The 72,089-nt window shown below is 44.7% G+C and overlaps 4 protein-coding genes across 7 annotated transcripts; all 4 read left to right on the top strand.

Annotated features, from left to right (window-relative positions):
• The first annotated feature begins 16,969 nt into the window (after positions 1-16,969).
• LOC147965904 (uncharacterized) lies at positions 16,970-18,819 on the top strand. Its single transcript, XM_087530654.1, has 2 exons — positions 16,970-17,246; positions 17,414-18,819. Exons 1-2 carry the CDS (start codon positions 16,970-16,972, stop codon positions 18,817-18,819), a joined length of 1,683 nt encoding a protein of 560 aa, XP_087386780.1.
• Positions 18,820-19,280: 461 nt separating this feature from the next.
• On the top strand, positions 19,281-19,920 carry LOC147965903 (uncharacterized). The gene is made up of 2 exons (XM_087526994.1): positions 19,281-19,535; positions 19,612-19,920. The coding sequence occupies exons 1-2, from the start codon at positions 19,281-19,283 to the stop codon at positions 19,918-19,920; spliced, it is 564 nt and encodes a 187-aa protein (XP_087383120.1).
• A 14,980-nt stretch (positions 19,921-34,900) lies between these two features.
• Positions 34,901-42,315, top strand: LOC125514421 (phosphatidylinositol/phosphatidylcholine transfer protein SFH13). Of its 4 annotated transcripts, none has more exons than XR_015608633.1 (16): positions 34,901-35,302; positions 35,669-35,772; positions 35,863-36,178; positions 36,270-36,369; positions 36,523-36,789; positions 38,393-38,470; positions 38,544-38,645; positions 38,729-38,778; positions 38,873-38,972; positions 39,084-39,182; positions 39,282-39,401; positions 39,654-39,816; positions 39,947-40,308; positions 40,964-41,041; positions 41,262-41,577; positions 42,002-42,315. XR_015608633.1 is itself a non-coding variant. In XM_048679744.2 (15 exons), the coding sequence occupies exons 2-15, from the start codon at positions 35,766-35,768 to the stop codon at positions 41,280-41,282; spliced, it is 1,863 nt and encodes a 620-aa protein (XP_048535701.1). In that variant the 5' UTR covers positions 34,901-35,302; positions 35,669-35,765; the 3' UTR covers positions 41,283-41,710. The 4 variants fall into 4 exon arrangements, 2 of the variants coding, with proteins under 2 accessions (XP_048535701.1, XP_048535702.1); XR_015608632.1 differs by lacking the exon at positions 42,002-42,315 and adding an exon at positions 41,670-41,710; XM_048679744.2 differs by lacking the exon at positions 42,002-42,315 and having other exon boundaries at positions 41,262-41,710.
• Positions 42,316-42,584: 269 nt separating this feature from the next.
• Positions 42,585-44,729, top strand: LLG1 (LORELEI-LIKE-GPI-ANCHORED PROTEIN 1). The gene is made up of 3 exons (XM_048679746.2): positions 42,585-42,909; positions 43,017-43,079; positions 44,114-44,729. Exons 1-3 carry the CDS (start codon positions 42,825-42,827, stop codon positions 44,467-44,469), a joined length of 504 nt encoding a protein of 167 aa, XP_048535703.1. The 5' UTR covers positions 42,585-42,824; the 3' UTR covers positions 44,470-44,729.
• Positions 44,730-72,089: the final 27,360 nt, after the last annotated feature.

Genomic DNA, 72,089 nt, shown 5'->3' with positions numbered 1-72,089 from the left:
GTGCTGACGGAACTCTCCCGTGAAGCTCTGCTAGATCGAAGTTCATGGGACGTCATCGAGCTGAACATGTGCTGAACTCAGAGGTGCCGTACATTCGGTACTTGCCGGTAACGATATTGAACTAGGTATTGAGATACCGACGATCGAATCTCGGGCAAGTAACATACCGATGACAAAGGGAACAACGTATGTTGTTATGCGGTCTGACCGATAAAGATCTTCGTAGAATATGTGGGAACCAATATGAGCATCCAGGTTCCGCTATTGGTTATTGACCAAAGACATGTCTCGTTCATGTCTAAATTGTTCTCGAACCCATAGGGTCCGCACGCTTAAGGTTTCGATGACAGTTATATTATGAGTTTATGAGTTTTGATGTACCGAAGTTAGTTCGGAGTCCCGGATGTGATCACAGACATAACGAGGAGTCTCGAAATGGTTGAGACATAAAGATTGATATATTGGACGGCTATATTCGGACACCGAAAGTGTTCCGGATGATTTCGGAGAAAACCGAAGTGCCGGAGGGTTACCGGATCCCCCCCCCGGGAGAAGTAATGGGCCTTATGGGCCATAGTGGAGAGAGAGATGGGCGGCCAGGGTGGCCCGCGCACCCCCCTTCCCCTCTGGTCCGAATTGGACTAGGAGAGGCGGGCGGCGCCCCCCTTTCCTTCTCCCTCTCCCCCTTCCTTTCCCCCTCCTAGTAGGAGTAGGAAAGAGGGGAGTCCTACTCCTACTAGGAGGAGGACTCCTCCTCCTTGGCGCGCCCTAGGGCCGGCTGGCCTCCTCCCCTTGCTCCTTTATATACGGGGGCAGGGGGCACCCCTAGACACACAACTTGATCCACATGATCATTTTCATAGCCGTGTGCGGTGCCCCATTCCACCATACTCCTCGATAATATTGTAGCGGTGCTTAGGTGAAGCCCTACGACGGTAGAACATCAAGATCGTCACCACGCCGTCATGCTGATGGAACTCTTCCCCGACACTTTGCTGGATCGGAGTCCGGGGATCGTCATCGAGCTGAACGTGTGCTAAAACTCGGAGGTGCCGTAGTTTCGGTGCTTGATCGGTCGGGCCGTGAAGACGTACGACTACATCAACCGCGTTGTCATAACGCTTCCGCTATCGGTGCACGAGGGTACGTAGATCACACTCTCCCCTCTCGTTGCTATGCATCACCATGATCTTGCGTGTGCGTAGGAAACTTTTCAAATTACTACGTTACCCAACAGTGGCATCCGAGCCTAGGTTTTATGTGTTGATGTTATATGCACGAGTATAACACAAGTGAGTTGTGGGCGATATAAGTCATACTGCTTACCAGCATGTCATACTTTGGTTCGGCGGTATTGTTGGATGAAGCGGCCCGGACCGACATTACGCGTACGCTTACGCGAGACTGGTTCTACCGACGTGCTTTGCACACAGGTGGCTGGCGGGTGTCAGTTTCTCCAACTTTAGTTGAACCGAGTGTGGCTACGCCCGGTCCTTGCGAAGGTTAAATGTAACATCCCAAATTTTCAATTTGGAATGTTATACATTAGATCATCATTGCATATCATATTTTTTTGCCGTTGGTTTGATCCTACAAATTTCTACGCAACTCAAGGACCCACGGAGAGAGTTGGGAAATTCTTTATTTTCATATTTGAGTTTTCTCAAATTTTGAGAATAGGATCATTTGATTTAAATTATTTTATCACCAATTATTTCTATTACAAAAATATGAGAGAGGGAATAAAATGACATTCCCAAAATAAAGAAATATTGAGGATTTAATAATAAAATCAAATAAGATTTTATTTCGGAGTTTTTCATTATTTTATTTGAATTTAGGAAAAATGTGCGTTTTTCAAAATTGCATTTAGGCCCCAAATAAATGTTCACCCTGTGCGGCTTGATTTTAGAAGCCCGGGAAAATTTATTTCGGAATTTTTGGAGTCCGTTTAGTATTTCTTTTTATTTTTTTCTTCTGCGCGTAAATATTTAAAAAAAACGAACCTACCTACGGGCCGTGTCCGACTAGGACTCCGGCCCGACTAGCCTTTATAAGCCGGCCCACCCCGGGCCGAACCCTAGCCCCAGCCCCAGCCCCGCCCGAGCCGCCGTCGCCGCACGCCGCGCCGCCGCCGCACGCCGTGCCACCGCCGGAGCCGCCGCCCGCCGCCGCCGACCAGCCGCCCGAGGTTCGCCTTGCCTTGAAATCCGCGCCGCCGTTTTTTTTTCCGAAAAACTGTTCTGTTTTTCCGTCGGTTTTTTCGTCGGGTTTTTTTAGTTTCGGTTTTTTTAATAGATCAGTTTTTCCGATTTTTTTAGCGAGCATTCGTCCGTTCGTTCGTTCTAGCGAACATTCGTCGTTTTTCTTTTTCTCAAATTAAATCCGCGATTTTTCTGATCGCGATTTCTGATCCGATTTTCGTTTTAGTATAACTTTTCGCTCGTTTATCGGAATCAGGCGATTCAAGCGCTTGGAGTTTCGTCTCGAAACCCTCTATCCGATTAACCAACTTAAACAAGTTTTTGGTACTTTAAAAATTTCCTTAGATACAGATTAGTAGAACAAAGTTGTTTTCTTTTGCCGTTTGACTTTCGTTGTTTCGTTTGATGTGATTCTTTTTGCAAACCGGAGTTCTTAAGTTGAACTTTCTGGTTAGATCTCTTATTTGACTTTTACCTGTGCATTAGATGAGTACTTATTGTATGCTTGTTTGTTTGTCTGTGATAGAATACCCGGAGTGCGCCGCCTGTTACTTCGAATCTCTAGGTTTCGCGAATCATCAGCAAGGCAAGTAACACTTTGATCATACCTTTTCTACTACCCAGTTTTATTGCATTAGATCAATCCTCACACATTGCATGATTAGGATCTAATTAAATTGTGGGATGGGAAGTAGTTGAGGTAGTACCTATTACCTGTTTTATAATCAAACCTTTGGGAGTTACTTCTACATTTGCCATTATGCTATGCTATGCTAGTAGGCGTGGATTGGGTGAGTGATATTCATGACAGATGTGAGTTTGTTTATTAATGGTTTATCTAAGGTGGCAACTTAAACACACATCTGGGTGGATTGAGGTACCTGGGTATTCCAGGATTGCCTGTTTCTTTTGGACCGCCACCCAGGCTCAAAGGGATCATGAGATTATTCATACTAGAAACTTCCGTGTGCAGCCACAAGCCATTATGGGCTCTGGCATAGTTGATTAAGTCGTGCAAACTCTTACAGGGTAGACTAGCAGATGTAGGGGAAAGTAGGTGTAACGGTCTATCCATCGTAAGGTGCTAGCGCTTCTGAAAGACTGTGTCTCGGTCATCCGTCTTCTCAAAAACCATGCAGCGCGAGAAACCAAACGAAGGCGATCGAGTCTTGTGGGGAAAAGTGCGCAAACCTCTGCAGAGTGTAATAAACTAATCATGATTAGCCGTGTCCCCGGTTATGGACATCTTGAGTATCTAGTACCTGGATTATCATGTGAATCTCAACATGTTACGCTAAATTAATTTTGTTGGGTTTTGTTTAATGATGATGCTTAATTGGGATTGAGAATGCTGTCAACCATTCTCAATGTTTAACAACCACCATGATAGTTAAATAAATTTATTCCTTTGTACTAGGGAAAAATTGGCTTTACGCAAAACTGTAACCATAGAGCTTTCCACCAGCCAAATATGCATATAGTATAGTTGTTTCATTCCATTACTCTCTATGTGTTACCTTGCCAGCATATTCCATGTGCTGACCCGTTTCGGGCTGCAACGTTAATGTTGCAGACTTTTCAGACGGCGATTAAGGAGTTTTAGGTCGTGGTTCTATACTCAGTGATGCCGTTGGAGTTGATGGACTCACTTATCTTTCAAGCCTCCCGCTGTTATCGTTATTAGATGGCCTTAAGCCATATTTATTGTAATAAGTTCTCTTTTGAGACACTCGATGTAATAAGTGTGTGATTGCAACTCTATTATAAATCCTCCGAGTACTGTGTGGCGTCAGCATTACTGATCCAGGGATGATACCGGAGCACAGAGATCAGACCGTTTGAGGTCTGGTCGCTACAGAGATGGTATCAGAGCACACGCTGACTGTAGGACACGACCACTAAGCTAAAAACCTAGATCACTATTCATTCTCTTCTTTTCTGACCTCTCATATTTTCTACTCTTTAGGATGGCGGATGCAAAGAACAAGTTCACGCAACCGGATGACGATACACCTTTTGGACGTCACTTGAAGGAAGTCACTAGATACCTGAACATAGGAGTACCAAGCTTCACCGGAACCTACAACGCCACTTTACCTGAAGAAGAGCGCTGGATGATTCAAGTTCAAGTTCCAGGAAGGACGTTCATGCCAGTCACTGAGCCCATAGAGTTTTCTTTCGATGCACCAACTTGGAGTCTAGGAAAGAGCATGGCAGCTCACATCGCCATGGGACGCATTGGAGAAGTCTACCGCAATGATCTCAAGGATACTATCTACCAGATTTGTGGGCGTCGAGATGAGCACTGGGAGATGATTAGCACCAGAAGGGATAGATCCATTGCAGCTTTTATCCAGGAATTAAGCCAGCACATTCGACGACAGGAGAATCAGATGTGCGCCGACATGATAGATCTGAAGAAGGCTAAGACAAGAATCAAGGAACTGGAGGAAGAACTCAAGGCTACACGTGAAGATTATGAAGAGGAAATTGAAGTGCTAGTGGATAAGAATGCCGACCTATCTTTTATGCATGTGATGTTTATCTTTTATGCATCTTATCTTGCTTTGTTTGACGGTAGCATTTTAAGATGATCTCTCACTAATTATCAAGAAGTGTTCTCCCTGAGTATGCACCGTTGCGAAAGTTCTTCGTGCTGAGACACCACGTGATGATCGGGTGTGATAGGCTCTATGTTCAAATACAACGGGTGCAAAACAGTTGCACATGCAGAATACTCAGGTTATACTTGACGAGCCAAGCATATACAGATATGGCCTCGGAACACGGAGACCGAAAGGTCGAGCGTGAATCATATAGTAGATATGATCAACATAGTGATGTTCACCAATGAAACTACTCCATCTCACGTGATGATCGGACATGGTTTAGTTGATTTAGATCACGTAATCACTTAGAGGATTAGAGGGATGTCTATCTAAGTGGGAGTTCTTTAGTAATATGATTAATTGAACTTAAATTTATCATGAACTTAGTACCTGATAGTATCTTTCTTGTTTATGTTTGATTGTAGATAGATGGCCCGTGTTGTTGTTCCGTTGAATTTTAATGCGCTCCTTGAGAGAGCAAAGTTGAAAGATGATTGTAGCAATTACACGGACTGGGTCCGTAACTTGAGGATTATCCTCATTGCTGCACAGAAGAATTATGTCCTGGAAGCACCACTGGGTTCCAGGCCTGCTGCTGGAGCAACACCACATGTTATGAACGTCTGGCAGAGCAAAGCAGATGACTACTCGATAGTTCAGTGTGCCATGCTTTACGGCTTAGAATCGGGACTTCAACGACGTTTTGAACGTCATGGAGCATATGAGATGTTCCAGGAGTTGAAGTTAATATTTCAAGCAAATGCCCGGATTGAGAGATATGAAGTCTCCAATAAGTTCTATAGCTGCAAGATGGAGGAGAACAGTTTTGTCAGTGAGCATATACTCAAAATGTCTGGGTATAATAATCACTTGATTCAATTGGGAGTTAATCTTCCAGATGATTGCGTCATTGACAGAATTCTCCAATCACTGCCACCTAGCTACAAGAGCTTCGTGATGAACTATAATATGCAAGGGATGAATAAGACTATTCCCGAGCTCTTCGCAATGCTGAAAGCTACGGAGGTAGAAATCAAGAAGGAGCATCAAGTGTTGATGGTCAACAAGACCACTAATTTCAAGAAAAAGGGCAAAGGGAAGAAGAAGGGGAACTTCAAAAAGAACAGCAAGCAAGTTCTTGCTCAAGAGAAGAAACCCAAATCTGGACCTAAGCCTGAAACTGAGTGCTTCTACTGCAAGCAGACTGGTCACTGGAAGCGGAACTGCCCCAAGTAGTTGGCGGATAAGAAGGATGGCAAGGTGAACAAAGGTATATGCGATATACATGTTATTGATGTGTACCTTACTAATGCTCGTAGTAGCACCTGGGTATTTGATACTGGTTCTGTTGCCAACATTTGCAACTCGAAACAGGGACTACGGATTAAGCGAAGATTGGCTAAGGACGAGGTGACAATGCGCGTGGGAAATGGTTCCAAAGTCGATGTGATCGCGGTCGACACGCTACCTCTACATCTACCTTCGGGATTAGTATTAGACCTAAATAATTGTTATTTGGTGCCAGCGTTGAGCATGAACATTATATCTGGATCTTGTTTGATGCGAGACGGTTATTCATTTAAATCAGAGAATAATGGTTGTTCTATTTATATGAGTAATATCTTTTATGGTCATGCACCCATGAAGAATGATCTATTCTTATTAAATCTCGATAGTAGTGACACACATATTCATAATGTTGAAGCCAAAAGATGCAGAGTTGATAATGATAGTGCAACTTATTTGTGGCACTGCCGTTTAGGTCATATCGGTATAAAGCGCATGAAGAAACTCCATACTGATGGACTTTTGGAACCACTTGATTATGATCACTTGGTACTTGCGAACCGTGCCTTATGGGTAAGATGACAAAAACACCATTCTCCGGTACTATGGAGAGAGCAACAAATTTGTTGGAAATCATACATACAGATGTATGTGGTCCGATGGATGTTGAGGCTCGTGGCGGATATCGTTATTTTCTCACTTTCACAGATGACTTAAGCAGATATGGGTATATCTACTTAATGAAACATAAGTCTGAAACATTTGAAAAGTTCAAAGAATTTCAGAGTGAAGTTGAAAATCATCGTAACAAGAAAATAAAATTCCTACGATCTGATCGTGGAGGAGAATATTTGAGTTACGAGTTTGGTGTACATTTGAAACAATGCGGAATAGTTTCCCAACTCACGCCATCCAGAACACCACAGCGTAATGGTGTGTTCGAACGTCGTAATCGTACTTTACTTGATATAGTGCGATCTATGATGTCTCTTACTGATTTACCACTATCGTTTTGGGGTTATGCTCTAGAGACAGCCGCATTCACGTTAAATAGGGCACCATCAAAATCCGTTGAGACGACGCCTTATGAACTGTGGTTTGGCAAGAAACCAAAGTTGTCGTTTCTGAAAGTTTGGGGCTGCGATGCTTATGTGAAAAAGCTTCAACCTGATAAGCTCGAACCCAAATCGGAGAAATGTGTCTTCATAGGATATCCAAAGGAAACTATTGGATACATCTTCTATCACAGATCCGAAGGCAAGACTTTTGTTGCTAAATTCGGAAACTTTCTGGAGAAGGAGTTTCTCTCGAAAGAAGTGAGTGGGAGGAAAGTAGAACTTGATGAGGTAACTGTACCTGCTCCCTTATTGGAAAGTAGTACATCACAGAAACCGGTTTCTGTGACACCTACACCAATTAGTGAGGAAGCTAATGATGATGATCATGAAACTTCAGAACAAGATACTACTGAACCTCGTAGATCAACCAGAGTAAGATCCGCGCCAGAGTGGTACGGTAATCCTGTTCTGGAAGTCATGCTACTAGATCACGATGAACCTACGAACTATGGAGAAGCGATGGTGAGCCCAGATTCCGCAAAATGGCTTGAAGCCATGAAATCTGAGATGGGATCCATGTATGAGAACAAAGTGTGGACTTTGGTTGACTTTCCCAAAGATCGGCAAGCAATTGAGAATAAATGTATCTTCAAGAAGAAGACTGACGCCGACGGTATCTACAAAGCTCGACTTGTCGCAAAAGGTTTTCGACAAGTTCAAGGGATTGACTATGATGAGACCTTCTCACCCGTAGCGATGCTTAAGTCTGTCCGAATCATGTTAGCAATTGCCGCATTTTATGATTATGAAATATGGCAAATGGATGTCAAAACTGCATTCTTAAATGGATTTCTGGAAGAAGAGTTGTATATGATGCAGCCGGAAGGTTTTGTCGATCCAAAGGGAACTAACAAAGTGTGCAAGCTCCAGCGATCCATTTATGGACTGGTGCAAGCCTCTCGGAGTTGGAATAAACGCTTTGATAGTGTGATCAAAGCATTTGGTTTTGTACAGACTTTTGGAGAAGTCTATATTTACAAGAAAGTGAGTGGGAGCTCTGTAGCATTTCTGATATTATATGTAGATGACATATTACTAATCGGAAATGATATAGAATTTCTAGATAGCATAAAGGGATACTTGAATAAGAGTTTTTCAATGAAAGACCTCGGTGAAGCTGCTTACATATTGGGCATTAAGATCTATAGAGATAGATCAAGACGCTTAATTGGACTTTCACAAAGCACATACCTTGACAAAATTTTGAAGAAGTTCAAAATGGATCAAGCAAAGAAAGGATTCTTGCCTGTGTTACAAGGTGTGAAATTGAGTAAGACTCAATGCCTGACCAATGCAGAAGATAGAGAGAAACTGAAAGATGTTCCCTATGCTTCAGCCATAGGCTCTATCATGTATGCAATGCTGTGTACCAGACCTGATGTGTGTCTTGCTATAAGTCTAGCAGGGAGGTACCAAAGTAATCCAGGAGTGGATCACTGGACAGCGGTCAAGAACATCCTGAAATACCTGAAAAGGACTAAGGATATGTTTCTCATATATGGAGGTGACAAAGAGCTCATCGTAAATGGTTACATTGATGCAAGCTTTGACACTGATCTGGACAATTCTAAATCGCAAACCGGATACATGTTTACATTAAACGGTGGAGCTATCAGTTGGTGCAGTTCTAAACAGAGCGTTGTGGCGGGATCTACATGTGAAGCGGAGTACATAGCTGCTTCGGAAGCAGCAAACGAAGGAGTCTGGATGAAGGAGTTCATATCCGATCTAGGTGTCATACCTAGTGCATCGGGTCCAATGAAAATCTTTTGTGACAATACTGGTGCAATTGCCTTGGCAAAAGAATCCAGATTTCACAAGATAACCAAGCCCATCAAGAGACGCTTCAATTCCATCCGGGATCTAGTCCAGGTGGGAGACATAGAGATTTGCGAGATACATACGGATCTAAATGTTGCAGACCCATTGACTAAGCCTCTTCCACGAGCAAAACATGATCAGCACCAAAGCTCCATGGGTGTTAGAACCATTACTGTGTAATCTAGATTATTGACTCTAGTGCAAGTGGGAGACTGAAGGAAATATGCCCTAGAGGCAATAATAATGTTATTATTTTATTTCCTTATATCATGATAAATGTTTATTATTCATGCTAGAATTGTATTATCCGGAAACATAATACTTGTGTGAATACATAGACAAACTAAACGTCACTAGTATGCCTCTACTTGACTAGCTCGTTAATCAAAGATGGTTATGTTTCCTAACCATAGACATGTGTTGTCATTTGATTAACGGGATCACATTATTAGGAGAATGATGTGATTGACATGACCCATTCCATTAGCTTAGCACCCGATCGTTTAGTATGTTGCTATTACTTTCTTCATGACTTATACATGTTCCTATGACTATGAGATTATGCAACTCCCGTTTGCCGGAGGAACACTTTGTGTGCTACCAAACATCACAACGTAACTGGGTGATTATAAAGGAGCTCTACAGGTGTCTCCAAAGGTAAATGTTGGGTTGGCGTATTTCGAGATTAGGATTTGTCACTCCGATTGTCGGAGAGGTATCTTTGGGCCCTCTCGGTAATGCACATCACATAAGCCTTGCAAGCATTGCAACTAATGAGTTAGTTGCAAGATGATGTATTATGAAACAAGTAAAGAGACTTGCTGGTAACGAGATTGAACTAGGTATTGAGATACCGACGATCGAATCTCGGGCAAGTAACATACCGATGACAAAGGGAACAACGTATGTTGTTATGCGGTCTGACCGATAAAGATCTTCGTAGAATATGTGGGAGCCAATATGAGCATCCAGGTTCCGCTATTGGTTATTGACCGGAGACATGTCTCGGTCATGTCTACATTGTTCTCAAACCCGTAGGGTCCGCGCGCTTAAGGTTTCGATGACAGTTATATTATGAGTTTATGAGTTTTGATGTACCGAAGTTAGTTCGGAGTCCCGGATGTGATCACGGACATGACGAGGAGTCTCGAAATGGTCGAGACATAAAAATTGATATATTGGACGGCTATATTCGGACACCGAAAGTGTTCCGGATGATTTCGGTGAAAACCGGAGTGCCGGAGGGTTACCGGACCCCCCCGGAGAAGTAATGGGCCTTATGGGCCATAGTGGAGATAGTGAGGGGCGGCCAGGGTGGGCGGCGCGCCCCCTTCCCCTCTGGTCCGAATTAGACTAGGAGAGGGGGGCGGCGCCCCCCTTTCCTTCTCCCTCTCCCCCTTCCTTTCCCCTCCTAGTAGGAGTAGGAAAGAGGGGAGTCCTACTCCTACTAGGAGGAGGACTCCTCCTCCTTGGCGCGCCCTAGGGCCGGCTGGCCTCCTCCCCTTGCTCCTTTATATACGGGAGCAGGGGGCTCCCCTAGACACACAAGTTGATCCACGTGATCGTTTTCTTAGCCGTGTGCGGTGCCCCCTTCCACCATACTCCTCGATAATATTGTAGCAGTGCTTAGGCGAAGCCCTGCGACGGTAGAACATCAAGATCATCACCAGGCCGTCGTGCTGATGGAACTCTTCCCCGACACTTTGCTGGATCGGAGTCCGGGGATCGTCACCGAGCTGAACGTGTGCTAAAACTCGGAGGTGCCGTAGTTTCGGTGCTTGATCGGTCGGGCCGTGAAGACGTACGACTACATCAACCGCGTTGTCATAACGCTTCCGCTGTCGGTCTACGAGGGTACGTAGATCACACTCTCCCCTCTCGTTGCTATGCATCACCATGATCTTGCGTGTGCGTAGGAATTTTTTTGAAATTACTACGTTACCCAACAGTAACTTGATCTGAAGTTTCATGATCATTATCATTAGCTTCCTCACTAATTGGTGTAGGTGTCACAGAAACCGGTTTCTGTGATGTACTACTTTCCAATAAGGGAGCAGGTACAGTTACCTCATCAAGTTATACTTTCCTCCCACTCACTTTTTTCGAGAGAAAATCCTTCTCTAGAAAGGATCCATTCTTAGCAACGAAAGTCTTGCCTTCGGATCTGTGATAGAAGGTGTACCCAACAGTTTCCTTTGGGTATCCTATGAAGACACATTTCTCCGATTTGGGTTCGAGCTTATCAGGTTGAAGCTTTTTCACATAAGCATCGCAGCCCCAAACTTTCAGAAACGACAACTTTGGTTTCTTGCCAAACCATAGTTCATAAGGCGTCGTCTCAACGGATTTCGATGGTGCCCTATTTAACGTGAATGCAGCCGTCTCTAAAGCATAACCCCAAAACGATAGCGGTAAATCTGTAAGAGACATCATAGATCGTACCATATCTAGTAAAGTACGATTACAACGTTCGGACACACCATTACGCTGTGGTGTTCCGGGTGGCGTGAGTTGCGAAACTATTCCACATTGTTTCAAATGTAGACCAAACTCGTAACTCAAATATTCTCCTCCACGATTAGATCGTAAAAACTTTATTTTCTTGTTACGATGATTTTCAACTTCACTCTGAAATTCTTTGAACTCTTCAAATGTTTCAGACTTATGTTTCATTAAGTAGATATACCCATATATGCTTAAATCATCTGTGAAGGTGAGAAAATAACGATATCCGCCACGAGCCTCAATATTCATCAGACCACATACATCTGTATGTATGATTTCCAACAAATCCGTTGCTCTCTCCATAGTACCGGAGAACGGCATTTTGGTCATCTTGCCCAAGAGGCATGGTTCGCAAGTACCAAGTGATTCCAAAAGTCCATCAGTATGGAGTTTCTTCATGCGCTTTATACCGATATGACCTAAACGGCAGTGCCACAAATAAGTTGCACTATCATTATCAACTCTGCATCTTTTGGTTTCAACATTATGAATATGTGTATCACTACTATCGAGATTCATCAAAAATAGACCACTCTTCAAGGGTGCATGACCATAAAAGATATTACTCATATAAATAGAACAACCATTATTCTCTGATTTAAATGAATAACCATCTCGCATCAAACAAGATCCAGATATAATGTTCATGCTCAACGCTGGCACCAAATAACAATTATTTAGGTCTAAAACTAATCCCGGAGGTAGATGTAGAGGTAGCGTGCCCCATGACGTTCATGCTCAACTCCTGGAACATCTCATATGCCCCATGACGTTCAAAACGTCGTTGAAGTCCCGGTAGCCATAAAGCATGGCACATTGAACTATCGAGTAGTCATCAGCTTTGCTCTGCCAGACGTTCATAACATCTGGTGTTGCTCCAGCAGCAGGCCTGGCACCCAGCGGTGCTTCCAGGACGTAATTCTTCTGTGCAGCAATGAGGATAATCCTCAAGTTACGGACCCAGTCCGTGTAATTGCTACCATCATCTTTCAACTTTGCTTTCTCAAGGAACGCATTAAAATTCAACGGAACAACAGCACGGGCCATCTATCTACAATCAAACATAGACAAGCAAGATACTATCAGGTACTAAGTTGATGATAAATTTAAGTTCAATTAATCATATTACTTAAGAACTCCCACTTAGAAAGACATCCCTCTAATCTTCTAAGTGATCACGTGATCCAAATCAACTAAACCATAACCGATCATCACGTGAAATGGAGTAGTTTTCAATGGTGAACATCACTATGTTGATCATATCTACTATATGATTCACGCTCGACCTTTCGGTCTCAGTGTTCCGAGGCCATATCTGCATATGCTAGGCTCGTCAAGTTTAACCTGAGTATTCTGCGTGTGCAAAACTGGCTTGCACCCGTTGTAGATGGACGTAGAGCTTATCACACCCGACCATCACATGGTGTCTGGGCACGACGAACTTTGGCAACGATGCATACTCAGGGAGAACAATTTTATCTTGAAATTTAGTGAGAGACCATCTTATAATGCTACCGTCAATCAAAGCAAGATAAGATGCATAAAAGATAAACATCACATGCAATCAATATAAGTGATATGATATGGCCATCATCATCTTGTGCTTGTGATCTCCATCTCCGAAGCACCGTCATGATCACCATCGTCACCGGCGCGACACCTTGATCTCCATCGTAGCATCGTTGTCGTCTCGCCAATCTTATGCTTCCACGACTATCGCTACCGCTTAGTGATAAAGTAAAGCATTACAGCACAATTGCATTGCATACAATAAAGCGATAACCATATGGCTCCTGCCAGTTGCCGATAACTCGGTTACAAAACATGATCATCTCATACAATAAAATTTAGCATCATGTGTTGACCATATCACATCACAACATGCCCTGCAAAAACAAGTTAGACGTCCTCTACTTTGTTGTTGCAAGTTTTACGTGGCTGCTACGGGCTTAGCAAGAACCGTTCTTACCTACGCATCAAAACCACAATGATAGTTTGTCAAGTTGGTGCTGTTTTAACCTTCGCAAGGACCGGGCGTAGCCACACTCGGTTCAACTAAAGTTGGAGAAACTGACACCCGCCATCCACCTGTGTGCAAAGCACGTCGGTAGAATCAGTCTCGCGTAAGCGTACGTGTAATGTCGGTCTGGGCCGCTTCATCCAACAATACCGTCGAACCAAAGTATGACATGCTGGTAAGCAGTATGACTTATATCGCCCACAACTCACTTGTGTTCTACTCGTGCACAACATCAACGCATAAAACCTGGCTCTGATACCACTGTTGGGGAACGTAGTAATTTCAAAAAAGTTCCTACGCACACGCAAGATCATGGTGATGCATAGCAACGAGAGGGGAGAGTGTTGTCTACGTACCCTCGTAGACCGGCAACGGAAGCGTTGACACAACGTAGAGGAAGTAGTCGTACGTCTTCCCGATCCGAGCGATCCAAGTACCGAACGTACGGCACCTCCGAGTTCTGCGCACGTTCAGCTCGATGACGTCCCCCGAACTCTAATCCAGCAGAGCTTCACAGGAGAGTTCCGTCAGCACGACGGCGTGGTGACGGTGATGATGTTGCTACCGACGTAGGGCTTCGCCTAAGCACCGCTGCGATATGACCGAGGTGGAATATGGTGGAGGGGGCACCGCACACGGCTGGGAGAGATCAACTGATCAACTTGTGTGTCTAGAGATGCCCCCTGCCCCTGTATATAAAGGAGCAAGGGGGGAGGCCGGCCGGCCCTCTATGGGCGCGCCAGGAGGAGGAGTCCTCCTCCTAGTAGGAGTAGGACTCCCCTTTCCTACTCCTACTAGGAGGAGGAAAGGAAGGAGGAGAAGGAGAAGGAAGGAGAAGGAGGAGAAGGAGGACAGGGGGGCGGCCCCCTAGTCCAATTCGGTTTGGGCTAGGGGGGCCGCGCGCCCTGCCTCCTCTCTTCCACCACTTGGCCCATGAGGCCCATTACTTCTTCCTCGTATTCCCGTAACTCCCCGGTACCCCCGAAAATACCCGAATCACTCGGAACCTTTCCGATGTCTGAATATATTCGTCCAATATATTGATCTTTACGTCTCGACCATTTCGAGACTCCTCGTCATGTCCCCGATCTCATCCGGGACTCCGAACTACCTTCGGTACATCAAATCACATAAACTCATAATACAATTGTCACCGAAACTTTAAGCGTGCGGACCCTACGGGTTCGAGAACTATGTAGACATGACCAAGACACGTCTCCGTTCAATAACCAATGGTGGAGCCTGGATGCTCATATTGGCTCCTATATATTCTACGAAGATCTTTATCGGTCAGACCGCATAACAACATACGTTGTTCCCTTTGTCATCGGTATGTTACTTGCCCGAGATTCGATCGTCGGTATCTCAATACCTAGTTCAATCTCGTTACTGGCAAGTCTCTTTACTCATTCCGTAATACATCATCCCGCAACTAACTCATTAGTTGTAATGCTTGCAAGGCTTATAGTGATGCGCATTACCGAGTGGGCCCAGAGATACCTCTCCGACAATCGGAGTGACAAATCCTAATCACGAAATACGCCAACCCAACAAGTACCTTCGGAGACACCTGTAGAGCACCTTTATAATCACCTAGTTACGTTGTGACATTTGGTAGCACACAAAGTGTTCCTCCGGTAAACGGGAGTTGCATAATCTCATAGCCATAGGAACATGTATAAGTCATGAAGAAAGCAATAGCAATAAACTAAACGATCAAGTGCTATGCTAACGGAATGGGTCAAGTCAATCACATCATTCTCCTAATGATGTGATCCCGTTAATCAAATGACAACTCTTTGTCTATGGCTAGGAAACATAACCATCTTTGATCAATGAGCTAGTCAAGTAGAGGCATACTAGTGACACTCTGTTTGTCTATGTATTCACACATGTATCATGTTTCCAGTTAATACAATTCTAGCATGAATAATAAACATTTATCATGATATAAGGAAATAAATAATAACTTTATTATTGCCTCTAGGGCATATTTCCTTCAGATAACCCACGGGAGAGTGTGTGGGACCCACCCCACACGCTTTCCCCAATCCACAACCCGAGCTTGAAGAACACTTGGAGCTCCCACACTCTCTCCCACCCCTCAAGCTCCCCCTCAAATCCTCTCCAAAAGGTGCATCCCTTAGGTGGATCTTTCCATCACTTTGTTGCTCTTGGTAATCTCCCCCAAAATCATCCAATTATTTTTGTTAAATCTTGTTATTTTGGTTGCATTTTATACATGTTGGTGGAACCCTAGTTCTTGTTTTCTCCCTTATGTTAGTGTGAATGGCTTGGTTAACTTTGATAATATAGTGATATGCATGGTGTGTAGTAGGAATATATGCTTGTTGAGTAGAAATATTGGGGGTTAGGGTTAGTTAGTGATTAGGGTTAACTTTGCTTAGTGTGTGTTAATTAGTGATACTTTTGTGGACATCACCAATAATTTAGTGTTGATATGATTTTTGGATATAATGAGATGTATTTGGATAAAAACCAATTCTCATTGAAGTCTTAAATGCATTCATGTTATTTTTAGATGGAGAGACTTGTTAATGTTCATTACATGGACAAGGAGGCATTCTTGAGTAACAATGCCGACACGGGTGAGGAACCATTGGTTTTTGATACAAGCCCTAGCTATGAGGATGTTGTTGCAAAAGTGAGACAAGTCTTAAAGTGGATGGACACCAATGTTGATGTTAAGTTAATAGGAAGGTATGATGTTGGAGTTGGAGCCAAATCTCGCTTGAAAAGTATGCCTATCACCTCGGATTTGCATTGGGATGTATACAAGGAAAAAGTTTCCCAATCGGAAGACAAGTCACTTGAATTGTTTGCCACCAAGGTTGAATCTCCTCGGTTTACCTTTGATTTGAACCGGCATGTCTCTTCCCCCAATGTATGACATGAGCGAGAGGACAATGGTGCCACTTGTTGAGCATAGGGTTGTGGTTGATGCCCCCAATGCTTATCACCAACCACGTCCCCGTGTACCATCTATTAAAGCAAATGAGGTTGAGTTGTATGCCCCCAATGCTTCTAGCCAACCACCAACTAGCCAAGCAAATGAAGTTGAGGTGATTGCTAGTGACGAAGTAATTCAAGAGGATGAAGATGCTTATGATGACGAGGAAGAGCAAGAGTAAGGGTTTCATGGTAATGATGTTGGTGACTTGGATGCGTACATAGCGCAAAAGGACATGGATCGTGACTTGCCTTTTAGGCTTCAATATGCGTATGACTCGGATGACGAGGGTCCAGTTGAACAGTTGGACGAGGATGGATTCACAAAGTAGGAAAACCAAATCCACTTTGAGCTGACGGGCTTAGAAAAAAAGAAGTCACTTGTTTAAAGATCTCAGCCTTGCCCATAAAGTTGTTGTTGACGGTGGAATGAGAATGACGGCGATTGAGCCAACACCATGCCCGGATCCAGGAGAACCAAGGGTGGAGAATGAGGACAAGAATGCTTATTTGGAGAAAGGAGTGAAGTTTCTGAGCTTGCCTATGCTGAAGTTTTGGTTGGCTGACTATGCCATTCGGAACCATAGGCCAATTTATGTTGAGCACTCCGACTTGAAGTTGCGTTACACCGTGAAGTGTGAGCATGAAGGATGCCCATGGAAGGTTCGTGCAAGAAAGCTTAAAGAAACTGAAGAATGGGTGTTAAGAAGTTGTATTGCCACTCATAGGTGCAAACCGCCATCTAAACGACTTCGAACGACACACGGTCAACTCACATCTGAGTATCTAGGATACAAATGGATGAAAGACATAGGCTTTGATCCCACTGTGAAAGTGAGGTTTCTAATGCGGACGGTGAAAAACAATTTGGTTATGAAGTCAAGTATGGGAAGGCATGGAAGGCAAAGGCAAATGCTATTAGGATGTTGTATGGTGGTTATGAAAAAGCATACAACCAGCTCCCAAGGTTGTTGGCCGCGATTGCACATAAGAACCCGGGCATGTTTCATGTGGTCGAGGATCATGAGGGAGTGTTCCACCGTGCCTTCTGGAGTTATGGACAATGTGTGGAGGCGTTTCAGCATTGTCGTCTGGTCTTGTCTATAGATGGCACGTTCTTGACCGGTAGATACAAGGGCACACTAATGGTAGCAATGGCGCACTCATCAAACGACAACGTGTTGCCATGTGCATTTGCTTTGGTGCCTTCCGAGCACCAAGACAACTGGGAGTGGTTCATGGGTCATGTTAGGCACAACGTGATTGGGGCTAGGGAGGTATGCATCATATTGGACCGGCACCATGGCATACTCAAGGCAATGGGCATTGTTATTCCAGGATTTCCAAAGCTTCACCATAGATGGTGCATGAGGCATTTCGTGGCCAACTTTTACCGGGCATGTAATAGCAAGGAGCTCAGCAAAGACCTTACCCATGTATGTGTGGCCTTCACCACCCAAGGTTTCGATGCTCGGTACAACAAACTCTTTGCAGCGGTGAACGAAGGGGGAAAAGAGTTCTTAACTAGGAATTTAAGCGAGAAGCACAAGTGGGCACGCGCTCATGACGATGGTGGTAGGCGATATGGTGACATGACGAGCAATCTGGTAGAATGTTTCAACAATGTGCTGAAGGGTGCTCGTGCATTGCTGGTGACTGCAATAGTGGAGTACACATTCTTCAAGCTTAATGAGTACTTTCAGAGGCATTCTGAAGAGACTTCAAAATGGATAGGTGAAAAAAAGGATTATCCGGAAAAGGATGATGAATGGTTGCAGTTACAAGCAAGCAAGTCTTCACGGCAACAAGTTATCATATTCGACAGAACCGAAATGATCTATCAAATTGATGAGCCAGGTGGCACAACACGAGACGATAGACAATATGGTGGTGCTGCATTTGAGGTGCGTTTGAAGACTCGGTGGTGCCAGTGCGAGAGGCCTAGTAAGTATCATTGGCCATGCTCGCATTTGATAACAGCGGCGAAGGCGAGAAACATACATGTTTGTGATGGAAAAACCGTGTGGATGCAAGAGTTCCATGTGGAAGCTACTAGGTTGACATGGGCGCCAAGATTTCACCCTTTCTTGGACCAATCACAGTGGCCTGAGTACCATGGCCCTCATATTAGGCCAGACCCTCTTCTGAAGGTGGAGACCAAGGGTAGAAGGAGAACTAAGAGGTTCAGGGGTGATATGGATGACCTGGCTGGATACACTGGCATGAAACAATTTGGTAGCGGTCACCTCATGGAGGCTCCTGACACTATCAACTGTGGGGTGTGAGGTGAAGGGGGACACAATGAGCGGACATGCAAGAATATGAAAACCAAAAAAAGAAAAACAAGTCATGGAGGTGGCACTGATGGTGAACGAGGTGGAAGAGGTGACGGTGGTGGTGGTCGAGGAAGCACAAGTGCTAGAGGTGGTGGTCGAGCAAGCACAAGTGCTAGAGGTGGTGGTGGTTGGAGAGGAAGCACAAGTGTTAGAGGTGGTGGTGGTCAGAGAGGAAGCACAAATGCTAGAGGTGGTGATGGTCGGAGAGGAAGCACAAGTGCTAGAGGTGGTAGTGGTCGGAGAGGAATGGTTGATAATGGATCGACCTTCGGTTATTTGCTTAATCCAGATGGTTGATCTAATAATAATGGTATATTATTTGTTCATACAATTCCTAGCATTTATTGATTTATTGTATTTACACATGTATCTCTCTGTGTCTTGTGCTAACAATTGTTCTTTTTGTAGGCATGGCTTCATCCGGTTCCAGGATGAGGCCGACGTGCGCGGACCAAGAGGACATGCCGAAGACGTGGATGGAGGCCAGGTTGGACAAGGAGAAGGAGAAGGATGTGCCCACACCACCATGTTGGTGTGGTGATGTTTGCAAGCTGAAGGTGTCCACGGACCGCAAGAAGTCATGGACAGAAGGTAGAAGGTTTTTCGCATGTCCCAACTATGCACATGATCATCGAAGGCCAACTAACGCATATGACATACCACCGGTATGTTGGGTGTACATACAAAAAACCTCATCAAGTTTGAACTCATATTACTAACAAAAGCATGATTTTTATGTAGTCGCCTCCTCCACTTTGCAAGTACTTCACTTGGATAGATCACGAGGTACCAAAAGATGTCCAAGAGGACCAACATCGAGATTACTTACGGAGGCAGTGCCTGTTTGAGGAGTCCTTTGCACGGGGATTGGAGCATGAGCGTCGTGAGAAGGAGAAGAACGAGCGCAAGAAGCGTGAGCAAGAGAGGGCACGCAAAGAGAAGGAGGCTCGTCAAGAAGAGAGGGCAAGAAAACTTGCAAGGGCTCGCGATGCACGAGAGGAGGACGAGGCACGTGACAAGAAGGGAAAGTGGCCCCGTACTACTCAATAGACAAATGGAAAGGCACCGGCGTCGGTGATGGAATGTCAAGACTTTGTTTAATGTATGAACTTGTCATTCGAGACCGTGTGTGGTCATGAACTGCTTATGTCATTTGAGACATCATGTGTGAACTTGTTATTCGAGACCTTGTGTGTGCAACCTATTTGAAATTATGTGCAAACTATGCTTTGTTCATATTTTTGTTTGATTTCCAATGTTTAAAAGTGTGTGCAACCTATTTGAAATTATGTGCAAACTATCCAGAGAGCATTTTGCCCATCCAGAGAGCAAATTATGTGCAAGTGTGCAAACCCAGACGCCAGAGACCCTGACGTCTGGGTCCCTATCCAGAGAGCCAGACGCCAGGCACCCTGGCGTCTGGGTCCATATCCAGACTTTTGGTCGCGCAAGAGACCAGACACCTGTCTGATCTGCCTGATGCCCGATCCAGAGAGCCAGACGCCAGGCACCCTGGCGTCTGGGTCCATGTCCAGACCAGACGCCAAGGTCCCTGGCGTCTGGCTCGTTTTGGTCATGCAGGAGACCAAACACATGTCTGATCTGTCTGATGCCCGATCCAGAGAGCCAGACGCCAGGCACCCTGGCGTCTGGTCCCAGACCCAAGGTCCCTGGCGTCTGGCTCGTTTTGGTCATGCAGGAGACCAGACACCTGTCTGATCTGTCTGAGCATTTTGCCAGTTTGCAACACACCCAGACGCCAAGGTCCTAGCGTCTGGGTCCCTATCCAGAGAGCATTTTGCCTATTTGCAAGTATGCACACCCAGACGCCAAGGTCCCTGGCGTCCGGCTCCCTATCCAGAGAGCAAATTTCGAGTGGATAAGATTCTTTAGGCCCACCTCTAGCCCTCTCATCCATTCATCTCCACCTCTACCCCTCTCATTACTTTCATCTCCACTCACTCTCACCTCTAGCCCTGTCATCCACTCACTCTCATCCAGTACCCTAACCCCCCTCAAATCTCTCACGAATCGGTCCGGTTTCACCGTTGGATCTTCAGGATTTTGAAACTAGAAGGTAAATCAACTCCACCCCCATTTTTTGGTTGGTTTAATGTATCATAGTTTTGTGTAAACCCTAGTTTGTTTTCCTCATGGTTTAATGTATCATAGGTTAGGTACTAAGAGATTTGTGTGTTGTAGATGGCTAAGGGTACTCAGTGGGTGCTTAGCCCTGTTGTTCATGTCCAAGGCTTGTCTCCATGTGTTGTGCAAGTTAGTGAAGTGGACCTCACTTTCGATTGGTTGAAGACTAAATTCATGTTGAAGCAAGGGTTGAAGGAAGAGGATTTTGTGTACTACGTCAGCAGGAAGTAGTCAGATGGCCCCGGGGAAAGAAAATTGGTTGACATAACTGATGATGACAAGATTCAAGAAATGCTGCAAGAATGGGGATGGAAAAGGGTTGTTGACTTGCATTGCTACAGGAAACCGAGTTATATGTGATGTTCATGTCGTTTCAACTATCGTGGACCATCGTGGTCATGAACTACTTATGTCATTCGAGACATTGTATGTGATGAACTTCTCATTCGAGACTATTTGTGTAATTTGAGATTATGTGATAACTATGTTTGTCATTTGCTATTATGTGAACACTAATGTTTGTCATTTGCTATTATGTGAACACCAATGTTTGTCATTCGATACTATAGGTGTTTGCTAGAACAAAATATCTATGTCATTCGATACTATGTTGTGACAAAATATGAACAAAATGGAAAAACTACTACACCAGGGCCAGACGCCATGGACCCTGGCGTCTGGCTGCCCTGTTTCTGCTGTCCAGGCCTCTGCTTTTGCTTCCAGTCGACCACCAGACGCCAGGGATCGTGGCGTCTGGTCCCCTGACTTCAAACCAAACGCCAGGGATCGTGGCGTCTGGTCCCCTGACTTCAAACCAGACGCCAAGGACCCTGGCATCTGGGGCCCTGTACATTATTTTGGACTTGTTGTTTCACACAAGAAGATAGCACATATATAATAATATGACAGGTTCATAGAACACAGAAGATAGCACATTTCACAGAACTTTCACCACGACAAATTCTTGCATACAAACGACAACAAGTTCACAGATTTTTCATCACGACAAATTCATGCATACATAAGACACCAAGTGCATACATAAGACACCAAATTCAAGACAACCTTAAAAGTTTTTACCACAACACCAAGTTCATGCATACAAACGCCACCTAGTTCATGCACTTCCAAACAAGAAGCTCACTTCCTCCTTCCTCTCTTCACGAGTGCTGCAAGTGTAGGCTCCTCCGCTTCGCTAGCCTCCTCCTCCTCTTTGTTGTATGCCTCCTCCTCCGCCTCAATGTTGGCCTTATATCTTTGCATTCCTGTTGGGATAAGCTGATGAGGATACTCCGGACTATGGAATTGTGTGTTCCATGTCTTCTTTCTACCTTTCTTGCTTGGTGTCTTAGCTATGGCTTGGCCTTTCCTAGAGCGAGCATTGCCTTGTGTCAGTTGTGTAACCAGTGATGGTTGTGGAGCATCAACATCATACTCATGATCCTCTTGATGTGTTGCATCATACTCATGCTCCTCATGATGTGTTGGCTCCTCTTCATGGACCTCCTCCTCCATGTCCTCATCGTTCTGGATATAACACCGTCTATTAGCTCTGGCAGCGCGACTACCAGGTGCATACACGTCACTGGACTGAGCACCATGGCAAGAAAGCATTGCTGCCATCTTATGGAACCGCTTCTTGAACTTCTGCAACAACACAAAATATGCTATGATATGAGATGCAAATAAATAATCCGCGAAAAGACACTTTTATAATATATTGGTCACACCTCCATCGTGCTCCTAAGAGTCCTCTCAGATAATACACCACCAGGTGGATGACTCAGTGCAACATTGGCATCGTTGACGCATAGAAGCAACTCTCTGCCCTGCAATTCATGAACACATCAAACTTATGTATTTGAAAGAAGACAACATGATGCAAGTTTGTTAGAATAGGTCAAACAGACTACCATTTCGTCATGCATCGGTGCATAGTCAACGTGAGCCCCTCTGGTGTCTCACAGCCGTGTTGAAGGTATGATAACCTTCTGCAGTCTCCGGGTCTTCAGACACCAACTCCGATCACTCCTCGTGAGTCCAAGCAGGCTTTAGCTTTAACTGGTAACGATCCACATACCACACTTGATACTTCTGATATGCTGACTGATTGTGAGGTCTATTCTCTGATTGCACTAACGTGTCTCTTTGATTCCAAATTTCTATCCACGCACGGTGTTTGTTTGCCCAATCCAATATATCCTGATTGTTCCTTCGATCGAACCTACAAATGATGCACGGGACAAAGCATTAGCAAACATAGACTTATTCAATGCTCTACTACATACTCAAGGCATGCTTGCTCACCGATGCAGAGATAGCGTTTCCTCGTTGCTCTCCTCAACTGGAATACCTTGTCTTCTTCCAAATTGTCTTGCCACACAGTCTACATAGTGCCACTCGACTGCGAAGAAGCATATCATTGGGCACCTCGCCCGCCAAAGATGGCTATCACGCGTGCACATCTCATTAAAATCATAGTCAAGATCTTCCATATAAGGCAACCAATGTACCTGCAAAACAAAGAGATACATTGTTAGATACAGGTTTCATTCTTGACTAAATTTGGTCTCATCGAACTTCTCTATACCTGCTCAGCAGTCAACGTGTCCAGCTCGTTCATATAGCACTTGTATCGCACATGCGAGCTTCCTGTGTACACTGTCACTTGTTCCCAATAGTAAGCAAGCGTAGGGCGCCGATATGGATCATCATCATGCAGCCGTCATGATTACCCCATGGGTTTGCCATGTTGGGGTTCTTGATATCGGGCCGTCCAACCGGGATCCGCTCCCACATCCACATAGATAAGCTCCAAACAAACCCAACCAATAAGGATGTATCTCCCTTCCTGCAACACGCCAAGTTAAGCTGCAATCAAACAAACATGTTAGATATGGAGGCGGATGACAAATGCAAGTTAAATGGTTGCAAATATCTCTTACCTGATGATACAAATATGCTAGTGCGGCCGAACCCCAGCTATACTGGGTATCCCAGTTATTGAGTAGCTCCAGGAACATCCAGAGGGCCGAGTTCCCGGTTGCATTTGAGAAGACTACCTTGGTTAGTACATACCAAAGATAGGCCCGCGCGTACTGCTGCACAACCACGTCATTGGCACCCTGAGGGCACGGATTGGTGTTTCCTCTGACCAGTTTTAGCCAAGAATGCCTCACTCGCGGTATCGGCCTTGCCTTCCTCAGGGGCGTCGGGCTGAACACCAATTAAATTCCCAGTCCGTTCTCGCCAATTAACGGCGCTGACACGACCGGTAACAGCTTGTCCGTTGATAGGAAGGCCGCTTATCATAGCCATGTCCTCAAGGGTCATCATCATCTCCCCAAATGGAAGGTGGAACGAGTGGGTCTCCTGAAGGAAATATGACATAGAGGCAATAATAAAGTTATTATTTATTTCCTTATATCATGATAAAAGTTTATTATTCATGCTAGAATTGTATTAACCGGAAACATAATACATGTGTGAATACATAGACAAACAGAGTGTCACTAGTATGCCTCTACTTGACTAGCTCGTTAATTAAAGATGGTTATGTTTCCTAACCATGGACAAAGAGTTGTCATTTGATTAACGGGATCACATCATTAGTTGAATGATCTGATTGACATGATCCATTCCATTAGCTTAGCACCCGATCGTTTAGTATGTTGCTATTGCTTTCTTCATGACTTATACATGTTCCTATGACTATGAGATTATGCAACTCCCGTTTGCCATAGGAACACTTTGTGTGCTACCAAACGTCACAACGTAACTGGGTGATTATAAAGGAGCTCTACAGGTGTCTCCAAAGGTACATGTTGGGTTGGCGTATTTTGAGATTAGGATTTGTCACTCCGATTGTCGGAGAGGTATCTCTGGGCCCTCTCGGTAATGCACATCACTGAAGCCTTGCAAGCATTGCAACTAATGAGTTAGTTGCGGGATGATGTATTACGGAATGAGTAAAGAGACTTACCGGTAACGAGATTGAACTAGGTATGGGATACCGACGATCGAATCTCGGGCAAGTAACATACCGATGACAAAGGGAACAACGTATGTTGTTATGCGGTCTAACCAATAAAAGATCTTCGTAGAATATGTAGGAGCCAATATAAGCATCCAGGTTCCGCTATTGGTTATTGACCGGAGACGTGTCTCGGTCATGTCTACATTGTTCTCGAACCCGTAGGGTCCGCACGCTTAAGGTTACGATGACAGTTATATTATGAGTTTATGCATTTTGATGTACCGAAGTTTGTTCGGAGTCCCGGATGTGATCACGGACATGACGAGGAGTCTCGAAATGGTCGAGACATAAAGATTGATATATTGGAAGCCTATGTTTGGATATCGGAAGTGTTCCGGGTGAAATCGGGATTTTACCGGAGTACCGGGAGGTTACCGGAACCCCCCGGGAGGTATATGGGCCTTAGTGGGCCTTAGTGGAAGAGAGGAGAGGTGGCCAGAGATGGGCCGCGCGCCCCTCCCCCCCTTGATCCGAATAGGACAAGGAGAGGGGGTCGGGCCCCCTTCCTCCTCTCTCTCTCCTCTTTTCCCCCTCCGCGAATCCTATTCCAACTAGGAAAGGGGGGGAGTCCTACTCCCAGAGGGAGTAGGACTCCTCCTGGCGCGCCTCCTCTTGGCCGGCCACCCCCCTTTGAGCCTTTATGTACGGAGGCAAGGGGCACCCCTAGAGACACAAGTTGATCCACGTGATCATATTCTTAGCCGTGTGCGGTGCCCCCTTCCACCATAGTCCTCGATAATATTGTAGCGGTGCTTAGGCGAAGCCCTGCGACGGTAGTACATCAAGATCGTCACCACGCCGTCGTGCTGACGGAACTCTTCCCCGACACTTTACTGGATCGGATTCCGGGGATCGTCATCGAGCTGAACGTGTGCTAGAACTCGGAGGTACCGTAGTTTGGGGGCTTGATCGGTCGGGCTGTGGAGCCGTACGACTACATCAACCAAGTTAACGCTTCCATTGTCGATCTACAAGGGTACGTAGATCACACTCTCCCCCTCTCATTGCTATGCATCACCATGATCTTGCGTGTGCGTAGGAAATTTTTTGAAATTACTACGAAACCCAACAGTGGCATCCGAGCCTAGGTTTTATGTGTTGATGTTATATGCACGAGTAGAACACAAGTGAGTTGTGGGCGATATAAGTCATACTGCTTACCAGCATGTCATACTTTGGTTCGGCGGTATTGTTGGACGAAGCGGCCCGGACCGACATTACGCGTACGCTTACGCGAGACCGGTTCTCCCGACATGCTTTTCACAAAGGTGGCTAGCGGGTGACAGTTTCTCCAACTTTAGTTGAACTGAGTGTGGCTACGCCTGGTCCTTGCGAAGGTTAAAACAGCACCAACTTGACAAACTATCGTTGTGGTTTTGATGCGTAGGTAAGATTGGTTCTTGCTTAAGCCCGTAGCAGCCACGTAAAACTTGCAACAACAAAGTAGAGGATGTCTAACTTGTTTTTGCAGGGCATGTTGTGATGTGATATGGTCAAGACATGATGCTAAATTTTATTGTATGAGATGATCATGTTTTGTAACCGAGTTATCGGCAACTGGCAGGAGCCATATGGTTGTCGCTTTATTGTATGCAATGCAATCGCGCTGTAATGCTTTACTTTATCACTAAGCGGTAGCGATAGTCGTGGAAGCATGAGATTGGCGAGACGACAACGATGCTACGATGGAGATCAAGATGTAGCGCCGGTGACGATGGTGATCACGACGGTGCTTCGAGGATGGAGATCACAAGCATAAGATGATGATGGCCATATCATATCACTTATATTGATTGCATGTGATGTTTATCTTTTATTCATCTTATCTTGCTTTGATTGACGGTAGCATTATAAGATGATCTCTCACTAATTATCAAGAAGTGTTCTCCCTGAGTATGCACCGTTGCGAAAGTTCTTCGTGCTGAGACACCACGTGATGATCGGGTGTGATAGGCTCTACGTTCAAATACAACGGGTGTAAAACAGTTGCACACGCAGAATACTCAGGTTATACTTGACGAGCCAAGCATATACAGATGTGGCCTCGGAACACGGAGATCGAAAGGTCGAGCGTGAATCATATAGTAGATATGATCAACATAGTGATGTTCACCAATGAAACTACTCCATCTCACGTGATGATCGGACATGGTTTAGTTGAATTGGATCACGTAATCACTTAGAGGATTAGAGGGATGTCTATATAAGTGGGAGTTCTTTAAGTAATATGATTAATTGAACCTAAATTTATCATGAACTTAGTACCTGATAGTATCTTGCTTATGTATGTTTGATTGTAGATAGATGGCTCGTGCTGTTGTTCCGTTGAATTTTAATGCGTTCCTTAAGAAAGCAAAGTTGAAAGATGATGGTAGCAATTACACGGACTGGGTCCGTAACTTGAGGATTATCCTCATTGCTGCACAGAAGAATTACGTCCTGAAAGCACCGCTGGGTGCCAGGCCTGCTGCTGGAGCAACACCAGATGTTATGAACGTCTGGCAGAGCAAAGCTGATGACTACTCGATAGTTCAATGTGCCATGCTTTACGGCTTAGAACCGGGACTTCAACGATGTTTTGAACGTCATGGGGCATATGAGATGTTCCAGGAGTTGAAGTTAATATTTCAAGCAAATGCCCGGATTGAGAGATATGAAGTCTCCAATAAGTTCTATAGCTGCAAGATGGAGGAGAACAGTTCTGTCAGTGAGCATATACTCAAGATGTCTGGGTATTGTAATCACTTAATTCAACTGGGAGTTAATCTTCCGGATGATAGCGTCATTGACAGAATTCTCCAATCACTTCCACCAAGCTACAAGAGCTTCGTGATGAACTATAATATGCAAGGGATAAATAAGACTATTCCCGAGCTCTTCGCAATGCTGAAAGCTGCGGAGGTAGAAATCAAGAAGGAGCATCAAGTGTTGATGGTCAACAAGACCACTAGTTTCAAGAAAAAGGGCAATGGGAAGAAGAAGGGGAACTTCAAGAAGAACAGCAAGCAAGTTGCTGCTCGAGAGAAGAAACCCAAGTCTGGACCTAAGCCTGAAACTGAGTGCTTCTACTGCAAGCAGACTGGTCACTGGAAGCGGAACTGCCCCAAGTATTTGGCGGATAAGAAGGATGGCAAGGTGAACAAAGGTATATGTGATATACATGTTATTGATGCGTACCTTACTAATGCTCGCAGTAGCACCTGGGTATTTGATACTAGTTCTGTTGCTAATATTTGCAACTCGAAACAGGGACTACGGATTAAGCGAAGATTGACTAAGGACGAGGTGACGATGCGCATGGGAAATGGTTCCAAAGTCGATGTGATCGCGGTCGGCGCGCTACCTCTACATCTACCTTCGGGATTAATATTAGACCTAAATAATTGTTATTTGGTGCCAGCGTTAAGCATGAACATTGTATCTGGATCTTGTTTGATGCGAGACGGTTATTCATTTAAATCAGAGAATAATGGTTGTTCTATTTATATGAGTAATATCTTTTATGGTCATGCACCCTTGAAGAATGGTCTATTCTTATTGAATCTCGATAGTAGTGACACACATATTCATAATGTTGAAGCCAAAAGATGCAGAGTTGATAATGATAGTGCAACTTATTTGTGGCACTGCCGTTTAGGTCATATCAGTGTAAAGCGCATGAAGAAACTCCATACTGATGGACTTTTGGAACCACTTGATTATGAATCACTTGGTACTTGCGAACCGTGCCTCATGGGCAAGATGACTAAAACGCCGTTCTCCAGTACTATGGAGAGAGCAACAGATTTGTTGGAAATTATACATACAGATGTATGTGGTCCGATGAATATTGAGGCTCGTGGCGGAGATCGTTATTTTCTCACCTTCACAGATGACTTAAGCAGATATGGGTATATCTACTTAATGAATCATAAGTCTGAAACGTTTGAAAAGTTCAAAGAATTTCAGAGTTAAGTTGCAAATCATCGTAACAAGAAAATAAAGTTTCTACGATCTGATCGTGGAGGAGAATATTTGAGTTACGAGTTTGGTGTACATTTGAAACAATGCGGAATAGTTTCGCAACTCACGCCACCCGGAATACCATAGCGTAATGGTGTGTCCGAACGTCGTAATCGTACTTTACTAGATATGGTGCGATCTATGATGTCTCTTACTGATTTACCGCTATCGTTTTGGGGTTATGCTTTGGAGACGGCCGCATTCACGTTAAATAGGGCACCATCAAAATCCATTGAGACGACGCCTTATGAACTATGGTTTGGCAAGAAACCAAAGTTGTCATTTCTGAAAGTTTGGGGCTGCGATGCTTATGTGAAAAAGCTTCAACCTAATAAGCTCGAACCCAAATCAGAGAAATGTGTCTTCATAGGATATCCAAAGGAGACTATTGGATACACCTTCTATCACAGATCCGAAGGCAAGACTTTTGTTGCTAAGTTCGGAAACTTTCTGGAGAAGGAGTTTCTCTCGAAAGAAGTGAGTGGGAGGAAAGTAGAACTTGACGAGGTAACTGTACCTGCTCCCTTATTGGAAAGTAGTGCATCACAGAAAACTGTTTCTGTGACACCTACACCAATTAGCGAGGAAGCTAATGATAATGATCATGAAACTTCAGGACAAGATACTACTGAACCTCGTAGATCAACCAGAGTGAGATCCGCGCCAGAGTGGTACGGTAATCCTGTTCTGGAAGTCATGCTACTAGATCATGATGAACCTACGAACTATGAAGAAGCGATGGTGAGCCCAGATTCCGCAAAATGGCTTGAAGCCATGAAATCTGAGATGGGATCCATGTATGAGAACAAAGTGTGGACTTTGGTTGACTTGCCCAATGATCGGCAAGCAATTGAGAATAAATGGATCTTCAAGAAGAAGACTGACGCCGACGGTAATATTACTGTCTACAAAGCTCGACTTGTAGCAAAAGGGTTTCGGCAAGTTCAAGGGATTGACTACGATGAGACCTTCTCACCCGTAGCGATGCTTAAGTCTGTCCGAATCATGTTAGCAATTGCCGCATTTTATGATTATGAAATTTGGCAGATGGATGTCAAAACTGCATTCCTGAATGGATTTCTGGAAGAAGAGTTGTATATGATGCAACCAGAGGGTTTTGTCGATCCAAAGGGAGCTAACAAAGTGTGCAAGCTCCAGCGATCCATTTATGGACTGGTGCAAGCCTCTCGGAGTTGGAATAAACGCTTTGATAGTGTGATCAAAGCATTTGGTTTTATACAGACTTTCGGAGAAGCTTGTATTTACAAGAAAGTGAGTGGGAGCTCTGTAGCATTTCTGATATTATATGTGGATGACATATTACTGATTGGAAATGATATAGAATTTCTGGATAACATAAAAGGATACTTGAATAAGAGTTTTTCAATGAAAGACCTCGGTGAAGCTGCTTACATATTAGGCATCAAGATCTATAGAGATAGATAAAGACGCTTAATTGGACTTTCACAAAGCACATACCTTGACAAAGTTTTGAAGAAGTTCAAAATGGATCAAGCAAAGAAAGGGTTCTTGCCTGTGTTACAAGGTGTGAAGTTGAGTCAGACTCAATGCCCGACCACTGCAGAAGATAGAGAGAAAATGAAAGTTGTTCCCTATGCTTCAGCCATAGGCTCTATCATGTATGCAATGCTGTGTACCAGACCTGATGTGTGCCTTGCTATAAGTCTAGCAGGGAGGTACCAAAGTAATCCAGGAGTGGATCACTGGACAGCGGTCAAGAACATCCTGAAGTACCTTAAAAGGACTAAGGATATGTTTCTCGTATACGGAGGTGACAAAGAGCTCATCGTAAATGGTTACGTTGATGCAAGCTTTGACACTGATCCGGACGATTCTAAATCGCAAACCGGATACGTGTTTACATTAAACGGTGGAGCTGTCAGTTGGTGCAGTTCTAAACAAAACGTCGTGGCGGGATCTACATGTGAAGCAGAGTACATAGCTGCTTCGGAAGCAGCAAACGAAGGAGTCTGGATGAAGGAGTTCATATCCGATCTAGGTGTCATACCTAGTGCATCGGGTCCAATGAAAATCTTTTGTGACAATACTGGTGCAATTGCCTTGGCGAAGGAATCCAGATTTCACAAAAGAACCAAGCACATCAAAAGACGCTTCAATTCCATCCGGAATCTAGTCCAGGTGGGAGACATAGAGATTTGTAAGATACATACGGATCTGAATGTAGCAGACCCGTTGACTAAGCCTCTTCCACGAGCAAAACATGATCAGCACCAAGGCTCCATGGGTGTTAGAATCATTACAGTATAATCTAGATTATTGACTCTAGTGCAAGTGGGAGACTGAAGGAAATATGCCCTAGAGGCAATAATAAAGTTATTATTTATTTCCTTATATCATGATAAAAGTTTATTATTCATGCTAGAATTGTATTAACCGGAAACATAATACATGTGTGAATACATAGACAAACAGAGTGTCACTAGTATGCCTCTACTTGACTAGCTCGTTAATCAAAGATGGTTATGTTTCCTAACCATGGACAAAGAGTTGTCATTGATTAACGGGATCACATCATTAGTTGAATGATCTGATTGACATGACCCATTCCATTAGCTTAGCACCCGATCATTTAGTATGTTGCTATTGCTTTCTTCATGACTTATACATGTTCCTATGACTATGAGATTATGCAACTCCCGTTTGCCAGAGGAACACTTTGTGTGCTACCAAACGTCACAACGTAACTGGGTGATTATAAAGGAGCTCTACAGGTGTCTCCAAAGGTACATGTTGGGTTGGCGTATTTCGAGATTAGGATTTGTCACTTCGATTGTCGGAGAGGTATCTCTGGGCCCTCTCGGTAATGCACATCACTGAAGCCTTGCAAGCATTGCAACTAATGAGTTAGTTGTGGGATGATGTATTATGGAACGAGTAAAGAGACTTACCGGTAACGAGATTGAACTAGGTATGGGATACCGACGATCGAATCTCGGGCAAGTAACATACCAATGACAAAGGGAACAACATATGTTGTTATGCGGTCTGACCGATAAAAGATATTCGTAGAATATGTAGGAGCCAATATGAGCATCCAGGTTCCGCTATTGGTTATTGACCGGAGACGTGTCTCAGTCATGTCTACACTGTTCTCGAACCCGTAGGGTCCGCACGCTTAAGGTTACGATGACAGTTATATTATAAGTTTATGCATTTTGATGTACCGAAGTTTGTTCGGAGTCCCGGATGTGATCACGGACATGACGAGGAGTCTCGAAATGGTCGAGACATAAAGATTGATATATTAGAAGCCTATGTTTGGATATCGGAAGTGTTCCGGGTGAAATCGGGATTTTACCGGAGTACCGGGAGGTTACCGGAACCCCCCGGGAGGTATATGGGCCTTAGTGGGCCCTAGTGGAAGAGAGGAGAGGTGGCCAGAGATGGGCCGCGCGCCCCTCCCCCCTTGGTCCGAATAGGACAAGGAGAGGGGGCCGGCGCCCTTCCTCCTCTCTCTCTCCTCTTTTCCCCCTCCGCGAATCCTATTCCAACTAGGAAAGGGGGGGGGAGTCCTACTCCCAGAGGGAGTAGGACTCCTCCTGGCGTGCCTCCTCTTGGCCGGCCGGCCCCCCCTTTGAGCCTTTATATACGGAGGCAAGGGGCACCCCTAGAGACACAATTGATCCACGTGATCATATTCTTAGCCGTGTGCGGTGCCCCCTTCCACCATAGTCCTCGATAATATTGTAGCGGTGCTTAGGCGAAGCCCTGCGACGGTAGTACATCAAGATCGTCACCACGCCGTCGTGCTGACGGAACTCTTCCCCGACACTTTACTGGATCGGAGTCCGGGGATCGTCATCGAGCTGAACATGTGCTAGAACTCGGAGGTACCGTAGTTTCGGTGCTTGATCAGTCGGGCCGTGGAGACGTACGACTACATCAACCAAGTTAACGCTTCCGTTGTCGATCTACAAGGGTACATAGATCACACTCTCCCCCTCTCGTTGCTATGCATCACCATGATCTTGCGTGTGCGTAGGATTTTTTTTGAAATTACTACGAAACCCAACATCTCCGGCCTCCAACGATCCACAAGTGCGGTCAGCGCCGCGTGGTTCACTGGCGGAGCGCGTCGCTTAAACTGCAACACGAATGGGAGAAGACCCAATCTCCAAATGTAAGGCTCGACGGGTCGTAAGTAAAGTCATCAGCGGAATGACCCCTCATGCGCATAGCAACTACAAGCTGCAAATAAAGTGATGTTTTAATCAATACAAGAACACAAATGAGAAACAACGAAAATTGATAAGTCTTGCTTCTTACCTCTCCGTTCTCAATGGCACGAGCACGATGCTCCTTATCCCACTCATCGATTAATCCGTCATACCAAGGTCCATCATCATCCGCCATCCTACAAAACAAATCACAAACATCTATGAATACATGAACAATATCAAACAATACAATTTCCTTCTCCAAGTCATGCATTCTTTTTTCCATATGACCACATCATTCTTCTCAAATATACACACATCATCTTTCAATCAAATAAAATTCTCAAACAATATGGTGTGACATAACCATATGCACAATTTCATCATATGCAACATCTCTCTCTCCCTTAAAACACTCCTATTCAAAACATATGCAAATACATAACATCTAATTTATACAACCCAACAATAGGATAATCTACATATGAACCAAACAATTTCAAATTGCATACATATTCAACAACACATCATCTACTATCTACAAATCAAGTATAGCATCTAACAACTACACAAAATATACAAAAACAAAAACAAGAAGTACTCATCTAACATCTCCCAATGATGAATAATGCAACCAAAAAGAGATGTTCTAATCAAAACAAATTGGAGGGAATGGGGGAGAATACCTCAAGGACGCTTGGGGGCCTCAGATCCACAAATTTGGATGGAGGATGGAGTAGATCAAGGGAGGATTTGGTGTGAGGGAGAAGAGGGGCGAGAGAAAACTGCCTCTGTTTCTTACCTTCGGCCGCCGCCATGGAGAGGTTGGGGATGGGTGGGCTGGGCCCGCGCATGGTGTTATCCACTTACCAGGGCCAGACGCCAGGGTCCTTGGCGTCTGGACCCTTTGCCACGTCAGCAGGTCAACGGGCAGTGCGGGCCAGGGGCCAGACGCCATGGTGCCCGGCGTCTGGTTCGCAACCCAGACGCCAGGGATGTTGGCGTCTCCCAAAGAGGTCAAAATCGATTTTTTTTGAAACGAGGTCAAATCAGGATTTTGTTAGCCCTTTAGGTCATAACAGTAATTTTGTCCCCGCGGGGGCGGTTGGCGCCGACCTCGCTGCAGCGGGAGGTGCTCAACGCGCGGTGGGAAGTGGTCGGACGAGCAGGGAACAAGCGACGTGGGATATGAATCGAGTGGGGATCGAGTCGTTCGGTGGATTTTCCAAAAAAAAAAAACTCCGGTGTCCCAAATACATTAGTTGAAGGTATAAATAAATAATACTACAAATTTATACCTTTCATAAGAAAATACAAACCTAAACTGTTTTTTTCAAATACGCGAAGCATCAATCAAATGAATCTTCCTCGAACGGGGCAGGCCAGAGCCGGGATGGGGAGGTGCCGTACGGGGTATCACGCACGCAATACAAGGCGCGACCATTTCCATACCGACATGGCAAAGACTGACACGCAGGGCCCCACTCATCAGCCCCCGTCGACTACCCCTCACGTGAGCGTCGGCGCGCCTGCTCCCGGCCCTGCGTTACGCAGTCACGCAAAAGCGACGCGGGAGCGCGGCAGCCGTCCCCATCCGCCCGGGTCAATAGCGACGCGCGCACGCTCCTCGCGCACCCAGCACCGCCGCACACGCCACCGACGACTGGGCCCCGCCCCGCCCCGGCCCGAGGGACGCCAGAAGGCACGAGGCGCAGCCAGCGCCCACCCAGCAGCACCACAGTAACCGAAGCAGTCGAGTAGGCGGGCGCCAGCAGCGGCAGCAGCACGGGGAGGAGGGAGGGAGTAGGAGTAGGCGGAAAAAGGAGGCGTAAGCGCGAGGGGGACGGAGGCGGAGAGAGGGACGCGCGGATCAAACGCCCGCCCGCCCGCCCGCGCGCACCACCGGCAGCTCGAGCCCTCGGTTCCTCCGCCCCGCCGCGCCGGAGGAGGAGGTGGTGGTGGAGGAGGGGCGCGCGGCTGGCGGCCTCCCTCCCGATCCGGATCGAGCGGGCGCTCTCCGGAGCGGCGGATCTCCCCCTCCCGCGGCGAGGTACGGCACGGATCGACTCCGCTTCCCCCGAGTTCCGGTTTTCCGTTTTGTTCGCGCGTCGGGTTCGGGCGATCGGATCTAGTTGCGGGTGCCTGCGTGATTCCCGAGGCGGTTGCGGGTGCCGGTGCCGGTGCCCGCACTGGATCTCGCGGCGGGAGCATTTATTGTGTGTGGGTTAGGCGATCGCCTTCCCTTTCCGGAACCACCGTTTTCTGGGCTTGTTTCCATGGCTTCTGCATCTACTCGTTGCGGATAATTTGGCCACGAATTCGATGTTTTCCAGTACAACTCTCTGAATTCAGTTCTAACCTGTATTTGTGTGTCTCTCACGAAAATAAACGGATAATCTGTGTTGGTTTGTGGCAGAGTGGAGGCTCCAGTGGCTGTACATATAGTTTCAGATCAGCGATCATCAGTTCTAGAATAGGCTGACCCCTGATCATTTAGGCTGCATTTGCGGAGAATGTCAGGTATGCACTGTTGTTGGTTGTTCTGTAGGTATGTGGGTTTAACGGATACAATGCAGCTAATGTTATGTATGTTATGATGTGCTGTTTCAGAGAGCAATATCGATGGCATAGAGATATCTGTCAGTAATGACGAGAGGAGGGACAGAGCGGATGCCGAGAACTCAGAGGACGAGCCAAAGCACAGGAGGATGCGATCGCTGAGGAAGAAGGCGCTGCATGCTTCAACCAAGCTGACACATTCGCTGAAGAAGAGGGGGAAGAGGAAAGTGGACTGCAGAGTGCCGAGAATACCGATAGAGGATGTCAGGGATGCTGGTGAAGAACAGGCGGTCAGCTCGTTCCGTGAGGTTTTGTTTGCCAGGAACCTTTTGCCTGAAAGGCATGATGATTACCATATGATGCTTAGGTTAGTATGGATGAAACTTTGCTTCGTATTGGTGTTTTCAGCTGTCAAATACCAGTTGGTGATTCTTCATTCTGGTATATCTGGTATGCAGATTTTTGAAAGCTAGAAAGTTCGACGTTGAAAAGGCAGCACAAATGTGGGATGAGATGCTCCAGTGGAGGAATGAATTTGGGACAGACACAATTTTGGAAGTAAGAACACTGTCTATTCTCAGGACTGATTTGAAAATATAAGAAACACTGTACAGATTTAGATGCATTTGATGTGATTTGAAAGATTGCCTGCCGTATAATTTGCCTTACAGTGTTGTGCATACTGATGACAGCTAACTTTTATCATTGAAGGATTTTGAATTTCATGAGCTAGAGGAGGTACTGCAATATTATCCCCAGGGTTATCATGGGGTTGACAAGGATGGAAGGCCTGTCTATATCGAGTTGCTTGGAAAAGTAGAACCCAATAAACTTGTGCAAACCACAACAGTGGAACGATATATCAAGTACCATGTGCAAGAGTTTGAGAGAGCATTCCGTGAGAAGTTTCCTGCCTGCTCAATTGCTGCTCAAAAGCATATAGATACAACAACCACAATATTGGATGTCCATGGCGTGGTATGTTCATTGTCCTTTTCCTAAATATGGTTTCTCCGCGCCAGCAATTTTTGTTTTGACTCTAAAAACGTAAGGAAAATAGCAAAAGGAAGTGTTGTTTTTGCAGTAACATTTTTCCGAAACTACCTTCTGTAGATAAAACCTTCCATTGAATTATTTGTTAGGCTTAAAATATGTACTTTGTGGGGCTGCACTGTAGTTATCAGAAGTCAGAAATATTGTTTTCCTGTCACAAAGACATCTTCTCATAAGATAATATGCTACGATACAACTGGAAATTTTTGCAGAAGTTATAACTCTTACACTCTTAGCCTCTCAGGGTACCCGTTTTAACAAAAATGTGACTATTGGGATTTGTGAAGATGTACAAGCTTGCATATAGAAAAATTTCAGAAACTTCTTTAAAAACATCTTATTGACCACATCAGCTAGGATGCTTGGTGGCACAATAGTCCTTGGAAGTTAGAGAGAAACAGCAGTAACATAAGGCTTTTCTTGAATGCTGCTGGTTGAGCTCCTACTCTGTCCAGATAAAATACAATGGATTTGATTCCAATACTTTTTCTCGAACACGCATCTAAATGTGTCATTTTGTATTAGAAGGGAATGTCTACAGCCTGGCAGAAAACAAAACCGAGAAAAACAAAAGAAAGGGAAGCAAAGCTGCAAAAAACCTAGGCAAGCAAAAGAAAGGCAAAAGCGCAACAGCTATATCGGCAAGCTGTACAGCTGGCTGCTAAGGCCCCTCCCAATGCTCCACCTTGTACAGGTGCTAAGCCTTCCACATAGGCAAAAAATCTGATGTGGCGAGTTATTTAAGAAGAGAGAGAGATGAGTGTGGTGACCCCAGGAAGAAACGATGCTAAGCGCGTGAACCTAGGCAAAACATTTAAAGGAAGGAAGCCCACCAATACATGAAGAGCTTTAGTTGCTAAATCATTAAATCAAGCAAGCTTAGCAACCATAAGCTAAGCACCTATGCATTGGGGAGTATAGTTGCTAAGCTATTTAATGTGCTTAGCACCTCATCTAAGCACCCATGCATTGGCAGCAGCCTAAGTCTGGTGGCCTGGGTGTGTCTTAGTGCCTTGGCTCCTTCCAACATCCACAACTTCGCTTCAGTTATAATCACATTGAGCAGACCAGCATTGCACCTTCAACCACGCAGTCATCACACAGCTGCCAGAGTTGCCACATGGTTAGACTGTTGAGCGATCTGGCCCCTTTCCTCTTGGCAACGACGACCCGTTCAGCTACAGATGGCAATCAGTCGTAGAAGCTCTCATCTTGTATCGGGGTGGTGACCTCCTGTTTGATTCTAATATTTAGGTTGCATCTTAAAGGTCTGGGTAGAGCTGTAGTGTAGAGGTTCAATTCCTCAAAACTATTGGTATTGCTAGAATTGCGTTGGTGCTGCTATTGCAATCCAACTATATGCATTTATGAATGTGGGAGTTTTTTTTCTAACATTTTTTCTTTCAAACTGTATCTTTGATTGATTGTAGGATAATTTTGTTATCTGATCTTTGAGTGCCGTTTAACATCTTTGTGCTATCTGCAAAATAGTTGAAAATGATGTTTGTATCTGTTCCATGTGATGTAGGGCTGGAAGAACTTTGGTAAGATTGCAAGGGATTTAGTGCGCTGTATGCAGAAAATAGATGGTGACTATTATCCTGAGGCAAGTCTTAGTGATAAAATATAGGCATGTGTTTCCCAGTGTTCTGATACCATTCATGTACTAAATTATGCAGACACTACATCAAATGTTCATTGTAAATGCTGGAGCTGGTTTCAAACTGATCTGGAGCACTATAAAGGGACTTCTTGACCCCAAAACATCATCAAAAATTCATGTATGAAGTCTTGCAAGCATTCCAAGTTCATTTTCCACATTCTGATGTTTCGGTTGCTTCATGCATATAATCTTCAATAACAGGTTCTAGGAGCAAAATACCAGAGCAGGCTTCTTGAAGCTATTGACGCAAGGTTGGTGACGGTAATCTTCTATGTTGTTAGGGTCCTTTAGTGTAAGATTGGTTTTTGTGCTTGTTGTACAAGGCTTACCAGAATATATCTGCAGCCAATTACCAGAGTTTTTTGGTGGTTTGTGCACATGCTCTAACCAGGGAGGATGCCTGAGGTCCAACAAAGGCCCTTGGAGTGACCCTTTAATTATGAAGGTAGTCTTTTTACTGAATCTGCTGGTGCTCTCTTACTGTATCATACTTATGGTACAACAGGATATTCAACTTGTCTGCTACAGCTGATTATGTACTTATTTCTTATTTCAGATAGTACATAGCATGGAATCATCTGCATTAAGGGATATCGTGCAAGTATCTGATATAGAAGAAACAATTACAGGCTCTGTAAGATTGCGTGCGCTCAAGGCAAGATTACGAAATATCCAATCTGTGAGCTCTCATTTGTTCAATGAGTCAATCTCTTTTCAGTTTTAACGTTTTATGCACTGTCCCTGCTTCTTTCAGTTACCAGAAAGAATTAGTGATACATCAAATGCTGAATCAGGTTCAGATGTTGATGATCTTGGATCCCCTGTAGCCCCTGAAGATGTTGAATATCATAGTTTGGCTCCAGTCCGTGAGGAAGTAAATTATTGTTCTCTCAATTCTGCCATTATATTAATAAGTTCCATTCATGTTATCACTTGCCAACTAGTAGCTCCTATATTCAGATGAACAAAAGGAAATAACAGATATTTCTTTTTGGTCCCGACATGCCTAAATGTTAGGTTGTTGTTCCCTCAGAGAAAAATAAGTTAGGCTGTTGCTAGATCTAGAGCGCCTTATCCTCACCATGGCATTTCTTAACAAACTTCGTCTCCTGTCTTTGTCATGTAGGCCAGGGAATCAGGATCAACAATATACGGCTGTTCAGACGATCGACCTCTTTCAGTGGATAAAGCTGTTGAGTCCAATAAAAGATATAACCTTACTGGAAATGTATTAAGGCAGTACAACACACGACAAAATTCATCGATGAATAGAGTTTCGCCTGAGCCAGGTATCTAATCATGGTCTGCATGCACTAGCTAACATCTATAAAAACTCATGGGATGCTGTTCATATTTTATCCCAGTTGTCTCACCATGGTGGCTAGTTTCTCTGATGCTTAAAATGTGAGTTGAAACTAGCAGGTCGTGCCCCAAATGTCCGTGAAGGCGATGCAGATGATGGGATTTTGAAATTATTTTCAAGAAAAGTTCTTGCTGTAATTCTCAAAGTACTCTCTCTTTTGCGCTTGTTCACTCGCCATCAGCAACAGTTGGAAAATGTTCATCCGCATACTGCAGCCGTACCTAGTAATCAACCAAATCTTCAGATAGTTAAGGAAGACCGAGTAAATCCTTGTTTGGAGCGTCTTGAAAGACTTGAGTCGATGTGTAATCAACTCAGCAGAAAGCCTCCTGAGATCCCACAGGATAAGGATCGTGCTATACAGGATTCTTTTGATAGGATAAAATCCATTGAATTTGACCTGGAGAAGACAAAGAAGGTATTTGTCTGGCCAAGTGTCACAGCCTTATGGTGCTTACAGTTGTTTCAGGATATACAGTTTAGAATTGTATCATGCTTTTTACCACAAAAGTGTTGCACCTTTATTAATAAACTTATGGCCTGCTTGACTAATTTGCAAAAATTTGACTCAATTAGTTATGGAAGTGATGTTTTATTTATTCACATATGTTTATGATACACTTGAAACTTTAAGCACCTGGTAAAAAACTGCTATGAGTTTGGTTAGAATCCAACTGCCCAACTTTTGCAAGTTAAATAATATGAAGCATAAAAAGGTCTGGTGATGTTACTTATTGAAGTTCAAAATTGACCAAGAGATGTCTTTCAAGGACACCTAGTGAAATAGTAGCAATGCAGTTTTTACTTTCAAATCTTCCACTGCTAGTGGGGGGCCATTATTATTGAACTGCATAACAGTGAGAAAAAACACTATGGGCAAGGTGCATACTCATGTCATATTCATCAGTTATCTGTTTCTTACTCACTCCCATTCTTTTTAGTCTGCATATAAAATTTGGCTGAAGTCAAACTTTGTAAAGTTTGACCAACTTTATAGAAAAATATATATGAATATTCACAATACGAAATGTGCATATATTTATGTAGTGTTCTGTTTTTATGTGTTCGTCCAGGTATTGCATGCAACAGTGATCAAACAAATGCAGATGGCTGAAACATTGGAGTCCGTGACAGAGTCTGGTCATCATAGAGTAAGCAATACCATGTTGTGGATTTCAATGCTGTATACAGTTTGTTCAGTTATTTTTCAACCCACAATATTATTGAATTGTGATCTAAAAGGGACATTAAGTGTTTGACCTGTCTCTGAGGATATTTGTTCTAGTATGCGTTTTGGATTTACTCTTTGGCTTATATTCGAGGTTAATTTTGTGAGACTAACGTTTGCTGCTTCTTTTTGGTTTGGTGCAGAGAAGGAAATTTTGTACTTAATAAACTCACAGCAATGTACATGAACAAGAAAAAAAACAGAGATGGCGACTTTGATGACTGCTTTCCGACAGAAACTAAACAGCATTGCTTTGTATATGGCTGCTCAGTCTCGCTTCTCTTTTTGGTCAATCAAAAAGATGGGTGATGTTAATAAGAAGGATAGATAGTTGGTGACCGGAGGAAAACTGAGGGGATGGTCAAGAAGAGCGCCCTGGAAGATAACTGAATATAGCGCGGCTTATATACAGCAAAAGAAAGTTGAAAGATGAATCCCGACGCACAGCTCATGTTCTCTGTATGTTTTCTGTTTTCTCTGCCTCTATGCGCCTCCTGATCTGCTGTATGCCTGTATTTGAATGCTTATGCGCATTTTCATTGTCAGAACAGTTGAGGCTGGGGTCTCATAATTAACACCATTCTTTGGTTGATGGCGTCCATGCATATACTAGTTTTACCCCCTACTTTCAGAGTAAGCAATACCACATACTTTCTTTTCGTGACGCCACTCATCTGACCTGTTGCTGCAACAAACTAAATAAGCAGGACATGGCGTTGCGGCATTTTTTTTCATGTGTTGGAATAGCCACAAAGTTCATTTTGTACAGCCCTGAGTTGTCACATTTTTCTACCATCGTTCCATGGGTTCTCAACCCAAATTGTAGATTGGGCTTGGCCACGCCATGTTTGACAAAAATGGACAAACCTCTTTTATTGAGCAGCGTCGTTGATTGGTGCAAGCATCATTGGTGGTGGATCGCATGTTGAGGGAGTGGTATCCTGCCGTGCGGTGAGCTGTGTGGCATTGAAGATATACTACCACATCAAGCTTAGCTGGCGAGCGGCACGTCGTTCTTGCGGGCAAGTTTGCTGCCATAACTAGGAAAACAGCCAGCTGCCAGATTGAAGACGGCATCTTCCTCCAACAGAAGACGAAGGAGGTTTGGGTTTGGTGGATTGGAACTGCTGAAAGGTTCAACGATTGATTTTCACTCGCCTATGAACAAAACAAGACAAATACGGCGTGCGTTCATTCCTTACATTTGTCACGCGACGGCAGGAAGAACAGCTAATGGGAAAACCACCCTCGCTGTGTGAAGATCAAACAAAATTACACAAGACATGCGTCGCCTTGACCGCTTCCCCTAGGATATAGGATATCTATCTACCGTCGCTTTCTCCAGTCTAATTAACCTCGCTTCGCCGACTCGCCCGGTCCCACAATCCATCCGAATAACCACCGTCAGCGAGGGAAAAAAAAACAGACACCGAAACAAAACGCGTCCGCAACATGGTCACGTCCTTCTCTTCTTCCCTTTGCCTCCCGTTCCAGCTCGCGGGCACAGCAGCATCCGTCGCCACTAATTAATTGCAGCTGTAGCACCGCCCGCCCGCTCCGCAGAGCTTATTACAAGCACCAGCGAGGAGAGTCGAGGCCCGCACGTGGGTGGGTCTGTGCGCGCCGTCCGCCTCCTCCACCAGGCCACCCTCGTCGTCGCCGTCGTCGTCCTAGATCCGCAGCAGTGCGTGCCGGAGGGACGCGCGATGGCCGCCGGCCGTGGCCTCCCGCTCCTCCTCGTCCTGGCCGCCCTCCTGGTCGGGCTCGCCTCCGCCTCCTCCTTCATCTCCGGTGCGTTCCCGCTCCTGCTCTGCTCTGCTCCGCCTCTCTCGTCCGCGTTACGCTTCGCGGCGGCTTCTGTTCTGACGGGTTCGTCGTGCTGTGTTTTGCTTGAGCAGACGGCGTGTTCCAGGCGGGCGCCGGATCTACCACGGGGAGGACCTTGCTGCAGGCCAAGAGGGGTACGTTTCCTTGCTCCTCTCCACCTCCCTCTCTCCTCGCTGAGTCCCACGCTCTAATGCTTGCTTGCTGGTTTCGGAGCTTGATCTGGAATTTGAGAAGATTGGGCTGGGGCCTGGGTGTTCGGTTACATGCTCCGCTTAGATGCGTGGGGTGTCGATTCCCTGATCCGTCCCGCGCCGACGCAACGTCTGCGGTCGTGTCATCAGATCAGCGGTCATTCAACTGTAGGCGATGAGGAAAAATAAATAGGGATTGAGGGAACATTTTGGTGGCTCAGTTGTTAGATGATTACGGTGAGGAACTGGGGTGCTCTACGAGTTGAACGCAGGGATGAGGGCTGTAGCTTCCCGAGGATGTTCTTTACCGACTAATTAAAAAGGAATTGACATGGTTTGCCGACTAGTCCGCGTTTCATGTTGTTCGCACTGTACATACTACATGCGCATGCTAGTTATAACTTGTTGCTGGACAATAAAACCTAATTACACCCACATAGGATAGGAAGACTTGCTAATCGTGATGTGGAATTTCCGAGCCTGCTGCTTGGTACTAAGATGCTGATCACTAAATAGAGAGCGTGGTAAACTGACATACGTACGATAAAATGGCGGAGAGGAGATTTGCTGAGCTTGTGATGCTAAAACCGGAACTTGCTGTCTAGTAAGGCATGCAATATCCAGGTAGTGAAGCCTGTATCCCTTATCCAGTTAGAAGCACCACGTTATTGTGACAAATTAACCAGTGTAGTCTCAACATATTTCTGCAAGTTATCCAAAATTTCATTGGGTAAGTTGGTTCCAGGCTTCCAGGGGCATACTAACCAAATGCTTCGAGGCAGCCCCAGAGTGCATATTTTGGTTTCTTCTGTTCACTAAACAATACCTGCATGTTGCTAACACTGTACCAAGTAGCATCAAGATAGATCCTAATTCATCATTGTAATGGATGGTGTCTGACATACATCTACCCATGTTGAAGACTTTCAGTGCCTTGATCTATTATATTTCTCTTAGGTCATACTTGTGCTTTTCAGATTGTCCTGTGAACTTTGAGTTCCAAGACTACACCGTCATCACAAGCAGGTGCAAAGGGCCAAAATATCCCGCTAAAGACTGCTGTGATTCTTTCAAGGAATTTGCATGCCCATTTAATAACTACATCAATGATGAAAGCAATGACTGTGCATCCACAATGTTCAGCTACATCAACCTCTATGGAAAGTACCCACCAGGCCTGTTTGCCCACGAGTGCCGAGAAGGCAAGCTAGGTCTTTCTTGCGAAGGCGTCCCCCAGAAAGACGTTGTTAAAAGTGGTGTCCAAAGGGCTCGAAGCAGCTCGCTTGCTTTGATCACTCTCATGTGTGGACTAGTAGCATTATTCTTCCAGTAGGTGGTGGTGGTGGTGATGCCTTTATTTCTCCCTTGTTTTTCGAATGATGTTGAGCCTGAATCCGCTGCTGCTCCTTAAGGCGCTCTTGAAATTTTCCTTCTTGCAATATCTTGTAATTTGAAGCTATGTCAGATTACATATTCTTTGGAGTCTCACCTGGTTGCCAACTTAGAATTCACTGATTGTCGTTGTATCATACCTCTCACACTGTATTATGTCTCACTCGTGTGTAATGATGATAACTATTTTTTTTTTGCTCACTGGAAAGAGTTTGGTTGTATGTGAATCATCATGGCTCTAGTTCATTCTAGTCTCAAAGAAAGTCGTGACAATTGGTTTCCCTATCTATAAGCTGCAGGTTTTCTCTTGCCAAAGGTTGCTGCCTTTTATTTTCACTTGCTTCAGACAAATTTTGTAGTCACTGGATTTGCAAGATAAGTGCATATGAATAACCTCCAAAACTAGGATCATGTTGTTGCCAATCTGTGGGAAGTAGTTAAAATCGCAATGCATTTTTTTAACTAGAGCAAAAAAAATGAGAATATATTTTTTGGGAGGTTTTCAAACATTTCACTTCAATCCATGTCCTTACCCAATTGTGTGCCAAAACCACTGTTATCACAACACCATGTCTTTTTTTTTTGAAATGGAGGTTTACCCCCGGCCTCTGCATCATAATAATGCATGCGGCCATCTTATTAAAAGTTTGCAAAATAGCACAAGGTCATAAAAGTATTACAGCTCGCAAGCGAAGCGAAGCAGATGAAAAAAAGAAAGAAAAAAAGAAAAGTACATGCTGACAATCACAACCGGTATGGTAATATGTAGGATAAGGTTCCTAGAGTCCTATCCTGTTATGCGACCGTCATCCGAACCGGTTGAATATAGCCCGTGCTACCATCTCCCACTGGTTGCACCCAGTAACCAAAGGCTCCCTGGAGTCCATAGGCTTATTAATCAAATCGGGCCAGAATTAACTGAAGTCCCTGGAGTCCATAGGCTTATTAATCAAATTAGATTTGGATCCGTACGTGGTCCTTACTCACTTGGATCCACTGAGATCGGGACAGAATTAATCAAATCCATATAAAAGGATTTCACCGTAAAACCCCCATTTTTAGCTAATTTCCATTGCGTCGAATCTGGCCGATCGGAGAGTTGAACATCTATCAATCTCCGAACCAAGTGCATCCAGGCTGTCCATCTCTCACCAACCAGCGCACGTCTGAACTGGATATTCAAGGGAATCGTTTGGAAAATTGTGCCTACGTACTCCTCCTTACGTTGCACAATGTTATAAAGGGTTGGATATTGGACGGCTAAGGATGTCTCCCCTAACCACGTATCTTCCCAAAATCTTGTTGACATCCCATTGCCAACCAAGAATTTGACCCTACGAAAGAACAAATCCTTCGTCCTCATAAGCTCTTTTCAGAATGGCGAGTGAGTTGGTCTCATGGTAATCTGGGCGAGTGTTTTTGACTGCAAATATTTATTGCACAAAATCTGTGCCCACATGCCCTCCGGCTCTATCTCTAACATGTAGGGCCATTTACTCATAAGACATTTATTCTTGATTTCTAAGTTCTTAATACCAAAACCATCTTGGTCTTTTGGTCGGCAAAGGATATCCCATCGCGCGAGTCGGTATTTCCTCTTGGCCTCATCTGACTGCCAAAACAACCGGGATCTAAAGAAATCAAGTCGCTTCCGTACCCCTTTCGGAATTTCGAAGAACGATAATAGGAACATCGGCATACTAGTCAATACCGAATTAATCAGCACTAACCGACCTCCGTAAGACACAAGCTTACCCTTTCAGCAGCTCAGCTTTTTCTCAATTCAATCTTCGATACACTTTCATTCTTTATTAGATAACTTACGGTGGTGAATCAGTATGCCTAAATAACTAAATGGTAAAGAACCTAATTCACACCCGAACAATTGTCTATAAGTATCTTGCTCGTCTTTGGCCTTCCCAAAGCAGAACAACTCACTCTTGCGAAAGTTTATCTTTGAACCAGACAATTGTTCGAAGAGACATAATATAAGTTTCATATTAGGTGCTTTAGCAATGTCATGTTTCATGAATAGGACAGTGTCGTCAGCGTATTGTAAGATGGATACTCCTCCATCAACCAGATGAGGAACTAACCCATCCACCTGACTATGCTGCTTGGCTCTGCCAATAAGAATAGCCAACATATCGGCCACTATGTTAAACAACAGAGGAGACATGGAACCGCCCTGTCTTAGACCCTTTGTGTGTCTGAAAATAATGGCCGATATCATCATTAACCTTGATTCCGACACTACCCTTCTGGACTTGAGAACCCACCTGGTTCCACCAAGCCTCACTAAATCCTTTCATGCACATTGCCTGCTGAAGGAAAGGCCACTTAACTTTATCATATGCCTTCTCCAAATCCACCTTGAAGATAACCCCATCTAGCTTCTTCGAATGGATTTCATGAAGCGTTTCATGCAAAACGACCACCCCTTCAAGTATGTGTCGCCCAGGCATGAACGCTGTCTGGCTGGGTTGTACCACAGAATGAGCAATTTGTGTCAATCTATTGGTACACACCTTTGTGAAAATTTTGAAACTTAATAGAAACTCACATTAAGAAGACATATGGGCCCGAATTGTTCGATATGAACTGCTTCTTCTTTCTTTGGTAACAACGTAATCATGCCGAAGTTAAGATGAAACAGCTTAAGATGGTCGTTAAAGAAATCATGGAACATAGGCATAAGATCATCTTTAATAATATGCCAACATTTCTTATAGAATTCAGCAGGAAACCCATCTGGTCCTGGTGCTTTATTCGGTTTCATTTGGGAAATTGCATCAAAAACCTCCTTCTCAGTAAATGGAGCAGAGAGAATATCATTCTCCTCTACATGGAGCCGAGGGATATTTCCAAAGACAGATTCATCTAGGGTCACTGTGCTTGCTTCCGGATGCCCAAAAAGTTGTTTATAGTAGTTAGATATATAAGCTTTCAGATTCTCATGCCCCACTATTGTCCCCTCGTCCTGTTCAAGCTGTATGATTTTCTTCTTCCTATGTTTACCATTTGCAATCATATGGAAGAATTGTGTATTGTCATCCCCTTGGACAACCTTAAGCACTTTAGCACGCAGTGCCCACTTGAGCTCCTCTTCTCTTAGAAGCGCCCGTAAGCCTTGCTCAACTTCGGACTTGGAGTTTTGCTCATTAACCGTAAGGAGGTTACTTTCAGCTTTTAAATCCAGCGCTTCAATTAATAGAGTGAGTCTTTCTTTTTCTTGTTTGTAAATACTACTTTCATTTCTGGTCCAACCTCTCAAAAATTGTCTCAAATGTATGATCTTATTTTGCCATCTCTCAATACTAGTTCTTCCACTAATAGGTTTTGCTCATTCGCGTGCAATGATTTCTAAAAAAAATTCTTTCTCGAACCATTGTAGTTCGAAAGAGAAAGCATTCTTGTTCGCAACGTGTGTAGCCTCGCCCGAGTCTACAAGAAGTGGTGTGTGGTCCGAGATGCTCTTTGCATCGCATGAACCGACACCAAAGGGTACTTTTGTTCCCAATCCACACTAGCGAGTACCCTATCCAACTTCTCATAAGTCGGAATGGGCAACGCATTGGCCCATGTAAATTGTCTACCGGTGAGCTCAATTTCTCTTAAATTAAGACTCTCGATAATCATGTTAAACATCATAGACCAACGTCCATCAAAATTGTCATTGTTCTTTTCATATCTCCTCTGAATGATATTAAAATCTCCATCGACTAGGATTGGCAAAGTTTCATCTCCACATATCTGCACTAAGTCGGCTAGAAAATCTGGTTTAAGTTCTGGTTGTGCTGCCCCATATACAGCCACAAGAGATCACCCGAAACCATCCAATCTTGGTCTCCCCCGAAACTTGACCGCAAAATCTCCCCGAACCATGTTAAGCACCTCAAGTGTTTCACACCGAACCCCTAGTAAAATCCCATCGGACCTTCCTCAAGGAGGTAAGACATGCCAATAAAAATCAATTCCTATGGATAGAGTTCCAAGGAACTGTGAGGTAAAATTATCTCGTCATGTTTCCAAAAGCGCAATAAAATCTAAACGCTTCTCTATGGTTGTCTCAACCAAGAATCTATGTTTAGCCAAGTCAGCTAGACCTCTGCTATTCCAAAAGATTTCTTTCATAAGTCATCATGAATTTTTTTCTTCAGCTTAACCCTAGCACTTCTACGGACCGCCGAAGTAGGATAAATTTTCCGTTTCCAGGGTCGCTTGGGCTTCTCCAGGGTCGGCGAAACATGATGCAATGCCCTCCATCCTTAGAGGTTCTACAGTGTGCATAGTCTCCAACCCCTCCTCGTCTTCTGCCTCCTCACTAGGCAAGATATTATTGCAAATGTTTCCAAGGGCTACAATTCCAAGGTTGTTCACGTCGTCGTCACTCATAGGTTTGACTGATGTGAGGTTTCGAATTATTTCAGAAGCCCGCTCTGCTTCTAAATCTAAAAGGTCATTAACAGATTTCGCTACCTGATACGTCTCCATCGTATCTACTTTTCCAAACACTGTTGCCCTTGTTTTGGACTCTAACTTGCATGATTTGAACGGAACTAACCCGGACTGATGCTGTTTTCAGCAGAATTGCCATGGTGTTATTTTTGTGCAGAAATAAAAGTTCTCGGAATGACATGAAAATCAAGGGAGAATATTTTTGGAATATATAAAAAATACTGGCAAAAGAATCAAGGCCAGGGGGCCACACCCTGTCCACGAGGGCGGGGGGCACGCCCCTTGCCTCGTGGGCCCCCTGGTGCTCCACCGACCTCAACTCCAACTCTATATATTCACGCTCGGGGAGAAAAAAACCATAGAGAAGGATTCATCATGTTTTACTACACGGAGCCGCCGCCAAGCCCTAATCTCTCTCGGGAGGGCCGATCTGGAGTCCGTTCGAGGCTCCGGAGAGGGGAATCCGTCGCCATCGTCATTATCAATCCTCCATCACCAATTTCATGATGCTCATCGCCGTGTGTGAGTAATTTCATCGTAGGCTTGCTGGACGGTGAAGGGTTGGATGAGATTTATCATGTAATCGAGTTAGTTTTGTTAGGGTTTGATCCCTAGTATCCATTATGTTCTGAGATTAATGTTTCTATGACTTTGCTATGCTTAATTCTTGTCACTAGGGCCCGAGTGCCATGATTTCAGATCTGAACCTATTATGTTTCCATGAATATATGTGAGTTCTTGATCCTATCTTGCAAGTCTATAGTCACCTATTATGTGTTATGATCCGTTAACCCCGAAGTGACAATAATCGGGATACTTACCGGTGATGACCGTAGTTTGAGGAGTTCATGTATTCACTAAGTGTTAATGCTTTGGTCCGATACTCTATTAAAAGGAGGCCTTAATATCCCTTAGTTCCCAATAGGACCCCGCTGCTACGGAAAGGTAGGACAAAAGATGTCATGCAAGTTCTTTTCCATAAGCACGTATGACTATATTCGGAATACATGCCTACATTACATTGATGAACTAGAGCTAGTTCTGTGTCACCCTATGTTATAACTGTTGCATGAGGAATCACATCCGACATAATTATCCATCACGGATCCATTGCCTACGAGCTTTTCACATATTGATCTTTGCTTAGCTACTTTTCTGTTGCCACTGTTACAATCACTACAAAACTACTACTGTTACTTTTGCCACCGTTACCGCTACTATCATATTACTTTGCTACTAAATACTTTGCTGTAGATATTAAGTCTTTCAGGTGCGGTTGAATTGAACACTCAACTGTTAATACTTGAGAATATTCTTTGGCTCCCCTTGTGTCAAATCAATAAATTTGGGTTGAATACTCTACCCTCGAAAACTGTTGCGATCCCCTATACTTATGGGTTATCAAGACTATTTTCTGGCGCCGTTGCCGGGGAGCACAACTCTATTCTTTGAGTCGCTTGGGATTTATATGTGTCGATCACTATGAAGAACTTGAAAGATAAAAGAACCAAGATTTTTCCCTCGACTACGAGGGGAGGTAAGGAACTGCCATCTAGCTCTGCACTTGATTCACCTTCTGTTTTGAGTAAACTTGCGACACCTACTCCTGCTATTCATTCTGAAATGTCGCATGTTATTGATGATGCCACTTCTACTTTGCATGATACTTATGATGAAACTACTTCTATGCTTGATAATACTGTGCCACTAGGTGAATTTCTTGATGAACAACATGCTAGGGTTAGAGAGAATGAAATTATTGAAACTGATAATATTGATGAAAGTGATGATGAATATTCTCCCCCTAGATATGAATTGCCTGTTGTGCCTGAAGGTTATGTTATGGATGAAGAAATTGCTAGAGACTTTTTAGCTTGCAATGATAGATATGATCTTAAGAAATTATTAGCTAAGCTGAAAGAAAAATCTTTGAATGCTAGAATGAAATATGACCCTGCTTTTGCGACTTCACCTATCTTTATTTCCGATAAGGATTATGATTTCTCTGTCGATCCTGAGTTAATTACTTTGCTTGAATCTGATCCTTTCTATGGCTATGAATCTGAAACTGCTGTGGCACATCTCACTAAATTAAATGATATAGCCACCCTGTTCACTAATGATGAGAAAACTCACTATCACTTTATCCTTAAGTTATTTCCGTTCTCATTAAAGGGTGATGCTAAAACATGGTTTAATTCTCTTGATCCTGGTTGTGTGCGTAGTCCCCAGGATATGATTTATTACTTCTCTGCTAAATATTTCCCCGCTCATAAGAAACAAGCTGCCTTAAGGGAAATATGTTGGGGAACGCAGTAATTTCAAAAAATTCCTATGCACACGCAAGATCACGGTGATGCATAGCAACAAGAGGGGAGAGTATTGTCTATGTACCCTAGTAGACCGTAAGCGGAAGCGTTATGACAACGCGGTTGATGTAGTCGTACGTCTTCACGATCGGCCGATCCTAGTACCGAAAGTACGCCACCTCCGCGATCTGCACACATTCGGCTCGGTGGCGTCCCACGAACTCACGATCCAGCAGAGTGTCGAGGGAGAGATTCGTCAGCACGATGGCGTGATGACGATGCTACCGGAACAGGGCTTCGCCTAAGCACCGCTACGATATGACCGAGGTGGATTATGGTGGAGGGGGGCACCGCACACGACTAAGAGATCAATGATCAACTTGTGTGTCTATGGGGTGCCCCCCTCCCCCGTATATAAAGGAGTGGAGGAGGGAGAGGGCCGACCCTCCTATGGCGCGCCCCATGGGGAGTCCTACTCCCACCGGGAGTAAGATTCCCCCCTTTTCCATGTAGTAGGAGTAGGATAAGGAAGGAGGAAAGATGGAGAAGGAAAAGGGGGGCGCCGCCCCCCTTCCTAGTCCAATTTGGACCAGAGGGGGAGGGGGCGCGCGGCCTGGCCTGGCAGCCCCTCCTCTCTTTCAACTAAGGCCCATAAGGCCCATTAAACTCCCCGGGGGGTTTCGGTAACCCCCCGGTACTCCAGTATATGCCCGAACTTCTGTGATGGCCTGGCTTATTAGGGATGATAGACTACTCATATCAATAAGGAATTCCTTCTTTTCCGGGAGCCCATTCGGACAGAACTTCAAAGTTAAGCGTGCTCAGCTTGGAGTAGTGTCAGGATGGGTGACCGACCGGGAAGTTGCTCCCGGGTGCGCACGAGTGAGGACAAAGTGCGCAGAAAAGACTAGTATTGATATGTGGGGCCAGTCTAGATCCCGCCAGGAGTAACGACCACCGGCGGGTGTGTCCGGGGCGTTACAAGTTGGTATCAGAGCCAACCCTCGCGGTTACACGAATGTTTGCGGATAGGTGCGCGGTCATGTTGTCATGACGTTTGTGACCCGTCGTGGCACCCGACATGGCACATGTACCGGACTGGATGCACATACGTATGTGCCAAGAGGGAATGTTCCTGTGGCCCGACGAGGACGTCGATTCCTCTGAGTGGGGGTGTATGTGATGGCCTGGCTTATTAGGGATGATAGACTACTCATATCAATAAGGAATTCCTTCTTTTCCGGGAGCCCATTCGGACAGAACTTCAAAGTTAAGCGTGCTCAGCTTGGAGTAGTGTCAGGATGGGTGACCGACCGGGAAGTTGCTCCTGGGTGCGCACGAGTGAGGACAAAGTGCGCAGAAAAGACTAGTATTGATTTGTGGGGGCCAGTCTAGATCCCGCCAGGAGTAACAACCACCGGCGGGTGTGTCCGGGGCGTTACAACTTCACTCGGAACCCTTCTGATGTCCAAACATAGTCGTCCAATATATTGATCTTTATGTCTCGACCATTTCGAGACTCATCGTCATGTCCGTGATCAAATCCGGGACTCCGAACTACCTTCGGTACATCAAAATACATAAACTCATAATACCAATCGTCACCGAACATTAAGCGTGCGGACCCTACGAGTTCGAGAACTATGTAGACAAGACCGAGACATGTCTCTGGTCAGTAACCAATAGCGGAACCTGGATGCTCATATTGGTTCCTACATATTCTACGAAGATCTTTATCGGTCAAATCGCATAACGATATATGTTGTTCCCTTTGTCATCGGTATGTTACTTTCCCGAGATTCGATCGTCGGTATCTCAATACCTAGTTCAATCTTGTTACTGGCAAGTCTCTTTACTCGTTCCGTAATGCTACATGCCATAACTAACTCATTAGCTACATTGCTTGCAAGGCTTATAGTGATGTACATTACCGAGAGGGACCAGAGATACCTCTTCGACAATCGGAGTGACAAATCCTAATCTTGATCCATGCCAACTCAACAAACACCATCGGAGACACCTGTAGAGCACCTTTATAATCACCCAGTTACGTTGTGACGTTTGGTAGCACACAAAGTGTTCCTCCGGTATCCGGGAGTTGCATGATCTCATAGTCATAGGAACATGTATAGTTATGGAGAAAGCAATAGCAACAAACTAAACGATCATCGTGCTAAGCTAACGAATGGGTCAAGTCAATCACATCATTCTCTAATGATGTGATCCCGCTTATCAAATGACAACTCTTTGTCCATGGCTAAGAAACTTAACCATCTTTGATTAACGAGCTAGTCAAGTAGAGGCATACTAGTGACATTCTGTTTGTCTATGTATTCACACATGTACTAAGTTTCCGGTTAATACAATTCTAGCATGAATAATAAACATTTACCATGATATAAGGAAATATAAACAACAACTTTATTATTGCCTCTAGGGCATATTTCCTTCAAAATATATAATTTTGTGCAAATTGAAGAAGAGAGTCTCCCACAAGCCTGGGGGAGGCTTCTCCGATTACTTAATTCTTTGCCTGGTCAACCTCTCAAGAAAAATGAAATACTTGATATCTTTTATAATGGACTAACCGATGCTTCCAGAGACCACCTGGATAGTTGTGTTGGTTGTGTTTTTAGGGAAAGAACTGTTGATCAAGCTGAATTGCTATTGAATAATATGTTGAATAATGAAAATGATTGGACACTTCCTGAACCAACTCCTAAGCCAACTCCGAAGAATAGGGGTATTCTATTTCTCAGTCCTGAAGATATGCAAGTCTATGAAAGCAAAAGGTATTAAAGCTAAAGATGTTAAGAATTTACCACCTATTGAAGAAATACATGGTCTTGATAACCCGACACAGGTAGTAAAGGTAAATTATCTCTATAGATTTGATGAAGGTGATATTCCTCATAATAAGTCTCCTAGCCAATGCCTAGATGAGTTTGATAATTTTATTGTTTAACAAGAAAACTTCAATGCTTATGTTGGTAGACAATTGAAACGTAATGCTTATATGATTGAACACCTGAGTGATTATATGTCTACAATTAAAGGTGAACTTAAAATTATTAGTAAACATGCTTCTATGGTTACCACTCAAGTAGAACAAGTACTTAAGGCTCAGAATGATTTGCTCAATGAATTAAATAATAAGAAAAATGATAATGTTGTTAGAGTTATGACTAGAGGGGGTAAAATGACTCAGGAACCTTTGTATCCTAAGGGCCACCCTAAGAGAATTGAGCAAGATTCTCAGAGAACTAATGTTGATGCACCTAGTTCTTCTAAGAAGAAGAAAAGGAAAAATGATAGGACTTTGCATGCTTCTAGTGAACCTGTTGTTGACACACCTGAGAATCCCAATGATATTTCTATTTCTGATGCTGAAACACAATCTGGTAATGAACATGAACCTAGTGACAATATTAATGATGATGTTCATGTTGATGCTCAACCTAGCAATGACAATGATGTAGAGATTGAACTTGTTGTTGATCTTGATAACCCACAATCAAAGAATCAACGTTATGATAAGAGAGACTTTGTTGTTAGGACGCACGGTAAAGAAAGAGAACCATGGGTTCAGAAACCCATGCCTTTTCCTCCTAAACCATCCAAGAAAAAGGATGATGAGGATTTTGAGAGCTTTGCTGAAATGATTAGACCTGTCTTTTTGCGTATGTGTTTGACTGATATGCTTAAAATGAATCCTTATGCTAAGTATATGAAGGATATTGTTACTAACAAAAGAAAGGTACCGGAAGCTGAAATTTCCACCATGCCTGCTAATTACACTTTTAAGGGTGGAATACCAAAGAAACTAGGAGATCCAGGAGTACCAACTATACCATGCTCCATTAAGAGAAACTATGTTAAAACTGCTTTATGTGATCTTGGAGCCGGTGTTAGTATTATGCCTCTTTCTTTATATCATAGACTTGATTTGAATAAGTTGACACCTACTGAAATATCTTTGCAAATGGCTGATAAATCAACTGCTATACCTGTCGTCATTTGTGAGGATGTGCCTGTTGTGGTTGCAAACGTTACTATTTCAACGGACTTTGTTATTCTTGATATTCCTGAGGACGATAGTATGTCTATTATTCTTGGTAGACCCTTTTTAATAATGCAGGGGCCGTTATTGATTGCAACAAAGGCAATGTCACTTTTCATGTTAATGGTAATGAGCATATGGTACATTTTCCGAGGAAACAACCTCATGTCCACAGTATTAATTCTATTGGTAAATTTTCAACGATTACAATCGGAGGTTTTGAATTTCCTCTTCCTACTATCAAGAAGAAATATGATGTTCTTATTGTTGGGGATATGCATATCCCCGTTGAGGTAACCTAGTGTTATTCGAAAATTCTCCAGTTTCATGCGATTCAGAATGAGTTTGTTAACAAGACTTGATCAACCTTGTTAATGGATTCCTTTTGATGAGCATGAGATGGATGAAGTTAGAAAGCACAACTCTCTGTACCATCTTTTTACTTTCTGTTATTTAGATTAAATAAAGTAAAAATAGTATTTTCTGAATTATCCATGCAATAAAAAAATTACCGCAAAAATAAAAGTTCTCCAAATGTCCTGAAAATTTAATATGATTTTTTCTAGAATATTTAAGAATTATTGGCACTGAGAACACACCAGGGGGCCTCACCATGTGCCCACGAGGGTGGAGGGCGCGCCCCCTGCCTCGTGGACCCCACATGGGTCCCCTGCACTTATTCCTGCACCCACACACTCCTTCTTCCTCCAGAAAAAATCCTCCACCAGCTCAAACCCGAGTTCTAGCTCATCTTGCTGCCATTTTAGATCTCCTTGCTCAAAGCTCCATTCACAAAACTGCTTTGGGGGATTGTTCTTCGGTATGTGACTCCTCCAATGGTCCAATTAGTTTTTGTTCTAGTGCTTTATTTATTGCAAATTTTTGCTGCCTAGGTGACCCTGTTCTTGAGCTTGCATGTCAAATTTATGTGGTCAAAAGTAGTTTTATTGCATGATATGGCCTCTAGGCACTACTTGTAGGAGTAGTTGCTATCAATCTTGTTGAGTTTGGTTTACTTTTATTATAAGTTACTAAAAATTTCAAAAAATTTCAGAAAATGATGAAGAGATTTTTGAGGGGCTCTTCGAGCCGAAGCTCAAAGGATAAGCAAAGTGAAGAGAATAAGAAGCCCAAATATAATCTCCCTCGCACTGCGGAGGTTCGGCTCTGCGAATGGCCTTGTGATGAGTTCTTAAGAGCAGCCGGGATTTATGAAGACTTTTATTATTTGGATGAGAATGCAGGCCTCGTCGACTTCCTCCGTGACCAGCGCGAACAGTATCTCCTCCTCACTAATATATTCGTGCAAAATTTTTACTTTCATGCTAAGAAATCACCACCTTCAGTGGAATTTCATTTATATGATGAGGTTAAGGAGATGTCACTATATGATTTTTGCCGGGTTTGTAAGATACCTTTTGAGGGCAGCATAGATGAAGCACATCGTAATGATGTGGAGGGGTTTATTGATATGATTGTTGTAGGGGAAACAATGAAGGTTTCCGATGCAAGAATTACTAGCATACATTTTCCTGTTCTACGTTACTTTGCAATATTTGCTAGTAGATGCTTAATTGGTCACGGGAATAGTGGAAACCTTAGTGCCCCTGATATTGTTATTTTGCGCCATGCCTTGTTTCGTGATGCTACTTTTAGTTTAGGCGCTATTGTTGCTAAACGGTTGAATCTGAACCGTACAAAGGGTCCTGTCTTTGGGGGCATCTTTGCCTCGCGCCTTGCCGCACACTTCAACATACCTATTAGGCATTATGAGAAAGAGGAAAAGTTGCTGCCTCCTATTTTTCTAGATTGTAAGAGTATGGTAGCACATGATTTTATCGTTAAGAATAAGAATAAGATGCTTAACTATAGACTGATATTTGATAAAAATTACTTTGAGACTATTACCTTGCCTGCTCGTTCTTTGTTTAACATATTTTCAGGCATGTACCTTGTTCTGCCGAAGGCCATTCATGCCTACCGGAGCCTGACATCAGCTCCAGAGCTAGAGCCGGAGCAACCACTTGATCCTCACCATCAGTCTGTTTATCAGTGGGATCCGGAGGAGATTGCCAACCAGTGGCACCCAGAGGACACTCCTCTGTACACCAGAGAGGGCGGCTTTGAGCCGTGGCCATAGACCAACTTAGGCCAAAAGCCTAAGCTTGGGGGAGTACGTATTCCTCACCGACATTATATTCATGTTTACACACTCATGCCAGTTGTCGGTGCTCATACTTTTTCATTGTATCATCCATGCTAGTTTATTTTCTTTTTAAGCTTTCTTCTTGTGTGTTTGAAAAACCTTAATAAAAACAAAAAAAAATAGTTATAGCTTTTAGCTAGTTTACTTTCCATGCCTGTAGTAGTAGTAATTAAAAAGAAAACCCAAAAAATTTCTCGTTCTTCTTTTGCTTGTTGGGAGCTTTCCCGTGTAAATAGTTTTGTTTCTTTTCTTTGGGGGTCGAGAGGAGAAGACCATGATGAATATGTTGAGTGGCTCTCATTCACATTATTGTTGATCTAACAAAGAGCCCATATTACCTTGTCTTCTCCCATGTATTGAATGCTTGCAGATTCCAGCTTAGTCCAATGCACGCACACTATTATTATTATCCACACTATTTGGTTGTGCAAGTGAAAGGCAATAATGACGATATATGATGAACTGATTGAGATGAGAAAAGCTGGTATGAACTCGACCTCTCTTGTTTTTGTAAATATGATTAGTTCATCGTTCCTGATTCAGCCTATTATGAATAAACATGTTTGCAATGACAATTATAGATTGTAGTTGCTTATGCCATGCTTAATTAGCTAGGAGCTTATAATGGTTTACCTTGCGTGCCAACATGCTAGTAAAATGGTTGTGATGTGGTACGATAGGGTGGTACCCTCTTTTGAGCGATTCGAGTGGCTTGACTTGGCACATGTTCACGCATGTAGTTGAAACAAAATCAACATAGCCTCTACGATATTTATGTTCATGGTGCATTATATCCTACTCATGCTTGCATTCGGTATTGATTAATTTTAATGCATGTTCATGACTGTTGTCGCTCTCTAGCTGGTCGCTTCCCAGTCTTTTGCTAGCCTTCACTTGTACTAAGTGGGAATACTGCTTGTGCATCCAATTCCATAAACCCCAAAGTTATTCCATATGAGTCCACCATACCTACCTATATACGGTATCTACCTGCCGTTCCAAGTAAATTTGTATGTGCCAAACTCTAAACCTTCAAATAAACATTTTGTTTTGTATGCTCGAATAGCTCATGTATTAACTAGGGTTGTCCGTATCTTCCATGTTAGGCGGGTTATTCTTAAGAGGAGTGGACTCCGCTCCTCACTCACAAGAAAATGGCTGGTCACCGGGATGCCCAGTCCCATGCTTTATGCAAATCAAATCAAAATAATTGCAAACAAAACTCCCCCGGGACCGTTGTTAGTTGGAGGCACTCGTTGTTTCGAGCAAGCCATGGATTGATGCTTGTTGGTGGAGGGGGAGTATAAACTTTACCATTCTGTTTGGGAACCGCCTATAATGTGTGTAGCATGGAAGATATCGCCATCTCTTGGTTGTTATGTTGACAATGAAAGTACATCGCTCAAAATATTATTCATACTTATTTCAAAACTGAGCTCTAGCACCTCTACAAATCCCTTCTTCCCTCTGCGAAGGGCCTATCTATTTACTTTTATGTTGAGTCATCATCCTCTTATTAAAAAGCACCAGTTGGAGAGCACCGCTGTCATTTGCATCCATTACTGTTAGTTTACATTGAGTATGACTTGACTGGATCTGTTTTACCATGAATTACAATGTCTAGTCAGTCCTTGATCTTTAAAGGTGCTTTGCATTTATGTTTTGCGGTCTCAGAAAGGGCTAGCGAGGTACCATCCTGTTATATCATATCATGATTGTTTTAACAAAGTGTTGTCATCCGATATTTATTATTATTATTTCTCGCTAGTTGATTATGTCATTGATATGAGTAAACCTGACCTAAATGTTATTGTGAATATGGTTAGTTCATAATCTTTGCTGAAAACTTGAATGCTGGCTTTACATATTTACAACAACAAGAGCAAACAGAGTTTGTAAAAGTTTTTCTTTATCACTTTCAGTTTATCAACTGAATTGTCTGAGGACAAGCAAAGGTTTAAGCTTGGGGGAGTTGATATGTCTCCGTCGTATCTACTTTTCCAAACACTTTTGCCCTTATTTTGGACTCTAACTTGCATGATTTGAATGGAACTAACCCGGACTGACGCCGTTTTCAGCAGAATTGCCATAGTGTTATTTTTGTGCAGAAATAAAAGTTCTCGGAATGACCTGAAAATCAACGGAGAATTATTTTGGAATATATAAAAAATACTAGAAGGAAGATCCACGTCAGGGGGGCCTCCACCTATCCACGAGGGTGGGGGCGCACCCTACCCCCTGGGCGCGCCCCCTGCCTCGTGGGCCCCCTGACACTCCATCGACCTCAACCCTGACTCCATATATTCACTTTCGGGGAGAAAAAAACCAAGGAGAAGGATTCATCGTGTTTTACGATACAGAACCGCCGCCAAGCCCTAAAATCTCTCGGGAGGGCTAATCTGGAGTCCATTCGGGGCTCCGGAGAGGGGAATCCGTCGCCATCGTCATCATCAACCATCCTCCATCACCAATTTCATGATGCTCACCGCCGTGTGTGAGTAATTCCATCGTAGGCTTGCTAGACGGTGATGGGTTGGATGATATTTATCATGTAATCGAGTTATTTTTGTTAGGGTTGGTCCCTAGTATCCACTGTGTTCTGAGATTGATGTTGCTATGACTTTGCTATGCTTAATGCTTGTAACTAGGGCCCGAGTGCCATGATTTCAGATCTGAACCTATTATGTTTTCATCAATATATGAGAGTTCTTGATCCTATCTTGCAAGTCTATAGTCACCTATTCTGTGTTATGATCCGGCAACCCCGAAGTGACAATAATCAGGACCACTCCCAGTGATGACCGTAGTTTGAGGAGTTCATGTATTCACTATGTGTCAATGCTTTGTTCCGGTACTCTATTAAAAGGAGGCCTTAATATCCCTTAATTTCCAATAGGACCCTGCTGCCACAGGAGGGTAGGACAAAAGATGTCATGCAAGTTCTTTTCCATAAGCACGTATGACTATATTCGGAATAGATGCCTACATTACATTGATGAATTGGAGCTAGTTCTGTGTCACCCTAGGTTATGACAGTTACATGATGAACCACATCCGGCATAATTCTCTATCACCGATCCATTGCCTACAAGCTTTCCATATATTGTTCTTCGCTTATTTACTTTTCCGTTGCTATTGTTATCATTACTAAAAAACACCAAAAATATTACTTTTTCCACCATTACCTTTTACCACCGTTACCACTACTATCATATTACTTTGCTACTAAACACTTTGCTGCAGATATTAAGTTTCTAGGTGTGGTTGAATTGACAACTCAGCTCCTAATACTTGAGAATATTCTTTGGCTCCCCTTGTGTCGAATCAATAAATTTGGGTTGAATACTCTACCCTCGAAAACTGTTGCGATCCCCTATACTTGTGGGTTATCACTCCTCTCCCGCCTCGGAACGTACGATGGACTCCTCGGTTATACCGGTTAGTTGGGCCGGCCACCCCTTCGACAAAATTACTGGGAGGTCCTTGAAAACCATGTCCCGGTCCGCCGCCATTGTACCATCCAGAGCCACGTCCACCGCCCGACGAAGATCCACGATGCAGACCCTCTCCATACGCATTGTATTCGTCATCACCCCACTGACCATATCGGTTATATCTGTAACCATCATCACCATAGTCCTAGGCATTGCCGGCATATCCATCCCGCCCATGACCGCCGCCCCGTCCGGTGACCTGTGCATCGCCCCTCCCAGCAGCTTGGGCGCCACCACGCCTGGCAACTGGGGCACCGCCTCGCCCGGCAACCTGAGCGCCGCCCCGCCCGGCGACCCGCCCTTCGGTCGGTGCCTCCTGCTGTCTCGCGGCAGCCCGACCAGGCGCAGGTGCCGGGGCCGGGGACTTGTCCTGCTGCATGTTTCCTCGCCACGCCATCGAAGGAACAGCTCCCCCAGCGACTCTTGCCGCGTGACGCGTCCCTAGCCGGGGGAAACCAGGCGGACGAAAAACCCTAGCCGAGGTACTTGCTCGATCAGGCGGCTCGTGAAATGCTACCTCATGCAAACTAGGCGAACCTGACCTGTCAATGCGCGTGGCTTGGGCCTCCAGCCGGGCCTCTTGCCTAGTCTGAGAGGAGCCCACGACCAACGCCGTAACGGGTACATCCACTAGGCCCAACAGAGAATTCAAGTGATCCCGTTTGACCGCTCGAATCTCATTGGCCTTCCTAGCCACCGACGGCGGCCGCATCGGCGGTGGCACCTGGCTCCGCTTTATATTCTTCTTCTTCGTAACGAGAGTCCATGAATCTAGAATGAAATCAGACAAAGTCATGGGAGTGCGATTTACCTTCAGAATCAGCCCTACCCATGGGCATGATTTCAACGTCGTCGACGCGATCACAAGCCCGACTGTTTGTGGAAGCAGCCGCTCTTTGCCATCTTCCGGCCCCTCCTCATCCCCATCATGACCGTCGCCCTGATGTCTACTACACAACCTTCTTCTTGTAGACGTTGTTGGGCCTCCAAGTGCATAGCTTTGTAGGACAATAGCAAATTTCCCTCAAGTGGATGACCTAAGGTTTATCAATCCGTAGGAGGCGTAGGATGAAGATGGTCTCTCTCAAGCAACCCTGCAACCAAATAACAAAGAGTCTCTTGTGTCCCCAACACACCCAATACAATGGTAAATTGTATAGGTGCACTAGTTCGGCGAAGAGATGGTGATACAAGTGGTATATGGATAGTAGATATAGGTTTTTGTAATCTGAAAATATAAAAACAGCAAGGTAACTAATGATAAAAGTGAGCACAAACGGTATTGCAATGCTAGGAAACAAGGCCTAGGGTTCATACTTTCACTAGTGCAAGTCCTCTCAACAATAATAAAATAATTGGATCACATAACTATCCCTCAACATGCAACAAAGAGTCACTCCAAAGTCACTAATAGCGGAGAACAAACGAAGAGATTATGGTAGGGTACGAAACCACCTCAAAGTTATTCTTTCCAATCAATCTGTTGGGCTATTCCTATAAGTGTCACAAACAGCCCTAGAGTTCGTACCAGAATAACACCTTAAGACACAAATCAACCAAAACCCTAATGTCACCTAGATACTCCAATGTCACCTCAAGTATCCGTGGATACGATTATACGATATGCATCACACAATCTCAGATTCATCTATCCAACCAACACATAGAACCTCAAAGAGTGCCCCAAAGTTTCTACCGGAGAATCACGACGAAAACGTGTGCCAACCCCTATGCATAGGTTCATGGGCGGAACCCGCAAGTTGATCACCAAAACATACATCAAGTGAATCACGTGATAGCCCATTGTCACCACAGATACACACGGCAAGACATACATCAAGTGTTCTCAAATCTTTAAAGACTCAATCCGATAAGATAACTTCAAAGGGAAACTCAATCCATTACAAGAGAGTAGAGGGGGAGAAACCATCATAAGATCCAACTATAATAGCAAAGCTTGCGATACATCAAGATCGTACCACCTCAAGAACACGAGAGAGAGATCAAACACATAGCTACTTGTACATACCCTCAGCCCCGAGGGAGAACTACTCCCTCCTCGTCATGGAGAGCACCGGGATGATGAAGATGGCCACCGGAGAGGGGTTTCCCCCTCCGGCAGGGTGCCAGAATGGGTCTAGATTAGCTTTCGGTGGCTACGTAGGCTTCTGGTGGCGGAACTCCCGATCTATTGTGCTCCCCGATCGTTTTAGGGTATATGGAGATATATAGGAGGAAGAGGTACGTCAGGGGAGCCATGAGGGGCCCACGAGGGTGGAGGGCGCGCCCAGGCGGGGGGGGGGGGGGGGGGGGGGTGGGCGCGCCCCCTACCTCGTGGCTTCCTCGTTGCTTTCTTGACGTGGACTCCAAGTCTCTCGGGTTGCTTTCCTTCCAAAAATAAGTTCCGTGAAGTTTCAGGTCAATTGGACTCCGTTTGATTTTCCTTTTCTGCGATACTCTAAAACAAGGAAAAACAGAAACTGGCACTGGGCTCTAGGTTAATAGGTTAGTCCCAAAAATCATATAAAATAGCATATAAAACATCCAAGGTTGATAATATAATAGCATGGAACAATAAAAAATTATGGATACATTGGAGACGTATCACACCCTCTTCCTCGTCCTCCTCGCTATCGGCTAATACCCAAAAATGCCCTCCAAAACGCCGATCTGGTGTGTTGTTCACCGGCATCGTCGTCAAGTCGATCACCTCAATCTCCTCCCTATGCTCATCCTGCAAACAACACAATACATGCACGTCGAAATCATCAAGCAGAAAACGAAACCCTACCTTGATCTGGATGTCTGCCGCCAGATAGTCGCTCGCAAGGATGTCATTGTCCATGTTCCGAAGTGACGTCCACCGCGATGTCGGAGTGTGTTGCAGCCGCCCCTCTATCCATCTGCCGGAGATCGGGTCGGAGAAATGAACGGCCCAGTGCTCCGCCTGAGCCTGGATCGCGCCATCCCCAACAAGATCTGACTCGACCAAACACGCTTGTCTCCCCCCTTCCAGCGCCGTGAGGAGATACCTTGCCGGCGTTGAGATCACCGGCGACGGCGACGAGGGCAACCACGTGTCGGACGGCCGTGGGTCGTCGCCCAGGTCGCCCATCCTCTACTTTTGGATCCGCGCATCGGGCGGCTAGGCTAGTTAGCTGCCAACTTGATACAAAGTCTAAAAAATGGGAGAGGCTTTCACTTCCCGGCCTCTGCACCAACGAGGGATGCATACAGCCATTTTAGTATGAGTACCAAGATAAACATGGTCCTCCGAATTTTTTTAAATGAGTATAAAGATATTTATTGATGAGAGGTTCCACCACACATCAAGCTTGATCCTCAATAAACAGGGGAAACCCCCTGTGCATCACCTGTCAATTCTAGGAAACGAAATCAGGTCGCTAGGCTGCACAACCGCATGCCCAACCACCATGTCTAGATAAGTAATCTTATTATATCTTGAGTGAGAAAAGTAAACAATTTTAAGAGTTAAGAGAGAGCAATATATCATAACAAGAGTCTGGAGATTTGATTGTCTGATCAAAACCATACTTGGTTCGTAGTTGGGTTTTGAAACTAAAATCATGACCAGAGTTTGGTGATTTGATGCAAACTTATCTCCTTTGTCTTTTGGCACTTAAATGTACAGTAGCCCTATGGAGTTAGGTTTCATGTGGTAGTCAATTTTGAATATGGTTCGAAATAGCGGTGATAAAGATAGCACAAAAAACTAACTCCATGGTGCACTTATGTGGAGGCGTCTACTTAGAAGATTAGCCTAGACACTTTTGAAGACGCAGGGGTGGACCTGTTGGAAATATGCCCTAGAGGCAATAATAAAATGGTTATTATTATATTTCCTTGTTCATGATAATTGTCTATTATTCATGCTATAATTGTGTTATCCGGAAATCGTAATACATGTGTGAATACATAGACCACAACACATCCCTAGTGAGCCTCTCCTTGACTAGCTCATTGATCAAAAGATAGTCATGGTTTCCTGACTGTGGACATTGGATGTCATTGGTAATGGGATCACATCATTAGGAGAATGATGTGATGGACAAGACCCAATCCTAAGCATAGCTTAAAGATCGTGTAGTTCGTTTGCTATAGCTTTTCCGAATGTCAAGTATCATTTCCTTAGACCATGAGATTATGCAACTCCCGAATACCTGTAACACCCTCGATGTGACTATATCTCCCACGTGTCGAGGCACGACTTAGAGGCATAATCGCATTGAAGGCATATGTCGCAAGTTAGGCAATCTTCACAACATCCCATGTAATATGATAATCAAAGGGGAGATAACATAGTTGGCTTACACTCGCCACGTCAATTAAGTACATAAATAACATTACATCATCCAAACACTCATGGCCCAACTACGGCGCCAAAATAAAAGAGAACCCAACATGCGACACGGTCCCGATCACCCCCAACTGGGCACCACTACTGATCATCAGGAAAGGAAACATAGTAACGTTGAGAGTCCTCGTCGAACTCCCACTTGAGCTCAAGCGCGTCACCTGGAGCGGAATCATCAGGCCCTGCATCTGGTGTAATAGTAATCTGTGAGCCACAGGGACTCAGCAATCTCGCACCCTCGCGATCAAGACTATTTAAGCTTATAGGTAAGGCAAGGTAAAATATGTGGAGCTGCAGCAATCGACTAGCAAATACGGTGGCTAACTTATTCGCAAAAGAGAGCGAGAAGAGGAGGCAAAGCGCGAGCGAGAAACTAGAGAACAACCTGCGCAAGCATTACTCCAACATCGTGTCCACTTCCCGGACTCCGCCGAGAAGAGGCCATCACGGTAACACACTCAGTTGATTCATTTTAGTTAAGTTAAGGTTCAAGTTATCTACAACCGGACATTAACAAATTCCCATCTGCCCATAACCGCGGGCACAGCTTTCGAAAGTTCAAATCCCTGCAGGGGAGTCCCAACTTAGCCCATGACAAGCTCTCACGGTCAACGAAGGAATAGACCTCCTCCCAAGACGTTCCGATCAGACTCGGTATCTCGGTTCTTCAAGACACTTCGACAGGTTAAAACAAGACCAGCAACACCGCCCGAATGTGCCGACAAATCCTGATAGGAGCTGCACATATCTCGTTCTCAGGGCACACTCAGATGAGACTAGCTACGAGTAAAACCAACCCTCAAGTTTCCCCGAGGTGGCCCCGCAGGCAGCTCAGTTCGGACCAACACTCAGAGGAGCACTGGCCCGGGGGGGGGGGGGTTTAAATAAGATGACCCTCAGGCTCCGGAAACCCAAGGGAAAAAGAGGCTAGGTGGCGAATGGTAAAACCAAGGTTGGGCATTGCTGGAAAAGCTTTAATCAAGGCGAACTATCAAGGGGTTCCCATTATAACCCAACCGCGTAAGGAACGCAAAATCCGGGAACATAACACCGATATGACGGAAACTAGGGCGGCAAGAGTGGAACAAAACACTAGGCGAGAGGCCCAGCCTTCCACCCTTTACCAATTATATAGATGCATTAAGATAACAAGATAATATAATGATATCCCAACAAGTAAATAAATGTTCCAACAAGGAACGGCCTCCAATCTTCACCTGCAACTAGTAACACTATAAGAGGGGCTGAGCAAAGCGGTAACATAGCCAATCAACGGTTTGCTAGGACATGGTGGGTTAGAGGTTTGACATGGCAATTTGGGAGGCTTGAAATCAAGTGGTAGGCATCGTAGCATTGGCATAGCAAAAGAGCGAGCAAACTAGCATAGCAAAGATAGTAGTGATTTTGAGGGTATGATCATCTTGCCTGCACAGTTGTCAAAGTTGACTGGATCCTCGAAAACAAACTCAACGGGCTCCTCGTTAGTGAACTCGTCTCCCGGCTCTACCCAAACAAGACAAACAAGCAACAAGGACACAATCAACCACGTGCAAGGATCAAACAAAATGATGCAAGGATGGTATGCTATGCGGGATGCGATGCGGGATGCATATGAAAGATATGACAGGAAATGCAAGATCCTGGCCTCAACATGGAAATCCAAGTGTGCCACTGGAAAGATGAGATGAAATCGCTTGAAAAAGATATAAAGAACGCCGGAATCGGAGTTACGGTTTGGAAATGGCAAGCGATTCAAATATGACACCGGTCTGCGATTTACAGCAAGTAGCCATCTAAATGCAATGAGATGAACATGCTACAGCATCCAAACATGACAAAAAAATACATGGCAGGGATGCATTCATGATTCTTAACGAAAGTCTAGCACTGAGCTACGGCCAATTCATCCATTAACAGGTTCAAACAAGCATGGCAAAAATGCATATGGCAAACAGATTTCAGACTTAGTGAAATTAACACTTGTCTGGAATTTCAGATCAGGTAGCACACTTCGGAGCAACAAAACTACATGCTACAGGACCTGAACATGGCAAAGTAAAGCATGGCATGGAGCTACTCAAAGAGCTTAACAAAAGTCCCTTAGTGACCTTGAGCCAAAAGGGATCAGAAAATACAATTACAAGCATGTGAACATAGCAAAAACATAATCAGTTTTCAGACTTAGTGAAAACTGGCACATGCTGAAACATAACTCAAGTAGGCATGTTTACGAGCTCGATGCACTCACTACGGTGCAAGTCATGATAAGATAAGCATACACCCATCAAGAATACACAAAATTCAAGCTAGAAATGGCAAGAACAATAGCATAGCATGCACGGATCAACTATAACATCATCGGCAAAATTGCAAACAAGTTGACAATCTGCCCAGATTCACAAAGTAGCAAAAGTAGAGCTCGATTGACTCAAGCTAGGGTGCTCCATAATTGCAAACAAAGACATGGATGGATAGAGCACTACAAGATTAACAAAACATCCTTACTGATCATCCTCAAAAGAGGCACGGATCACTAAGAAACAACATGAACATATGGCAACATGAGATAAACAGCTCAAGACTTAGTGGAAATGCTAAGTCCCTGAAATCAGAATTAACAAGTGCACCACTTGGCAAGCTCGTGCTAGTCACCACACACATCACAAAAATACATGGGTTGCACCTCTGGAAAGATGACAAAACCCTTAACAAAACATATGTAGAGCATCAGGGCATATCATGCACACATTAATCATGGCAAAAATGACAAAAAGCTAAACGGAGTAGCAGATCTGACAATTATCTCAAGTAGCCCTCTTCTAACAGCATTTCGGGCATCAAGATGAACTCAAATGAAAATGATGCAATGGAATGAAATGATGTACTCTCTGAGATGAACATTTTGATATGCTAGATGCATGAATCGGAGCTACGGATGCAAAGTTATAGCATGATGAAGAAGGGCACATGAGCTAGGGTTAGGAGGGAAAAAGTCAACCGCGGGGAGATATTTTCAGATCTGGATCGGGGGCACGGATCCCGAGGACGGCCGGAATCTTCGCCGGAGTTTGCCGGCCGGAGTTGACGCGGGGCGGCCGGAAGCGACGAGGAGGACGGCGGAGGGCGGTGGGGTCGCCGGCGTTGAGGAGGACGGGCGCGGGGCGACGGTGGCCGGGGCGGCGAGCTCGGCCTTGGCGCGCGGCGATGAAGAATGGAGGCGGCGAGCTTCCGCGGCGGAGGCGGCGGAGCGCGGCGCCGGCTCGGGAGGAGAAGGGCGGCGGATGGCGGCTACGGGCCGCGGGGGCCGGCGCTGGGCCTGGCGAGCCCGCGCGGGTGGCGGCGCGGCGATGCGGTCCTGCGGGGCGCGGACCAACGGCGTGATGCCACGTGGCGGCGGCGGCGGAATTCGGACGTGTCCGTCGGCGGGGAAAATGTTCGGCGGCACGCGATGACGAGTGGATCTAGGGTTTTCGGGGGGAAGGAGAAGGAGATTTTCGGGGGATCTTTAAATAGGCATAGGAGGAGCTAGGAGAGTCCAAATGAGGTGCGGTTTTCGGCCACGCGATCGTGATCGAACGATCTAGATGATGGAGAAGGCTTTGGTGGGTTTTGGGCCAAAATGGAGGGGTGTGGGCTGCAACACACACGAGGCCTTTTTGGTCCCTCGGTTAACTGTTGGAGTATCAAACGAAGTCCAAATGATACGAAACTTGACAGGCGGTCTACCGGTAGTAAACCAAGGCCGCTTGGGAAGTCCCGGTCCAATCCGGAAATGTTTAATCCCCACACACGAAAGAAAGGTAGAAATGGCCACCGGAGGAGAACGAAGCGCCGGAATGCAAAACGGACAAAGGGGAAAATGCTCGAATGCATGAGACGAACACGTATGCAAATGCAATGCACATGATGACATGATATGAGATGCATGACAACGATAACAACACATGGAAACAAAGACCCAAAGTCAAGAAAATGAAATAACTTAACGCCGAAACGGCAAGAGTTGGAGTGCAAATTGGGAAAGTTACATCTGGGGTGTTACAATACCGTAGGAGTGCTTTGGGTGTGCCAAACGTCACAACGTAACTGGGTGACTATAAAGGTACACTACGGGTATCTCCGAAAGTGTCTGTTGGGTTGGCACGAATCGAGACTGGGATTTGTCACTCCGTATGACGGAGAGGTATCTTTGGGCCCACTCGGTAATGCAGCATCATAATGAGCTCAATGTGATCAAGTGGTTGATCACGGGATCATGCATTACGGTACGAGTAAAGTGACTTGCCGGTAATGAGATTGAACGAGGTATTGGGATACCGACGATCGAGTCTCGTGCAAGTAACGTACCGATTGACAAAGGGAATTGTATACGGGATTGATCGAATCCTCGACATCGTGGTTCATCCGATGAGATCATTGAGGAGCATGTGGGAGCCAACATGGGTATCCAGATCCCGTTGTTGGTTATTGACCGGAGAGTCATCTCGGTCATGTCTGCGTGTCTCCCGAACCCGTAGGGTCTACACACTTAAGGTTCGGTGACGCTAGGGTTGTTGAGATATTAGTATACGGTAACCCGAAAGTTGTTCGGAGTCCCGGATGAGATCCCGGACGTCACGAGGAGTTCCGGAATGGTCCGGAGGTGAAGATTTATATATAGGAAGTCAAGTTTCGGCCATCGGGAAAGTTTCGGGGGTAATCGATATTGTACCGGGACCACCGGAAGGGTCCCGGGGGTCCACCGGGTGGGCCAACCTATCCCGGAGGGCCCCATGGGCTGATGTGGGAGGGGAACCAGCCCCTAGTGGGCTGGTGCGCCCCCCTTGGGCCTCCCCCTATGCTTAGGGTTGGAAACCCTAGGGGTGGGGGGCGACCCACTTGGCTTGGGGGGCACTCCACCCCCTTGGTCGCCGCCCCCCCTTGGAGATTGCATCTCCTAGGGCCGGCGCCCCCTAGGGGTCCTATATATAGTGGGGGTGAGGGAGGGCAGCCGCACCCTAGCCCCTGGCGCCTCCCTCTCCCTCCCGTGACATTTCTCCCTCTCCCTGAGCTTGGCGAAGCCCTGCCGAGATCACCGTTGCTTCCACCACCACGCCGTCGTGCTACTGGATCTTCATCAACCTCTCCTTCCCCCTTGCTGGATCAAGTTGGAGGAGACGTCTTCCCAACCGTACGTGTGTTGAACGCGGAGGTGCCGTCCATTCGGCGCTAGGTCATCGGTGATTTGGATCACGACGAGTACGACTCCATCAACCATGTTCTCTTGAACGCTTCTGCTCGCGATCTACAAGGGTATGTAGATGCACTCCCCTCTGCCTCGTTGCTAGATGAATCCATAGATTGATCTTGGTGATATGTAGAAAATTTTAAAATTCTGCTATGTTCCCCAACAGTGGCATCATGAGCTAGGTCTATGCGTAGTTTCTATGCACGAGTAGAACACAAAGCAGTTGTGGGCGTGGATATTGTCAATTTGCTTGCCGTTACTAGTCTTATCTTGATTCGGCGGCATCGTGGGATGAAGCGGCCCGGACCGACCTTGCACGTACGCTTACGTGAGACTGGTTCCACCGACTCACATGCACTAGTTGCATAAGGTGGCTAGCGGGTGTCTGTCTCTCCCACTTTAGTCGGATCGGATTCGATGAAAAGGGTCCTTATGAAGGGTAAATAGAAATTGGCATATCACGTTGTGGTTTTGGCGTAGGTAAGAAACGTTCTTGCTAGAAACCTATAGCAGCCACGTAAAAACTTGCAACAACAATTAGAGGACGTCTAACTTGTTTTTGCAGCATGTGTCGTGTGATGTGATATGGCCAAAAGGATGTGATGAATGATATATGTGATGTATGAGATTGATCATGTTCTTGTAATAGGAATCACGACTTGCATGTCGATGAGTATGACAACCGGCAGGAGCCATAGGAGTTGTCTTAATTTATTTATGACCTGCGTGTCAACATAAACGTCATGTAATTACTTTACTTTATTGCTAAAAGTTAGCCATAGTAGTAGAAGTAATAGATGACGAGACAACTTCAAGAAGACACGATGATGGAGATCATGATGATGGAGATCATGGTGTCATGCCGGTGACAACGATGATCATGAAGCCCCGAAGATGGAGATCAAAAGGAGCAAGTGATATTGGCCATATCATGTCACTATTTGATTGCATGTGATGTTTATCATGTTTTGCATCTTATTTGCTTAGAACGACGGTAGCTTAAATAAGATGATCCCTCGTAATAATTTCAAGAAAGTGTTCCCCCTAACTGTGCACCGTTGCGAAGGTTCGTTGTTTCGAAGCACCACGTGATGATCGGGTGTGATAGATTCTAACGTTCGAAAACAACGGGTGTAAGCCAGATTTACACACGCAATACACTTAGGTTGACTTGACGAGCCTAGCATGTACAAACATGGCCTCGGAACACAGAAGACCGAAAGGTCGAGCATGAGTCGTATAGAAGATACGATCAACATGAAGATGTTCACCGATGTTGACTAGTCTGTCTCACGTGATGATTGGACACGGCCTAGTTGACTCGGATCATGTTTCACTTAGATGACTACAGGGATGTCTATCTGAGTGGGAGTTCATTGAATAATTTGATGAACTTAATTATCATGAACTTAGTCTAAAATCTTTACACTAT

The sequence above is a fragment of the Triticum urartu genome, chromosome 6A (genome assembly GCF_056163025.1).
Source record: "Triticum urartu cultivar PI428250 chromosome 6A, HENAU_Tu73, whole genome shotgun sequence".
NCBI lineage: Eukaryota > Viridiplantae > Streptophyta > Magnoliopsida > Poales > Poaceae > Triticum > Triticum urartu.
This window is presented reverse-complemented; position numbering and strand designations above follow the sequence as displayed.

Coding starts and splice junctions, on each gene's coding strand:
- LOC147965904 (XM_087530654.1), top strand. CDS start 16,970: ATGACGGCGATTGAGCCAACACCATGCCCGGATCCAGGAGAACCAAGG. Junction 17,247..17,413: donor AGAATGGGTGTTAAGAAGTT/GTATTGCCACTC, acceptor TTGGTTATGAAG/TCAAGTATGGGAAGGCATGG.
- LOC147965903 (XM_087526994.1), top strand. CDS start 19,281: ATGGCTTCATCCGGTTCCAGGATGAGGCCGACGTGCGCGGACCAAGAG. Junction 19,536..19,611: donor ACGCATATGACATACCACCG/GTATGTTGGGTG, acceptor ATTTTTATGTAG/TCGCCTCCTCCACTTTGCAA.
- LOC125514421 (XM_048679744.2), top strand. Junction 39,183..39,281: donor TAAGATTGCGTGCGCTCAAG/GCAAGATTACGA, acceptor TGCTTCTTTCAG/TTACCAGAAAGAATTAGTGA. Junction 41,042..41,261: donor CAGAGTCTGGTCATCATAGA/GTAAGCAATACC, acceptor GGTTTGGTGCAG/AGAAGGAAATTTTGTACTTA.
- LLG1 (XM_048679746.2), top strand. CDS start 42,825: ATGGCCGCCGGCCGTGGCCTCCCGCTCCTCCTCGTCCTGGCCGCCCTC. Junction 42,910..43,016: donor CGCCTCCTCCTTCATCTCCG/GTGCGTTCCCGC, acceptor TTGCTTGAGCAG/ACGGCGTGTTCCAGGCGGGC. Junction 43,080..44,113: donor CTTGCTGCAGGCCAAGAGGG/GTACGTTTCCTT, acceptor TGTGCTTTTCAG/ATTGTCCTGTGAACTTTGAG.